The sequence below is a fragment of the Lampris incognitus genome, chromosome 3 (assembly GCF_029633865.1).
Source record: "Lampris incognitus isolate fLamInc1 chromosome 3, fLamInc1.hap2, whole genome shotgun sequence".
In the NCBI taxonomy this organism is placed as follows: domain Eukaryota; kingdom Metazoa; phylum Chordata; class Actinopteri; order Lampriformes; family Lampridae; genus Lampris; species Lampris incognitus.
The window spans coordinates 103,755,569-103,827,657 of NC_079213.1; the positions used below are offsets into that span (position 1 = coordinate 103,755,569).

General features: G+C 47.5%; 2 protein-coding genes across 2 annotated transcripts; both read left to right on the plus strand.

Moving 5' to 3' along the window:
* Positions 1-6,340: 6,340 nt before the first annotated feature.
* Positions 6,341-46,771, plus strand: ccdc50a (coiled-coil domain containing 50a). The gene is made up of 11 exons (XM_056276994.1): positions 6,341-6,615; positions 13,951-14,013; positions 22,500-22,629; positions 27,166-27,256; positions 28,490-28,592; positions 36,596-36,747; positions 39,110-39,154; positions 41,336-41,491; positions 41,746-41,828; positions 42,773-42,888; positions 44,167-46,771. The coding sequence occupies exons 1-11, from the start codon at positions 6,567-6,569 to the stop codon at positions 44,184-44,186; spliced, it is 1,008 nt and encodes a 335-aa protein (XP_056132969.1). The 5' UTR covers positions 6,341-6,566; the 3' UTR covers positions 44,187-46,771.
* A 20,505-nt stretch (positions 46,772-67,276) lies between these two features.
* Positions 67,277-71,538, plus strand: LOC130109936 (claudin-1-like). Its single transcript, XM_056276901.1, has 4 exons — positions 67,277-67,490; positions 69,147-69,311; positions 70,391-70,469; positions 71,397-71,538. Exons 1-4 carry the CDS (start codon positions 67,277-67,279, stop codon positions 71,536-71,538), a joined length of 600 nt encoding a protein of 199 aa, XP_056132876.1.
* Positions 71,539-72,089: the final 551 nt, after the last annotated feature.

Genomic DNA, 72,089 nt, shown 5'->3' on the forward strand with positions numbered 1-72,089 from the left:
GCATTATACTGAAACCATATACATAGAGATTAGTACACAGATTACACATACATCTTGCCATACATATTACTCATAATACACACAGAAAAGAGAAAAAGGAAAACAAACAGGCACAAAAAAGGGGGGTTCTCTGCCGCCTCAGTCTAACTCTAATCTTCCTTATTGAGTGGGATATGTAAGATCTTGTAATAGTAGAAAAAAGGGGGTCCAAATCTTCATAAACTTTTGTACAGACCCTTGGCCGGTACATCTGATTTTCTCAAGTTTCAAAAACTGCGTAATGTCTTTAATCCATCTGGAAAAATGAGGTGACGCTTGTTGCTTCTGTTAGAGAACAGTGAGATGTCTAGCAAGCAAGGAGGTAAATGCTATTATGACATGTGCTTTACCTTTAAGGGTACGAGTTTCTGGAGCAAAACCAAACAGGGCACATATGGGGTTAGGAGGAATGTCCTTTTGAAACATCTTGCTATAGGCGTCAAAAATACTGGCCCAAAACGTGTTAAGGTTAGGGCATGACCAGAACATATGTGTGTGTGATCTGCTGGTTGACTTTTGCAACGAGGACAGGAAGCGTCTGCATGAGGAAAAATGTTGGCCAGTCTAGCATTGGTCAAATGTGCTCTCAAAACAACCTTTAGTTGTATTAGGCTGTGTCTTGCACATTGTGAGGAGGTACAGTGCATCTGGAAAGTATTCACACCCCTTCACTTTCCCCACATGTTGTTATGTTACAGCCTTATTCCAAAATGGATTAAATTCCTATTTTTTTCTCATCAATCTACATACAATACCCCATAATGACAAAGTGAAAAAGGTTTTGTAGAAATTTTTGCAAATTTATTGAAAATAAAAAACTGAAATATTGCATGTACATAAGTATTCACACCCTTTACTCAGTACTTGGTTGAGGCACCCTTGGCAGCGATTACAGCCCCAAGTCTTCTTGGGTATGAAGCTACAAGCTTGGCACACCTATATTTGGGGTATTTCTCCCATTCTTCTCTGCAGATCCTCTCGAGCTCTGTAAGGTTAGATGGGGAGCGTCAGGTCTTTCCAGAGATGTTCAATGGGGTTCAAGTCTGGGCTCTGGCTGGGCCACTCAAGGACATTCACAGACTCGTCCCGAAGCCACTCCTTCGTTGTCTTGGCTGTGTGCTTAGGGTCGTTGTTGTGTTGAAAGGTAAACCTTCGCCCCAGTCTGAGGTCCTGGGCGCTCTGGAGCAGGTTTTCATCAAGGATCTCTCTGTACTTTGCTCCATTCATCTTTCCCTCGACCCTGACTAGTCTCCCAGTTCCTGCCGCTGAAAAACATCCCCACAGCATGATGCTGCCACCACCATGCTTCACTGTAGGGATGGTATTAGCAAGGTGATGAGAGGTGCCTGGTTTCCTCCAGACGTGACGTTTGGCATTCAGGCCAAAGAGTTCAATCTTGGTCATACTGAGGGTGGTCTGACAGGACGCAGAAGCGGGACAGGCTAAGCTAACTGCTAGCCCATGCAGACCAGCAGTTAGGACAGACATCCTGGCTGGCGTTTGTTCCCTTGGACAGTGATTTTTTTTTCCAGATAGAGCAGGATAAGCGCTTTGGATAATGGATGGATGGATGGATATATGTGTTAGTTTAGATATATGTGTTAGTATGTGTGTTCTTGAAGTTCTTGTAGTTTGGATGTGTGTTTTTGTCTTTGTGTTGCACTGCTGTGAGCTGGGGGAAACGATACTTCCTGATTCCTGATTCCGAATAAGTTAGATTTTGGCAGATCGTACATTTAGGAAAGTTGTGTAAATGAACCAAATATCCCACCAACGTGTAAACTAGAAAGTGACTTGATTCCCTTTGAGAACCAAACTCCAAAGGTAGAATCACAGACAAGACAGGAAGATGTAATTATTTTGGAATCGGGGAAAGTACTGATGTCATATGCAACCTAAAATGTCTCCTGAATTGTGACCAAATTCCTGAATTGTGACCAAATTCTAAATGAAAGGCACACTACTGGGTTGGAACAAAACTGGCTTTGAGGAGGTGGCACAAATTAAGGAGTGTAAATGAAATGGGCTGGAAGCATGTTCCATTTGTACCCAGGCCTCACAGCTCAGCTGTCTGTCACACATTCCCCCATCCGGGATAATATTTTCTTGATGTTACAAGCCCAACAATCCATCCATTAGCCAAACCGCTAATCCCGATCTCAGGTTCGCAGGGATTCTGGAGCCTATACCAGTAGTCATTGGGTGGCAGTTGGGGAGACACCCTGGACAAGCCGCCAGGCCATCTCACGGGGCCGACACACACACACATTCACACCTAGGGGCAATTTAGTACGGCCGATTCACCTGACCTACATGTCTTTGGACTGTGGGAGGAAACCCACGCTGTCACGGGGAGAACATGCAAACTCCACACAGAGGACGACCCAGGATGACCCCCAAGGTTGGACTACCCCGGGGCTCGAACCCAGGACCTTCTTGCTGTGAGGCGACCGCTCTAGCCACCTCACAAGCCCAATAATAATAAATGAAATTAGGTTGAGCAAGGCCAGCAAGCTTTTTAGGTCTCTGCACAAAAACTTTTTTAATTGTATTTCTGAAGAATGCATTTGAAATATGTTCAAATAATCCATTACATGAACTTTTGAAAAACAGAGCCAGAACAAAAATAAGAAGCACTTAATCCACAGAATACAAATCTAATTCAAGTTAAGCATTTAGTTTCTTTTCTTTTATAATCACTTCTCCCAGTTTTGAATTATAGCAGCTCCCAACAGGCCCTCGATGCCAGCAGTGTTTTGTCTTTACAGTCTCCAAATGAGAGAGAGAGAGCGAGAGAGAGAGTGCAAGAGATAGAGAGAGAGCGAGTGACAGAGTGGCAAAAGATAGTGGGAGAGGGCGTGAGAGAGAGAGAGAGAGAGAGAGAGAGAGAGAGAGAGAGAGAGAGAGAGAGAGAGAGAGAGAGAGAGAGAGAGCAAAAGATAGTGGGAGAGAGAGTGAGAGAGATAGAGAGAGAGAGAGAGAGAGAGAGCGATAGAGAGAGAGAGAGCAAAAGATAGTGGGAGAGCGAGAGAGCGAGCGTGAGAGAGAGAGCGTGAGAGAGAAAGAGCTCAACCTCTGGTCACATGGGATAATATGTAACCAAAACAAATTCCAAGACATTAATGGGGCAGGACACTGCATGAGTGTGTGTGTGTGTGTGTGTGTGTGTGTGTGTGTGTGTGTGTGTGTGTGTGTGTGTGTGTGTGTGTGTGTGTGTGTGTGTGTGCACTCTCAGATGCGACAGCACTAGCACACAGGGAAGTAGATAATGCTTTGACCTCAGTTGGATTTCCGGTGATATAAAATATTTCTATTCCACTGTGTCACCTTCTGTGCCGAGGACTCGGACGGTCGGTGTAGTTTGGGTGTCCGCACGCCGCTGCCTTGCTTCGTGTTCCTCCGCAGTATGAATGAAGGTCATGTATCTTTCCATCCGACCAGCCATCTATCTTCATGTGCGTTTGTTGCCGATGTCGGGTGTCTGTGGGTGTCTGTGACATGTGAGCCAAGGCCCCGCAACCCTCCCGCTAACTCATCCTGTGTCTGCGGCGTCTGTTGCCGGGAGCTGCAACCAATCAAACGGACCAGTGAAAGAGGTCAAGGCCGTGTTGACCCAATGGCGTACAACAGGAGAGCGAGCTCGCACACTGCCTCGCCACTGACTGCCCGTGCACGCTGTGGGCATCCAGCGATGGTGCTTTCGACGGGGACGTTGTTGGACGGCGGACGCCAGCTAATTCTGACCAGTCGGTCTGTTCTCCACGTTTGACAAACTGAGGAGATAGAGACCGTGTCCTCCTCGCTGCTGGATTGCAGATGAAGCAGCTACCTGCATTTTAAAATGTTGGACACTAGAGGGAGCAAATACATCATTAGCATAATTGTGTGCGTACGTGCGTGTGTGTGTGTGTGAGAGAGAGACAGAGAGACAGAGATGGCATAGAGAGAACCAGAATTAGGAAAAAGAAACGAAATAAACAATCTATTGAAAGCTACAAGCTAACTTGATATTACTAATGCGTTACAGTGACACTGTTTTCTTTTTTCCCCCCAATTGGACCACACACAAAAAAATGATCTTCTATCTGCCAAAAACATTCATTTGGATTTAGGGACACTTTTGTGCCCGATGGTCCATATAGTGATGATTTGCTCTGCTAATTAAAATAGATGCTTTGATTTCGATAGATAGGTAGGTAGATAGATAGATAGATAGATAGATAGATAGATAGATAGATAGATAGATAGATAGATAGATAGATAGATAGATAGATAGATAGATAGATAGATAGATAGATAGATAGATAGATAGATAGATAGGTAGGTAGGTAGGTAGGTAGGTAGGTAGGTAGGTAGGTAGGTAGGTAGGTAGGTAGGTAGGTAGATAGATAGATAGATAGATAGATAGATAGATAGATAGATAGATAGATAGATAGATAGATAGATAGATAGATAGATAGATAGATAGATAGGTAGATAGGTAGGTAGGTAGGTAGGTAGACAGACAGACAGACAGACAGACAGACAGACAGACAGGCAGGCAGGCAGGCAGGCAGGCAGGCAGGCAGGCAGGCAGGCAGGCAGGCCGGCCGGCCGGCCGGTCGGTCGGTCGGTCGGTCGATCGATCGATCGATAGATAGATTCTTTATTGTCCTGCTTTAGGAAATGTGTTGCCACGACCCCTCCCAGATAGCAAAATTGCTGTGGCCCGGACCCGTCCCACACCCTACACTTCATCCGGCCCACATACCGCGTGGAATGATGGCACTTGGGCGGTCCGCTCCTTTTTGCCAGCTCTGGGCCAGAACCAAGCCATATCAATGCTGCATGTGCCACATATTTGCCACAGGTGGCCCATATTTGTTTCGTGATATTTGGGCCATATTCACCATTTACCACACGGGCCACTTCAGGGTCACATCCAGATTACATGTTGCCGAGGGCACCGAATCTTTGCCAAAAAAGGCCCACATTTCCATCCATCCATCCATTATCTGAACCGCTTATCCTGCCCCCAGGGTCACAGGGATGCTGGAGCCTATCCCAGCAGTCATTGGGTGGCATGCAGGGAGACACCCTGGACAGGCCGCTAGGCCATCACATGGCCCACACACACATACACCCATTAATACCGGGGATAAATTTTAGTACGGTCAATTCACCTGACCTACATGTCTTGGGACTGCGGGAGGAAACCGGAGCCCCCGGAGGAAACCCACGCAGACATGGGGAGAACATGCAAACTCCACACAGAGGACGACCCGGGATGACCCACCAAGGTTGGACTACCCCGGGGCTCGAACTCAGGACCTTCTTGCTGTGAGGCAACCACGCTAACCACTGCGCCACCGTGCTGCCAGGCCCACATTTGATTTGGCATATTTGGGCCATATTTGCTATTATACATGTGGGCCACTTCAGGCTCACATCCATTTTGTCAGGGCCAGAAGAAGGCCATCAGTGCCGCATCACTGCCTGAAGTGGCCCACATCCGGATGCTCTTCACATCCAACCTTAATACAAGTTCATGAGAGCAAAATACAAGTTCCTCTCCAGACATACGTACATGCATCATCCCTCCATCTAGTTTGACACATGCAAAATCATGCCACATTCCCACGTGCATGACATTTAATGGGACATGGGTACACAAATGGACACGTGCTTTCAACGGGGTACCTTATCTATCTGGTATTTGTATTTCACATCTTATCTAGTTAAACTACTAGTATTGCTATTTTTACCATAATATACGTATTTGTATAATTCACACACATGCTTTATCTGCTTCAAACTGCCAATTAGATATGAAGTTCCCTTTTCTATCCAGTCCATGAATTCGATGAATTAGAACTGGTGGCATTTCACTTCCCCACGTCATAAAAGAATATTCTCCATCCATCCATTCTGCGAACCGCTTATCCTGCTCTCAGGGTCCCGGATGCTGGAGCCTATCCCAGCAGTCAGTGGGCGGCAGGCGGGACGACACCCTGGACAGGCCGCCAGGCCAACACACAGGGCCCACACACCCATTCATACCTGGGGGCAATATGAATATTTGTAAAACGAATATTCTGACCCGTGAAAACTGAATAAGTGGAATAATTGATGTGCACAAGAAAAATAAAGAGATGAAAAGCTAAACCGTGCCATGCTGTAGCTCTGTGTGTGTGTGTGTTCTCATGTTTATGCCTGTATTTTGTGTGGCGTGCGCGCGTGCGCGCTCGCCGAGGCTCTGCAGCAGCGGGCAGCCGGCTGCAGGAGAGGGCGGGTCCCGCCGGGGTGGGCGGGTCCGGCCGGGGTGGGAGGGCTTTGCCCGCAGAGAATCTGACATGCTCGTTGGAGAACAGCGAGCAGCTGCTAGGCTCGATTTACCCCGGCGACGTCAGAAGAGGTGGCCGCCGAAAGCAATCAAGAAGAGGGGGCCGCCTGGAAATATCCATCGGATTTATGAGTAAAAGGCGATCGATCGGGGCCCCGGCAAACCTTGGGAAGAAGGCGGAAGTGTAAATCCAACGTGACGCAACATGGCTGATTTCAGCGTCGACCAGAAGAAACTGCCCGGAGTGAAAGAGGGTAAATCTCAGCACATTGACCTCCCTCCCGGCGGCACGAACACACCTTAGCGGAGTGTCTGACGTCGGCGTGCGTGTTCGTGCTGGGCGCGCGCACCGCGGCGGCTCGTTGTGTATTTGCGGCGCGAGCGTGGCGCGTTGTGGGGAACGCTGACAGCAGCGGTCGCGGGGATGTGGGGATGTCACACAGGATCCCGAAGCCACGCGGCTCGCTCGCTCGTCTTTCTTACCGTTTTAAGGAGTTTTTTTTCTTCCTTTTTGCGGTTTTCTATTTATTACGCAGGGCGGTAAACCGACATTGAAACACAGGGCGAAGATATTCCGCTTGAAACGTCCCGATTCAGGATTCGAACCGGCGACGCTGCGATCACCCGCATGCGCGTCACTGGTTTTAATGACCACGACGGCCAGATTCATTTTACAGTTATTGTTTGGTGACATGGCGTCTTGTGCTCCTTTTTTATTTTTTTATTTTCCGACGTTTTCATTTGGAGGAGGAGGAGGCAGATCGTCTCCCGTTAAAGCAGCGTGGAGGCAGAACTGACCGCGGGTCAGTCGGTCGACGTGCTCCCTTGGCCTCTTTGTTTAGGACCACCTTTTATCCGGTGGCGTTTATTTACACGATGCTATGAACATGGCAAACCCTAGCCAAGACCTGACACAGGCAGCCGTGTGCCGTGGAGTGTGGAGAATATCCAGGTTTTCCATCCAGCCAGGTGATTCCTCCCCTTGGCCCGTCCTCTCTGCTGGAAGGCGTTTTAATACGTGGGATCACCTGGGGCCTCGTGTATCAATCGTTACCATAGGCGTTTCTAGCCCATTTTTGGGGGTGCTGCAGCACCCCTAAATTGAACCCCAGCACCCCTAAAATTGAAGAGATTTTTACGGTATGTCCATGTTTAATAAGTTGAAGACATGTCAAAACCATATCCAGTATATGGTTTAAAACGTAATATTTTAACAACAAAAATACAGCACCCCCAAATTTATCTTGCCTGGCCGGCCAGCACTCTGGGTGCTCAGCACCCCTAAAGCTCTGATCCTAGAATCGCCCCTGATTATGGGCAAATTTGTTCTTACACGCCCTTGGCATTTTTAGCCCTCGAGATTGTCTGACACGCAGTAGCAAAGCATGATGGTTACTTGCAATTCCTGTCCCCTAACATCTATTGTCCACCTCTTGCAAGAGCAGTCACCCAGGCCTGCAAAGACACCAGTGGTAGCCAATCGGTGTCTAAATTCAGGGGGTACCCAGGTTCTACACTGGTCTCTGAGACAAACTTCAGGGCTAAAAAAAATCCTCCATGGGTGTGCAGGAACAAATTTGCCCATAGCAACGATTGATACGTGAGGCCCCTGGGGTGGTGATGGTTGGAGGGAAATCTGCATATAGTAGAAAACTGATGGTACATGGTCGCTCATCTGAACCCAGCACAGGTCCATGCCCCTCTTCTGTGCAGCCTTTACCTGACATGGGGCTGAGTAGGAATATTTCGGGCCAGTTAGTCTTAAGATATATGGACTTTATGTCCTTCACAGAATTCATCTATTGTTTTACATTTTAGCAGAACAATGATGATGGGAAAAGCAGCTGCTTTAAAGGAGTCTTGGGGGGGGGGGTACGAGAGGTGATCAGGAAGGTTGTTGGACATGTCCGTCATACGTAGTTGCAGGACAACAGCAAACATGATAAAATGTCACTTAAAAGTCCAGCTCAAGGCAGACACAAATTTGTCCTGCACGGTTTATCAGAGGATTCAAATCAACGATGTTGAGCAGTAATATTTTTTCAGACCACACACCGTCAGCTGTTTGTTTTACACCCAAGTTGTTTCATTTTATCGACTACTCCGGGATGCTTTGTTTCATGTTAAGTTTAATTTCCGTTTCCACACCTTTTGGGATTAAACGGTTTGAGTCGCTCCTTATTTTACTGCTATAACTGCCTTCTGTCACTTAAAGCTTTTTGTATGGAAGGCTAATTGCAACTACTGCAAACCATTTTTTCTTACCATACAGGAAAATTGAATATTACAGAACGGGACTATTTTTAGTGACTAAACGCTGCAAAGTGTAGAAGAAACTGTCTTTAACTGAAACGATCCGGCAAACTACACCAGTTAGGGAGGCTTATCCACACACCGTTGTATTAACCAGACTCGTTCCCTAGTTTCTTGGATTAAGGAGATTAGGCATATGGTTGAAATGTGGTCTGTGTCAGTCTGGGGCAGTTGGTTACTACGGGGAGGAGCCATTCCTCCTCTTTTGAGCCTCTGTTCATCCTGGTCATTAATGACCCAGGATGGAGTTCCCCTACCTATTACCACAGCATGGGCCTAGTCCTCAGGGTGGGTGAACATAGACCATAATGCCTGGTAGAAGTAAAGCCAATCCTCACTTTATGCATTAGAGTCATGAGTAGAGGTTCAGGGCTTACAGTTACGTTTCTATCCATGGCTCAGAGGGTGACCGCTCGACAGGCATCCTGCAGTACGTTGCACTGTACAACATTTTGACATTTTGTCCCACCTATTGTCTGTGTGCATGCTAAATAATCCAGGTATGAAAATCGGAGAAGGTTGAATCAGTTCATCTGGATACAACATTTATTGACAGATACGTTTCATTGCTCATCTAAGTGACATCTTCAGTCTACACCCATCTACAGGCCTGGGGCCACTCTTTCAAGGATGAGGATGTGCACATCCTCGATAGGGAGGAATGCTGGTTTGAACAGGGAGTCAAAGTGGCCATCTGTGTGAAGAGGGAACGACCATCCCTGAACTGGGGGGGGGGGGGCTAAGGGCCCAGACACATTAAACCGACTATCGGCGACGAAGGCCGACTGTTGAGTCGCCTCATGTCGCCTGCCGTCTGGGCCAAAAAGTAGCACTTGAACACACCGCAAAGGCTACAGCCGGCGGCCATCTAGCATGTACGTTCTGCATCAATACGGTAAACTGAACAGCCAATCAGAGTGATCTATCTCACTGACGAGCTCCGCCGATTCAACATGCTGAATCGGCCGAAAAGCTGCCAACAGGGGTCCAACTAGTGCCAATGGTACGGGACACACAGCAAAAACTAGGGTCACAGCCGCTAGCCGACATTGGCCGACGGCCGACCATCGTCGGCCTGGTGTGTCAGGGCCCTAAGGGTACATCTGTCACCATCTTACAATGCTGTGATTGCAACTAGTCCCCAGTCCTCTGTGAATAGTGCACATGGCCGCTGTAACTCTAGTTAATGGTCACGCCCATATCTGCATATGAAACTGGTCGTTGTTTATGGTCGTTATGCAACTGTGTTGTTTATAAGGGTGGGGACACCTGCAGTCAGTTGAGACTGAAGATGTCACTTAGATGATGATGAAACGTATGTCAATAAACGTGTCCAGATGAGCTGATTCAGCCTTCCTTGATGTCCCACATACATATTGAGTTGATGACCTCTGCATTTTTAAGAAAAATAACAAAAGCACTATTGTCTTTTTAATTTGGACAGTTAACAATTGGTTTTTATTATCCCGCATCTCTGCTGCGACGTCCTCATGCTCTCATATCCTAGTTTGATTTGTCATGTATGTTGTCATGTGCCAATTAGCGGGCAAGAGAATATCTGCCGGCAAGATAAAAATGTCTTATTAAGCCCGATACACCTTTTGGTATTGGTAACACATGAAGAGTGGACATTATAAATCTGTCCCACAAAATCTTACTGTTTGTCTTGTGTTTGGACTGTTTTCATCTGGTCCCCTAATCAGTCATATCTGCAAATAGTCTCTTTACTCAGAATGGTTCTGAAAGCGTACCAGCTAGGACTGGGAATCAACAGGTACCACCCAATTTCATAGTTACAACATATTTCAGTGCTGATTAACACTGAGATAAGTCAGTGTGCTCTATATGACACTTGAGGTTGTGGGCGGCATGGTAGTGAGGTGGTTAGCATGGTCGCCTCACAGCAAGAGGGTCTTGGGTTCGAGCCCCAGGGTAGTCCAACCTTGGGGGTCGTCCTCTGTGTTGAGTTTGGCTGTTCTCCCCGTGTCTGTGTGGGTTTCCTCCGGGTGCTCCGGTTTCCTCCCACAGTCCAAAGACATGTAGGTCAGGTGAATCGGCCGTACTACATTTTTCCTATGTATGTGTGTGTGTGTGTGTGTGTGTCGGCCAGCCCTGTGATGGACTGTCCAGGGTGTCTCCCCGCCTGCCGCCCAATGACTGCTGGGATAGGCTCCAGCATCCCCGTGACCCTGAGAGCAGGATAAGCGGTTGGGTAATGGATGGATGGATGATTCAATAGATATCACGATTTTTCAAATATCAATATTACAAACATTGCAGTTCATTGTTGAAAATTTTAAGTCTCAATCCCCTCTTATCCATCCACCCATCGCCTCTTATTTACAGTAAAACGTGAACACTGCAGTAATGCCAAGAAAATGAAAGCGAAACGTGTTTACTTGAAGCGTTTTGCGTTACAAAAGCATGCCTTCCTGAGAAATACGTTCAACAATTCAATTTCAAAAATTCAGAGATGTAGAAATCATTACATAAAACCTCTTCACAGCATCTCTTTGTTGTGCTTCAACATTACGAACTGGGGGAAACCCTGTGGTATTGAAATCATCATGGCTTAGTGTCTCGATTGTTCACTGACTAGTTTTTTTTATCCCCCCCCCACCCACCTTTAGTTTCAACTTCAGTTTGGTGGAGGTCCGCTGCTGGTTATTCATTATGTATATGGATGAGGTCATCTCTGAGAGAGCGATGACGGGCTGCGAGCCTCGCTGTGAGAGGTTATGGAGTGTCGCTAGTCTGCTTGATGTTTAATGAAGGCTGAGAGGAGAATTGGTTATAGAAAAGATGAACGTTAGCCCCAAAGCGAGGCCTCTGTTGCCTTCAGTAAATTCAAGCCTAAATGCTTGGCTAAATCTGGCTCATAGAAAACAACAATATTAAGAACATGTCAAATAGTGTAGCGGTCTAGTCCGTTGCCTACCAACATGGGGGTCGCAGGTTCGAATCCCCGTGTTACCTCCGGCTTGGTCGGGCATCCCTACAGACACAATTGGCCGTGTCTGCGGGTGGGAAGCCGAATGTGGGTATGTGTCCTGGTCGCTGCACTAGCGCCGCCTCTGGTCGGTCGGAGCGCCTGTTCGGGGGGGAGGGGAAACTGGGGGGAATAGCGTGATCCTCCCACGCGCTATGTCCCCCTGGTGAAACTCCTCACTGTCAGGTGAAAAGAAGCGGCTGGTGACTCCACATGTATCGGAGGAGGCATGTGGTAGTCTGCAGCCCTCCCCGGATCGGCAGAGGGGGTGGAGCAGCGACTGGGCCAGCTCGGAAGAGTGGGGTAAAAAAGAAAGAAAAAGGGGGAAAAAATCCACACAAAAAAATTCTGTCGGTAGACACGGGTCAGAACCAGCAGCAGAACATTGATAGTTATGTTTATAGATCTTGGCCTCATGCTGCATATCTACTTTGGACAACTATGTCGTCACAAATTCCTTAATACTTTGGCATTACTACAGCTGATATTTGCTGCCCAGAAGGGATAGTAAATCCACTGACTGAACGGAGTGAGGCAGATATCATCTGTTGAGTCAGCCTTCATCCTTGGTCGGTTCTAGCTGTGAAGAAGGACTCTTCTGAAAAGCCTGATCCGGCTACAGAGAGTTTCCTCTGCAGAAAACCCGTCGGCTGTCGAAGACTGATTTGAATTGGGATGCCTGAAGGCGTTCCGCACAAAGCCCGGGTCTTCCTCGGTGCAGCGTGGCACAAATGAAATCTGTGGCGATGCTGACAGGTGGTTTGTTTGTGATCTCGGAACCAGGACAAACGAAGCAAAATCTGATCTGCCGCCTTGAAAAGCTGCACGTGGCTCAGCCGAGTGAGGATTGGGTCTTTCTAGTGGTGTCTTTTTCATTTGTCTGAGCATTCAAAGTGACTGTAGTCAGACCTCCCGCCGGGTATCGGGTTCATGCTGCAGTTTCTTTATCACACAGCTGGAATGTTGTGGTTTCGATATGAAGGCTGTTGTGACCGTTTTCCCCGTTAATCATTAGCGCCACTACGTCAGCGCTCATGATATGAATCACGATTAAAGCAATTGCTGTAAGTGACAAGTCATGGCTCTACGTTATCCCTCTCGGACTTCCCATGTCATCTGCACCGAGTCCCGTTTGATAGATGGGTAGTTTGGCATGTCTTGCCGTATTAACCGTCGGGCGCCCGCCATCTCGGAAGTGCACTTTCCGACGATGGACCTCTTTCAGCAGGCATCCACGGTAGTTTAGGCTGGACAAGCTTGCTGAAGTGGCCTTCCTGTTTTTATTGTGTTTTCCACCAGGTCACATTTCCTTGGCGGTGCAAACTCGGAAAGCAGTCAAGACCGAGCAGAAGACTCGGCCTGACTTGAAACAGCATGCATCATTCTTCTGCCTCGGTCCCTCTTTTACTTCGTGTTTTTGGAGGTGAAAATAGCAGCCTTTAAAGCCACAAGCCCTCCCATGTCCCGGCCAGCTTTCTGTCAATTTACTCTGTTCTGTTTTTTTATTCTGTTTTATTAGCAGCACTCTTTCTAACTCGAGGATAAATGAATCTGTGCAATAGCTAATGTCTTATGGAAATATGGTTTTGTATTCAGTGTCTTCCACGCCAAGTGCCTCAACTTGCAAGCGACTTGAACAGGTCACGGTAGGTTTTATGTACGACAGACGTCTCTAAAACGTGGCTGTTATTCATAAAATGAGTCCCATCACTTCCAACTTTTGGAAAAGCACCTTGACTTTAGTCTCCATAAATATTGAAGTTAAACAAATCTGTTGCAAGAGTGCAAGTCACTTTGCAATAAAGCACTCTTCTCAGGTTTATAATAAATTGATGGGGTTTTTTTTTTTCATTTTGTTTCGTTTTGTTTTTTTCCCTCACAAATATAGCGACAGACAGATTCAGTTCCACTTTAGTTTTGCTGTGGTGATTTTTAATTTAGAGCCACATCCTGTTTTCAGTCGACCAAACCCAGCTTGGCTTCCCGGTCCTTCGTTTTCAGACTGACTTCAAGTTTTGAACCTTTTTTTTTTTCTTTTGGCTTATGGATGGTTTCTGTCACGCTTTCATGTAGGCCGAGGGGCCAAATGCAGCCCGGAAATCTGGATGTCCAGCTGAAACGGCCTCAAGAAAGACCCTCCGTGCCCCTCTCGCCTGCTGTCAGAATAGACTCAACAACTGCGTTTCTTATTAGTTCACAGCACGCCGTAACATGAAGAAAGTGGCAGTATAATGACAGTTTATCATTGTGGGATTGATTCTCCTTTTGAATTTTTGTTTCTCCGTAGTGTGTCGAGACTTTGCGGTGCTGGAGGACCACTGCCTGGCCCACAACCTCCAGGAGCAGGAGAGTAAGTTCAGCTTTTCTGTATTTCTCTTTTGTATGCTATCAACCCCCTCTCACATTAAAGGAGAATTCCGTTTTCTTTGTTTTTTTTGGGGTTTTTTGGGGGGTTTTTTGCAACCAGGGTCTTCGTTTTGTAGTTTTTGCCATCATACATATCAGTTATGATATCGTTTTACTCAACGGCTGCGTTTTGGATATTTTGGACATGGGACCACATCGCTGAACTTAGGGCAGAAAAAAAAAAGACCCAGGTTGTAAAAATCTGGAATTATCCTTTAAATTCATACTCTGCCTCATTTTCATTTTTAGGAGAGGGTTGCTCTTATCTGCCATCTCCTCCCCAATTGTACCCATCCATTTACCCCACTCCTCCGAGCCATCCTGGTCACTGCTGCACCCCCTCAGCCGATCCGGGGAGGGCTGCCGACTACCACATGCCTCCTTGGACACATGTGGAGTTGCCAGCCACTTCTTTTCACCTGATAGAGAGGAGTTTCGCCAGGGGGACGTAGCTCATGGGAGGATCACGCTATTCCCCCCCAGTCTCCCCCGCCCCCCTGAACGGGCGCCCAGACTGACCAGAAGAGGCGCTAGTGCAGTGACCAGGACACATACCCACATCCGGCTTCTCACCTGCAGACACGGCCAATTGTGTCTGTAGGGATGCCTGACCAAGCCGGAGGTAACGCGGGGATTCGAACCTGTGACCCCCATGTTGGTAGGCAACGGAATAGACCGCTACGCCACCCGGACACCCATTATCTGCCATCTTTGTTTCTGATTTTGTGTGTGTACATACTACTGAACCCATCAGCTTAAAACGTCTTGCGCACAGTTCTCGCTATCGCTGTTCCCTCTCTCCATTCAATCTCTAGCTCGCTCGACCAGTGCTGCTCTCTGTTGCTGCCTGATCTCTGAGTCAACTTTGCACATGTGCAACTCACAGCCACATGGACGTGCCGTAGTCTCCAATGTTAAGACTCTGCTATCAAACTACAATTTCAAGAGTAGGATTAATTATAATGACAGCTGGAAATCATCTCAGCAGCTGCAAAACAAAAAACCATTTCCCATGGCTTATCTGTTTTCTTTCCGTTGCCGTGCACATACGCCACTCACATCTAAGATTGCGTTAAAACATGATGTGTTCTGGTTTGAGTCGTGAATCTAAAAGAGAAGTCGATTGTATTTCTCAAGTCAGCAAGTCATTCACTGCTGATCTCAGCACAGGAGAACTGGAGGAACACTGGATGAACCAAAAATAATAATTCGCCTTATTCACCTTGCCACCACGCGGAAGTGCCATGGTCTCCAATGTTACAAATCCACTATGAAAATACAATTTCAATAGTAGGATTAATTACAGTCACAGCTGGAAATCATCCCAGTAGCTGCAATTAAACATTTCCCATGGCTGAGCTGTTTTCTTAGTTGTTTTATGAATGAAAGTCGATCAGCAGAGCAGCCATTCACCTTCATTCATTTTATATCATGAAAACCACGACGGTTAAACACATTTTAAGTCTTTTAATAAGGGCCTTGGAATGATGATATCCTGATCTCTGTCATTTCATGTCAGACTTGGTTGCTTTCGTGCGAGGGTCTGCCAAAGAGGCTGCGCATCCACAGACTGACAGGCAACACGTTTTTATTAGGTAGATTTTTTAGCTTGAGCGCTGCTTTTTAACACCTTTTTTCCCCCATATTTCCCATTCAGCTGAATTGAGTGCTGCAAAAAGGTCTTATGGAAAAAAAATGCCATTTTTCTGTCCATGTGTGCGTGTATTTCCCTTCTCCCGGTAGGCGAAAAAAGGGTTTGTCACCAAGTTCGAACACCGGAGAAGGGGAGATGCGTACACCTTGCAGAGATCTGACCTCTACTGAGTGCACTCGTCTAATCAAGTCACTAATTAGTCAAGTCTAATTTTATTTGTATAACCCTTAATCCCAAATTAGTCCTTGAGGGCTTTACAATGACATTACATTCTCAAATAAATAATAGGTGTGTGTGGGTGTCCGGGTGTCCGGGTGGCATGGCAGTCTATTCTGTTGCCTACCAACATGGCGATCACAGGTTCAAATCCCCATGTTACCTCCAGCTTGGTCCAGCGTCCCAACAGACACAATTGGCCGTGTCTGTGGGTGGGAAGCCGGATGTGGATATGTGTCCTGGTCGCTGCACTAGCGCCTCCTCTGGTCGGTCGGGGCACCCGTTCAGGGAGGAGGGGGAACTGGAGGGAATAGTGTGATCCTCCCACATGCTACGTCCCCCTGGTGAAACTCCTCACTGTCAGGTGAAAAGAAGCAGCTGGTGACTCCATATGTATCGGAGGAGGCATGTGGTAGTCTGCAGCCCTCCCCGGATCGGCAGGGGGGGTGGAGCAGCGACCGGGACGGTTCGGAACAGTGGTGTAATTGGCCGGATATAATTGGGGAGAAAAAGTGGGAAAAATCGGGGGGGGGGATTAGAATAGGGATGTAACGGTACATAAAGGTCACAGTTTGGTACATATCTCAGTTTTCAAGTCATGGTTCGGTATGTTTTCGGTACACAGGGGAAAAGAAATAAAACATAAAATTACATCTATTTTTATTAAACAGTGGTTTACTGAACTAACTATGGCTGTCTTTCTTACTACTACTACTACGAGCTGTCAAAATTGGCCAAAAATGACATTAGATTTTTCATTCCAAAAATACACAGGTTCGAACCAATTCGAATATATTTTTGCGCATCATGTCCATAAGAGGGTAAACCAACACAACGACAGACATAACTACTTGTTTAGGTATATTTATTTCAATGTAAACATGTATTTTAAAAGATCTACATACATACACATTACAAATTAAACAAATAAAATAATGTCCTGTACCATAAAACTTAATTTAAAGTCCTTAGACCTCTCTGTCTTTGTTTCTGTCTCTGTCTTTCTCTCTCTCTCTCTCTAATACAAATTAATGATACAATACAAATACAATTAATACAAATACACAATTTGATAGTATTTTTCCATCTTTGCTGAGCAAGAGTTTTGTGCAAAAGGAATTAAAGGTCCTAACTCGTGTCCCAAATATAGGCTGCTTGTATTCAGTGATCGAAGTAAATAAAAGTACAGGCTGAATTGAAATGAATAGCAAATTGAAATAAATAAATAACATCTGAAGTATTTACAAACGGGGCTTTTTAGGTTGTTCGGTGTGAAAATCACTCTCTCTGCAGCCGAGATGGGTTGTGCACTCTCTGCCATCTTTACCACAAGGTTGTTGAATTATTCGCTCGGTTTAGCTTGACCTAAATTTCGTTTTCAACCAGTGAAAGTGACGCTGTGTGACTCCTGTCCAGCATGTAGCCTGTTCAGTGCAGCGGCCAAGGCCCTCACGAGAATTCGCAAGGCAGGCAGCCGCGGTAGTGCTGCTTTTATTTTCACAAACTAATATTAATTTTCACACTCAAATTTATTTTCTTTTTTTTCCCAACAATTTGGTTATATATTTGAATTTGGCATAGTCATTGACAGCCCTACTACTACTACTACTACTACTACTACTACTACTACTACTTTTGGCTGCTCCCGTTAAGGGTCGCCACAGCGGATCATCTGTTTCCATCTCTTCCTGTCTTCTGCATCTGCCTCTGTCACACCAGCCACCTGCATGTCCTCTCTCACCACATCCATAAACCTCCTCTTTGGCCTTCCTCTTTTGCTCTTCCCTGGCAGCTCCATATTCAGCATCCTTCTCCCAGTGTACCCAGCATCTCTCCTCCACACATGTCCAAGCCAGCTCAATCTTGCCTCTCTTGCTTTGTCTCCAAACCATCGAACCTGAGCTGTCCTTCTAACATCCATCCATCCATTACCCGAACCGCTTATCCTGCTCTCGGGGTCGCAGGGAAGCTGGAGTCTATCCCAGCAGTCATTGGGCGGCAGGCCATCACACAGCGCCGACGTAAACACACATTCATTCCTAGGGAATATTTAGTACGGCCGATTCACCTGGCCTACATGTCTTTGGACTGTGGGAGGAAACCGGAGCCCCCGGAGGAAACCCACGCAGACACAGGGAGAACATGCAAACTCCACACAGAGGACAACCCGGGACGACCCCCAAGGTTGGACTACCCTGGGGCTTGAACCCAGGATCTTTTTGCTGTGAGGCGACCGTACTAACCACTGCGCTACCATGCCGCCCCGCTTCTAATATACTCGTTCCTAATCCTGTCCTCCTTCATCACCCCCAATGAAAATCTTAGCATGGCTGTCTTTTTTAAATAAATAAATAAAAGTCTGTCAATACTGCTGCAACCAGTGGCAACCTTCTAATAGAAAAGTAAAATTATCTTAAAAGTAAATCAAAATAAATATTATCTCAAATAGATACAAAATAAAACATCCATTAAGGTGCAGCATTGAGACGATTAAGTGCACTTTAACTGTATTTTAGTTTTATTCACATTAGGACTCTTCAACCTCTGCTTTATCTGCATTCGCCATTACTGCAAGGATGTGCTGTGCTAAATTACCGCCAGTCCCTCTGTGGTGAGCGTGTGTGTGCGTGCATGCTTAGTGGGTGGCTAAGTGTCCAACATCCGGCCCTGTGTGATAGCTGCTGGGGGGGAAACGCAAGAGTTTTAAATTCTGCACGCACAAAAGTTCCGCACATGCAGATGTTAAAACAACACTACATTCGTTCGGTACACATGCGGGCCGAACAGAAAGGCCCATACGGAACATTTTCGGTAACAAGACGTGTTCCATTACACCCCTAATAGATAATAATAAAAATAGATGCTAATCAGAAACACTATTTGTCATTTCATTTCATGCACCTGCGCACTTGAAAGGAAACAAAACATCTCCCCTCCCGCCAGCCCACAGCAGTGCAACACAAAGACAAAAACACATCCAAAACCTACAAGCACACACACATCCAAACTAACACGTATATCTAAACTAAATGAAACAAATCACTGTCCAGGAGAACGAACACCAGCCAGGATGACTGTCAGAACTGCCGGTCTGCATGGGCTAGCAGTTAGCTTAGCCTGCCCTGCTTCCGCGTCCTTTCAGACCACCCTCGCTGTTTCCTCTTTGGGCGCAGCTCCGGTCAGGGCTGTGGTCCTTGGGCCCTCGGCATGCAGCAGACCAGGCTCCCTAAACCGATCCAACGCCAGCTCTCCGAGCCAGACACCTTCGACACACCTCCCTGCACTCCACACGACGACGCTACAAACACAGTCAAGGCTAGGCGCCGCCACCAGACCGCCCTCTGTTATCGGAACTGCTGGTGTGCATGGGCTAGCAGTTAGCTTAGCCTGCCCCACTTCCGTGTCGTGTCTGACCGCCCTCAGTGTTACCCGTTCAGGCACAGCTCCAGGCAGGGCCGTGGTCCCTGGGCTCACAGGACGCAGAAGACCAAACTCTCCCAGCCGATCCAGTGCCAGCTCTCCCAGCCATCAAAGAAGACAAATGTGGACAAAGACACTGCATGGACAGTACTTGGTGAGGCTGCTGCAAACGTGAATTCGTGCCGCCATCTTCCCACACCGGTACTGGATGAGGCCACTGCAAACGTGAATTTGTGCCACCATCTTCGCACACCGGAAGCGGAATATGAAGACTATGATGTAGCCCCCCCCCCTCCCCCAACCTGAGATTGAGACCCTCTATTCAGATGAGGAAACAACTCCACATTTGGACTCCTGGGAGCTCTTCACATACACAGATCTCTAGTCAAGTCAAGTCAGTTTTATTTGTATAGCCCAATATCACAAATTACTACTGCATAACTTTTTTTTTTACCCAATTTTCCCATGCAAATATTTATTTTCATCTGATGTAATGCTGTCAGATCACCACAATGTTGATCTACCTTCCACTTTAACCTCACATTTGTTGAGGTTATCTCTGTTGCTCCCAGTCAGCTGGCTGTGGTTAATATAAATGTCTGCTCGGTCAGCTTGAATGAATCCTTTTTTTCCGGCTGAGATGAAATCGATACAGGGATTTCATACATTTAACCATGTGTCTGCTTCAAACCCTTAGTTGTCTTTTTTTTGTGTGTCTTTCTCCGAACCCGTGACAAAAGGAGCTCTGTAAAAGCTTTCAGTCGATGTGGGAAAAGGTTGCCCTGCCACATTCCTAAGGCAGATCTTGCTTACTTTGCAAGACATAAAGACCTTTTTTAAGCGGATACATCAGTGCTCCTGTCCCTCCCACCGCAGGAGAGCGTGTTACGTGGGACAGTGGTACACCACAGTGTTGGTGGAGGCAGACTGGTTTCATCCATATAAACCTCGCCTTGTCCATGGAGTGTGAACTGGGGAGATGTAGATGACGCATGATACCACAACAATAGTGGAGCCGGGCTTGAGTCAGTGTGTGGCTAGCTTGTGTGTGTGTGTGTGTGTGTGTGTGTGTGTGTGTGTGTGTGTGTGTGTGTGTGTTTCTTTCTGAGCCCCTGGAACTCATCAGTTGTGTTTTTCTCAGGCGGTCTGTTTCTTTGTAGTCGTGGGTGTGTGTTTATCTCTGCGTGACTCGCTTGATAACCCGATGTCTTTTCACCGTAAGTGTGTAACGAAACCAAACTGTTTTGTCATGTGTGTTTTAGGGCGTCCTGTGCACAGAGCAGTGATGAGCTTGCTCTCAGTACTCCTCAAGGTGTGTAGGAGTAAACCTAAGCCTTCATCTTCTCAGGCCAAAGTCGAACCCAGACATCACAAAGCCATTTCTGTTGGCACACACAAACAAATTATTTCCCCCCTGCCCCATCTCTCTCGCTCTCTCTCTCACTCTCACAATTACCCCCCCCCCCCGATGGCTTATGGCCGCAGCACCACTCCTCATATCCTTCACCTACATCCATTCAGCCACTCAGTGCTTCGATGTACAATATCAAACTTACCGATCATCAGAATCAGAAACATTTTTTTGTCATTTCATTTCATGCACTTGTGCACATGAAATGAAATGAAACATGGTTTCCCCCAGCCCACAAAAGTACATCACTCAGACAAAAACACATCCAAAAACTACAAGGACACATATCCAAACTAACATAAAATATCTAAACTAAAGCCGGTCTGCATGGGCTAGCAGTTAGCTTAGCCTGCCCCGCTTCTGCGTCTTGTCCGACTGCCCGTGGTGTTTCCTCCGGTCAGGGCCGGGGTCCTTGGGCCCTCAGGACGCAGCAGACCAAACTCTCCCAGCCAATCCAGTGCCAGCTCTTCCAGCCATCAAACAACGACAAACTTAGACATGGAGAAAGACACTGCATGGACGGTACTGGGTGAGTCCGCCGCAAACGTGAGTCCGCTCCACCATCTTCCCACACCGGCCCTGGGTGAGGCCGCTGCAAACGTGAATTTGCGCCGCCATCTTCCATCATCAATCAATCACAACAGTTTCATGATTAATCATGCGAGCACATAGAAGAAACACAAGACAACGAAGAGCAATCAGGCATGACGTTGTTTAACAGCACTGGCCACCACACTGGAGTTTGTTGCCCTCATTTAACCCAGAAGGCTAAGAAGAGTAAGCGTGGATCCTACTTAGAAATACAAACTCGGAGACAGGCGAGCCGTCTTTTGTCTGACAGACCGACTTCGAGCTTGTCAGTTGAAAGATAAGCGTTGTCATGATGTTTCATCTGATTCTTTTTCACTTCCTGAAAAGAAAGATTGGTTTTCCTGTTTGAGAAAAACAGTGTGGTAAATGATGGTCTCACTGTCCTACGCTCTGACATCAGTTTTGCCCTCAAATGTTTTTTCTTTTCTTTTTTTGCAAGGTGATTATAAACAAGGTGGTTCAAAACAAAGGAAATGAAATTGATGTCAACACCGTCACTTTTTGTCAATTTGCCACAGCTATGAGTCACAGCTTCCTATTTCCAGTCCCCCGACCCCCTCCCCACCATATAGTGAGACTTTATGGAGCCTGTCTTGGGTAAATTGCTGGACGTAATTTGGTTCTTTTCACACGAACGCTGCGAGGGGATCGATCGCCAGGTGAAGCTGCGTGAGTGAGTGATGCCCTCGCCGCATACCGAGGGGCCGCGAGCGCATCAACAAGCAGGATATATCATCTGTTATGGCTCGGTATGTGCTGTCACACAGCCTTGGAATGGCACCTGGGATCGGCCCGGTCATTTCTCAGTGTCCCAGAGCGCGCTCAGTTTAGCCCAGCACCCAGAGATCAATGGGCCGCCGTCATCCACGGTTTATATTTATATTTTAAGACAACAACCACTCCTCTTACGAGTCTGCAAAGAAACTCTTGAAATTTCTCATGTTGGGCTCTGCTCAAGTATGGAGTGTTTAGGCAATAAAATGGGAATGAGGAAAAAAGTACCGCAGGAATACAGTTTGTGAAGTGCTGCCATCACCCATGAGGTTGTTGAGTAGTGGTGTGGTCTGGCCTAGCCGGCCGACCGAGCTCTTTGTGTGCTCAGCGCTAAGAGCAGCACTCGTTGTGTATGTGTTTGCAGTCGAGAGCCACTTGGCGTCCAACGTCCATAAGAGCCGTCTGGTGCAGCAGGACCTGCAGGTGGCCAAGAAGCTGCAGGCGGAGGAGGACCAGAGAGCCAAAGCCCAGTCCAAGAGGCAGTACCGCGACATGTGAGCATCACCCACCCACACACACACACACTTTCCAGTCTGTCCCATTAAGACAAGAATGAACGTAAACGCAGACAATACAGACACACACTTGAAATGTTTGTCCATACAACACAAAAATCAAGAGACCACATGCACCCCCCCACACACACACACAAAGACTTTATCTGTCACTTTGACACAAAAATCAACAGAAAAGGACAATATGTATACATAAACATACGCAACGTCAATGCACACACACATACACAGGTTGTTTTGTCCATGTCTATATGACGGAGAACACAGGCACACACCTTCGTGTAACGACATAAAAAATATCAGATACATACACACACACACACGTATGTATTCACAAACACTTGGATCATGTCGTAACATGAAACGCTACATCCTTTATATTACTGAAGTTACTTTGAAACAGATGTGTGACTGAATGATTGATCTCCCAGTGAAAACCCGTTTTAGTGGATGAATCGGGGTTATTGGCAGATGACTTGATGTTACTTTTGGCTTATTCACTCGGGGTTCTTCAGCACCGTTTATTTTAACATCCGAACTAATTCCAAGTGTCTCACACAGGCTGTATTAACTATTTCGTTATATGGTCAACGTTATCTTCGTGTCTGTAGTTTTACCATCAAAGTGTTTTGCGGGCGTCCGGGTAGCATGGTGGTCTATTCCGCCGCCTACCAACACAGGGATCGGTGGTTCGAATCCCCGTGTTACCTCCGGTTTGGTCGGGCATGTCTACAGACACAATTGGCCGTGTCTGTGGGTGGGAAGCCGGATGTGGGTATGTGTCCTGGCCACTGCAGTAGCGCCTCCTCTGGTCGGTCAGGGCGCCTGTTCCGGGGGGACTGGGGGGAATGGCGTGATCCTCCCACGCGCTACGTCCCCATGGTGAAACTCCTCACTGTCAGGTGCAAAGAAGCAGCTGGCGACTCTACATGTATCGGAGGAGGCGTGTGATAGTCTGCAGCTCTCCCCGGATCGGCAGAGGGGGTGGAGCGGAGACCGGGATGGCTCGGAAGAGTCCGGTAATTGGCCAGATATGATTGGGAAGAAAAGTGTTTTGCCACTTTATCTGGACCCCTCCCCGTTTTTCTCCCTAATTGTACTTGGTGCGACCAAGCTGGAGGTAACGCAGGGATTTGAACCGTCGATCTCCGTGTAGGTGGGCAACAGAATAGACCGCCAGGTCCCCCGGACACCTTTTTTATTTTAATAAGCCAAGAAGACGTAAGAGTACCTGTGTATAAATAAGCAAGTAGAAAGTGCAGGATTGACCTTAGGAGGAGAAGATGTCCCAGAAGTTAATGAATTCAAGTACTTAGGATCGACAGTACAGGTAGAAGGTGGTGGTTAGAAGGAAGTCAAGAAAAGGACACAATCTCAGTGGAATTCATGGAGAAAGGTAGCTGGAGTACTTTGTGACAAAAGAATGCGTATGAGGGTAAAGTATACAAACCAATGGTTTTGGCCTGCCATGCTCTATGGTATGACAGCAGTGACAACACCAGAGGCCAGAATCTCCATTACATGTAGCAGAGATGAACATCCTGTGTTGGTCCTTGGGAGTGACTAAAGACCGGATGAGAAATGAAGAAGTAAGAGCTACATTCAAGATCAGAGGAATGGATGAGAAGTTGAGAGAGACAAGACTGAGATGGTTTGGACGTGTACAGAGAGGAGGCATAGACTATATAGGAAAGAAGGTATTGGACCTGGAAATACCTGGCAAAAGAAAAAGAGGAAGACCAAGGAAACGATGGAGAGACTAGATAGAGGAGGACACGAGGAGGGTTGGACTGCGGGAGAGGGATGTGTCAGACAGAAGGCTATGGAGGTCAAAAATCCGCTGTGGCGACCCCTGAGAAACAGGGTACAAGCTGAAAGAAGAAGAAGCCAAAGTAATATTGGTTTGTTTCTTTTTTTGGCAGATATTGGTATATTCTGTTTACTGTTTACTTTCTGTAAGGCTAAAATCAGATTACTTAAACATTTCGACCGAAATAACCATAATCCCGGGCGGCACCATGGCGCAGTGGTTAGCACGGTCGCCTCACAGCAAGAAGGTCCTGGGTTCGAGCCCCGGGGTAGTCCAACCTTTGGGGGTTGTCCCGGTTCGGGTTCATCCTCTTGTGTGGAGTTTGCATGTTCTCCCCGTGTCTGCGTGGGCTTCCTCCGGGTGCTGCGGTTTCCTCCCACAGTCCAAAGACATGTAGTTTCAGGTGAATCGGCCGTAATAAATTGCCCGTAGGTATGAACTGCCGCCCAATGACTGCTGGGATAGGCTCCAGCATCCCGGCAACTCTGAAAGCAGAGTAAGGGGTTCGGACAATGGATGGACGGATAAACATAATCCCATTCCATGTCATTAGTTACTCTCAAACCCTGTGCATCCATACAGGGACGCATACAAAGTCACATTTGACATTTGACCTTCGTAGCAGGCTGTGCAGATGTTGGAGAACCTTATTTTGCTTGCACCTTCTCAGCCCAACACACCGTGGACTGCAATAGAAACCACCAAGATGCAGTGTGGGGGAAAAGTCCTCCACTCTGCTCTCTAAATTATGTAGAAAAATATGTGCTGACTCACAGTTCAGTTAGAAAAGTGTTCCAAAAGACCCCCACACACACACACACACACACACTCAGGAGCATCAGTAGCAGCACAACACACAACCCAAGAAGGGAGGCCGGATACTCTGCCATCGCCGCTCGGCATGCTGGGAGCTCCTGCTGCCATTTGCTCTGCCTTGCCAATGCCACCTCATGTACACCCACTCTCACACATATGTGCATGCACGCTGACGCATCATGTAGTCATCTCAGAAGTTGGAGCTGTTATTTGCCAGTTGATTGTTTTACATTTTTTCCACATACCAGAAGTTTGACTCAATCCTAAATCGTGTTTCGTTGCTCAGTCATGATTAAGCCAATTATTCGTTTTCTAATGAGCATTTTTGTGCTGGTTTATTTCCTTTTAGCCCAGCATTAAGCTCTTCTGTAACTTTTAGAACTGTGGCAGAATTTAGCTTCAATTATTTCAATGTCACCTCGCTGTGATTTTTTTTTTTGGACCCCCCTCCCCCCCCCCTCCTTTTTCTCCCCGATTGTGCTTGGCCAATTACCCCACTCTTCCAAGCCATCCCGGTCGCTGTAGTGACCAGGACACGTACCCACATCCAGCTTCCCACCTGCAGACACGGCCAATTATGTCTGTAGGGACACCTGACCAAGCCAGAGGTAACACAAGGATTCGAACCGCCAATCACCGTGTTGGTAGGCAACAGAATAGACCGCCATACCACCAGGATGCCACGTCGCAGTGATTTTAATGAGGAAACGCCTTCGGTTTAGCGCAGGTCTTCCTTGTGTTGTACGGTGGGAGCATTACACATTGACATGGCCACACAATTGGCCACACAATGGTCACACAATTGCACAAACACAAACTTACAGGGGGTCCGGGTAGCATGGTGGTCTATTCCATTGCCTACCAACACGAGGATCGGCGATTCGAATCCCCGTGTTACCTCTGGCTTGGTCGGACATCCCTACAGACACAATTGGCCGTGTCTGCGGGTAGGAAGCTGGATGTCGATATATGTCCTGGTTGCTGCACTAGCGCCTCCTATGGTCGGTCAGGGCGCCTGTGCGGGTGGGGGGGGCGGACTAGGGGGAATAGCGTGACCCTCCCACATGCTACATCCCCCTGGTGAAACTCCTCACTGTCGGGTGAAAAGAAGCTGCTGGCGACTCCACGTGTATCGGAGGATCGGCAGAGGGGGTGGAGCAGCGACTGGGACGGCTCGGAAAATAGGGTAATTGGCTGAAATACAAATGGGGGAGGGAGGGGGGGGGGCTAAACAAAACACAAACTTACATACATGTTGAGATCATGTCATGCATTTAGCATGACTTTGTTGGAATGTGGGTTTGTTGTGAATGTCACAATAAGAAATGTATCAAGTCAGCGTCTTGATTCATGGAAATCTGACCTGTTGACCCAGACAACAAGCATCGCTTTTTAGAAGGTTGCATGCAGGCAGGGAAATTATTCAATAGCTGGAAGGATGTACCAAAACAATGAGCGCTGGTTTGGACATGTCCGCCCACTCGCTGGATGTGAAGAGTTGCTCTTTAGTTTACAAAAAATGTCCCTTGATTCATCCGAGACAAGACATTTAGCTGGAAATTCTGTGTGGTGTGCAAATTAGCAAGTGGGACTTTGATCATTGAAGGTCATAATTTGCATTGGTACTAAACAACTGATCCCTCTTTGATAAACGCGGTCCCTCTGCTGCGGTCCGCTGTTTGCATTTGCATCCTAAATTGTATGTTTTTTTTTGTTAGTTTGTTAGTTTGTTTGTTTTTTGCAAAACGAGTGACGCAACTTCTGTCTTACAGTTGCTTGGCTGTTAACTGTTGTGTGTCTGTTTATTGATGTTGCATTGTTCTCCATCCCCCATTACACGCCCACAAAAACAAAAAAAATGACTACGCACACGGACACACACAACCCAGTGAGCGGCAAGATAATGAGATCGCCCAGGAGATTCAGGAAGAACTGGTCCGACAGGCTGAGCGACAAAGGCAGCAAGAAGAGAAGGATGCGGTAAGGGTGACAAACACACACACACACACACACTACTTTCTTATTGATGTAAGATGACTGTTGCATACCCATTCATCACCACCCGGTACCAGTGGACGGCCATCTGCAGAGCAAACCTCCATTGTGCTTATTTGAGGGGTTTTCCCCCCTCCCAGTTGTACTTGGCCAATCACCCCACTCTTCCGAGCCGTCCCAGTCGCTGCTCCGCTCCCTCTGCCGATCCGGGGAGGGCTGCAGACTACTACATGCCTCCTCCGATACATGTGGAGTTGCCAGCCGCTTCTTTTCACCTGACAGTAAGGAGTTTCACCAGGGGGACGTAGCGCCCTGGTGAAACTCCTCGCCGGGTAGCGTAACCCGGATGCCTGGGTTCATTCGTCTTAATCATTCGGTACAAATAAGAGAAATGTTGTTCAACTCTTGCTTTTTTATCTTATTTACCCTTTCAACTAGGCATTTACAAGATATTAAATGCTGGCGTCCGGGTAGCGTAGCGGTCTATTCCGTTGCCTACCAACACGGGGGATCCCAGTTCGAATCCCTGTGTTACCTCCAGCTTGGTCGGGCGTCCCTACGGACACAATTGGCTGTGTCTCCGGGTGGGAAGCCGGATGTTGGTATGTGTCCTGGTCACTGCACTAGCGCCTCTTGTGGTCGGTCGAGGCGCCTGTTCTGGGGGGAGGGTGAACTGGGGAGGGTGAACCGGGAGGATCATGCGTGCTACATGTGATCCTCCCGCGTGCTACGTCCCCCTGGTGAAACTCCTCACTGTCAGGTGAAAAGAAGCGCCTGGCGACTCCACATGTATCAGAGGAGACACGTGGTAGTCTGCAGCCCTCCCCGGATCGGCAGACGGGGTGGAGCAGGGACTGGGACGGCTCGGAAGAGTGGGGTAATTGGCCGGATACAATTGCGGAGAAAAGAGGAGGGGGGGGGGGGTCAAAATAATAAAATAAATAATGATAATGACCCGCCCAGCAGAAATGTCAGTTCATTGCTAATGCTATAATCTTTTGAACATGATTATTATTTCTCATTTCCCATTGTTGTTATAATTTTTTCAGTTTTTTTATTTTTCATTTCATCATATAGATTTTATGTTACAGGGATTAACTTGTTACAAGTTTGCCTGTGATGTTGGTGATGTGTTGTAGAAATGAGTGTTCTTGGGTTTGCAGGTTTATCACTCTGTTCTGATTTTGTGTGTGTGTGTGTGTTTACCTTCGCTTCCAGGCCATAGCCCGTAAGCTGCAGGAGAAGGAGATGAAGGAGGAGAGGAGGAGACAGAAGCAGATGGAGGCCAACGTGGAGGAGGAGTACTATGAGGATCAAGGAGGTGGGAGAGGGTCACCAGCTCGTGTATGTGTCTGTCATTTTGTGTGTGTGTGTGTGTGTGTGTGTGTGCGTGTGTGTGTGTGTGATTGTGGTGTTGTGCAGAGCTTGAGACTACCGCTGACTCAGGGCAAAGATTTAGTTTTGCTCTTTTAAGCACATAGTTGACCTTGAGCAAGATTTATATAGTGTGCACCGAGAAGTTGTTTGTCATCTTGCCCTAAAAACAAACACAGTACTAAATGGATTCTGTCAGTGCTTCAGATGGACCAGGAAGTGCCGGCTGCTAGGCTAGATGTGACGAAAATTCACTTGAATAGTTCAGTTTTCTCTCTAACCATCCATCCATTCATCCATCCATCCATTATCCAAACCGCTTATCCTGCTCTCAGGGTCGCAGGGATGCTGGAGCCTATCCCAGCAGTCATTGGGCGACAGGCCGGGGGACACCCTGAACAGGCCGCCAGGCCATCACAGGGCCGACACACACACACACACACATTCACACCTAGGGACAATTTAGTACGACCGATTCACCTGACCTACATGTCTTTGGACTGTGGGAGGAAACCGGAGCACCCGGAGGAAACGCACGCAGACACGGGGAGAACATGCAAACTCCACACAGAGGACGACCCGGGACGACCCCCAAGGTTGGACTACCCCGGGGCTCGAACCCAGGACCTTCTCGCTGTGAGGCGACCGCGCTAACCACTGCGGCACCGTACCGCCCCTCTTTAACCAATAATCTTGATTTAATTTCCAGTCACCTGCTGGCAAATGCATATCATCTCATGTCACACAGTTTATCGAAAGAATTTTGTCTTAGCAAGAGAAGTATTAGATAATCTTAAACAGCTGTCTTCAACCACTAATCCCTGTTTTGACTGTCGTGGCATTTTAAAACTGCTAACACCGCGACTTGGCGTTGGCATGTTGGATTATTTTAAAGAGGCGATCCACTCAAAACTCAGAACATTTTTGATACATTTTTCTTTTTCCTCCGACCAGAGAAAGTTTAACCAGTGCTGTTTTTTGTTACCTTCAGTCCTTTTTCTCTGCTCAGAAGTATTAGCTTTAGCTGATCTCCGACAGCAGCCAGTCACATGCTGGTTTAGATATATGTCCCGCCTGTTGGTCCAACACCGATGGCTGCTCAAGCTGCCAGTCATCATACTGAAACGATCCATCTGACAGCAGCATGCTGATTTGGTTGCTAGCGGTTACAGTGTGTTAGCCACAGGTGATAAGAGGGCTACTCTGCCCCTGTGTGTGTGTGTGTGTGTGTGTGTGTGTGTGTGTGTGTGTGTGTGTGTGTGTGTGTGTGTGTGTGTGTGTGTGTGTGTTAAATGGAGGCGAGCACTGTTTTAAGAGGCTCCTTTAATGTTCTCCTGTGTCTCATAAAAGCTCAGCTCCTTCCTCTCCGGCTGGCTCAGACTATTGGCTCTGATTTGGCAGACTCGCACTCAGATCCATGTAATATTTGGATTCAAGCCCTCCTAGAGTCTTGAATCAAGCGTACACACACACACCACCCATCCTGTCACACTCACATTTTAAGCAAATATTAGAAATCCGTCTGACTCGTGGTTATTATTCATGCCATTAACGAGGTGCAATCTCTGGGCAGAAAAAGAGGGGATTGTTAAAAGAATAGGTTAGTGTAGGGGCGTCCGGGTAGCGTAGTGGTCTATTCTGTTGTCTGCCAACACGGAGGTTGCCGGTTCAAATCCCCGTGTTACCTCCAGCTTGGTCGGGCGTCCCTACAGACACAATAGGCCGTGTCTGCAGGTGGGAAGCCGGATGTGGGTACGTGTCCTGGTTACTTCACTAGCGTCTCCTCTGGTCAGTCCGGGTGCCTGTTCGAGGTGGAGGGTGAACTGGGGGGGAATAGCGTGATCCCCCCACGCGCTACGTCCCCCTGGCGAAACTCCTCACTGTCAGGTGAAAAGAAGCGGCTGGCGACTCCACATGTGTTGGAGGAGGCATGTGGTAGTCTGCAGCCCTCCCCGGATCGGCAGAGGGGGTGGAGCAGCGACCGGGACGGCTCAGAAGAGTGGGGTAATTGGCCAGGTACAATTGGGGAGAAAAGGGGGGGGGGGGTGACAAAGAATAGGTTAGTGTAGTTTGTGTTGCCATGTTCTGAGGTACACACACAAGTGCAGACACACAGGGAAAAACGCTGGCGTCCTGTTTGTTGACGTAACCGGTGCTGAAGGGATGTCTCCAGCTGTTGGTGGACCTGTCCTATGTCTTGTAACGTGGACGTCCTGCTGTCCTGGTGCTTGCCCTCTTTTTATGCACTTAAGGTCCAGCAGAGAAGAGGACCTTCCGCCATAGCAGTTGCACTTCCTGGTTATGCCCCGTCCCTTTTCTCTTTCTCTGTACCATAGCAAGTGTAAACTCCCTGGCTACCGGTTTACTGTATGTACCTGTAGGTTATGCGACGGCCTGTGCATAGTGTGTCTCCCCCCCCCCCACCCCACCCCCCGCCTGCCGCCCAGTGACTGCTGGGATAGGCTGCAGCATCCCCGCGATCCTGAGAGCAGCATAAGCAGTTTGGATGGACTGGATAAAACAATGTGTTTTTAACAGTGGATTTTCTTGAACTTTTAATGATGATGTAACTGGGAAACATTTTGAGAGTTTCTGAGAGCTGGCTGGGTGGGCGGCTGCATTATAAAGAGAGTCCTCAATCAGTGACTGTGTTGTGGTGGAAGAAGTCGAGGGGGCTTTACTTTTCTCTGTTATTTGCTCCTTTATTGTTTGGTCATAGACCCCTTTGTGACTGAGCTTCGGATGATTCGTAAAACTGGCCCTATAGTCTTGTGGTGCGACACCACCATGTAACTAATCTTGCACGGTATTTGTTGTGGTTCCTCGTCGGCATCCTTGAAGCCAAAGTGTTTCCAAACAGCTGAATTGGTTTTACCTTTCTTGTTGACCGAAGGCTCTCTTTCCCTCATCTTGGCTCCAGCTAAACTAAACATGCTGCAGCCGGGCTGACCGTCACTTTGGGCTTTTAGGGAGGGGCGAGGGTGCACCGCTGTAAAGGAAAGGGGTGCGCTGGATTTATAATACAAGACCCAATGAGAGTATCATCGTGAAACGGAATGCGGCACAATAATCGTTTCATCGGGCATCCGGGTGGCGTGGTGGTGTATTCTGTTGCCTACGAAAACGGGGGTCGGCGGTTTGAATCCCCATGTTGCCTCCGGCTTGGTCGCTACAAACACAATTGGCCGTGTCTGCGGATGGGAAGGCGGATGTGGGTATATGTCCTGGTCGCTGCACTAGCACCTCCTGTGGTCGGTCGGGGCGACTGTCAGGACGGGGGGACTGGTGGGAATAGCGTGATCCTCTCACGCGCTACGTCCCCCTGGGGAAACTCCTCACTGTCAGGTGAAAAGAAGCGGCTGGCGACGCCACATGTATCGAAGGAGACGAGTGGTAGTCCGCAGCCTTCCCCGGATCGGCAGAGGGGGTGGAGCAGGAACCGGGACGGCTCGGAAGAGTGGGGTAATAGGCCGGATACAATTGGTGACAAAAAGGGGGAACAATAAAAAGAATAATAATCGTTTTATCTCGATTATCTGTTTTCATAATCGTTGGAAGCCAAACTCGTAATTGAGAATAAGATTCGGTTAATCGCGGAGTGCTAGTGTGCGTCCTTGCTGGAACATCTGAGTCTATATGGTATAAATATGTACACAACAGAACAAAGCCTTTCAGTTAAACTCTTATTAAGTCCACGGCGAGGGAAGAATAGAGGGAAAAGAAACCACAGTAACTAATCAGAAACATTCTTTTCAAATGACAAAATAGATTTGCACAATTAAGTGTCATTTTCCAATTCTTCCCCCTCTATTCAGTCTCACCCGGGTTTTTTTTTTTCCCCCTCTATGAAAAGACACTACGTCAGAGCTTCTGTTAAATTTTTCCATCTTTTCCAGACACACACACGGATATTCTCCTTCACACTTGCGTGTTATCTTTGGTGTAGCTCTCCCCTCATAACCGTGTAATTGGCTGCTCATCACAAGAAATGAGTTGGGAGTTCACCGCCGTGTCTGTCTTAATCCAGCGGCTCACAATCTCACACAGCCCAGCGTGGGGCCGCAGCCCGCCTCCTCTCTTCAGATAAGTGACTGGAAAAGGAGAGCAAGAGGGAAATAGAAAATGGTGTTTTGAAAGGGAGGTGATAGAGGGGGGAGGAAACTCTTACGCAGAATTTACCGACAAAAGTTTTCAATCAGTCGTCATTCCCGGGCTCCTCCGGGCCGGGCTTTTGGAGCTAGCCGGAGTGAGGTTGGATCATTTTCCGCAGGTACAAGCCAGGTCGTCTAAAGTCTGTCGCCACCCCCGTTTTTTTTTTTTTTTAAAGCTTAAAAATCAACACGGTCGTTTTTGTGGACGTTAAAGTGCCAGCCGATGAGAGGCATTCCATTCAGCTGACTCTAAACATGGAGAGCGCTGGCTGGCTGGCCGGCCGGCTGGCTGGCTGGCTGGCTGGCTGGCTGCTCCCACCACATGCCTTTCTGTTTTTGTTTTCACTCAAATGTTGGCAGTCATCTGTTAGTTCACAACTGAATGGTTCACTTGGAAATGCATTAGTTCCCTCCCTGCAAGCAACAAGAATGACTACTCAGTTTCATATCTGTTTTTCTCAATGCAGTTCTTTCCTTCCGAGGGTATAACACACTATTTGCATGGTCTCAAGGGAGGCTCTCTCTGTGTATATATATCAGACACTAACGGGTGTGCTACAGGCCATACTGTGTGTTTGCAACTAAATTCCTGGTGTCGTCTGTACTTATTTTCTTAACCACACCTCCTACAAAGGGAAATGATCACAGTTTTCAACATGATCTCTCTCGCTATATATGTTAAAGGGATGGCACTCATTAGCAGCCATAATACTGAGCAGTCTTCTTGTGTGTCTCTTAAATGCCATTGAAATTATGTCAGGCGGTAATGTCACTTGCAGACAGTCTGCGAATGTGAAAACTTTATTTGCTGGTTTAAGGATGTGCTGCATTGTATTACTTTTTTTTTTCTTCAATGTATTCAATTCACAAACCAGGAAGTAAATTTTCACATTCATGAGTTTTCCACAAGTGACGGCTGACACAATTTCAAGGGCATTTCGAAGACACACAGAAGACTGCTCAGTATTATGGCTACTAATGGAGTGTTATCCCTGCAACATACGTATATATATATATATATATATATACAGAGATAATGTTTAAAATCAAGATTGCTTCTCTTTAATGAAGTGCTTGGCGCCCTATCCGTTGCTGTCTCAGATTAGGTCTACACCACAGTCCAAACTGCTGTTTTCCATTTTGGCTCCAAACACTTGATGCCACTGACCTCACCTTGCCTTATGCTGTTTACAGGGAATTAACCACATCTCTGGACATTTTTGGGGCCAAAATGGCCACCCTCTGACAGCTGTGCACTCTGTATCTCAGTAGCTTGGTGTTGAACTGATGCTGTCCTCACAGGGGCTGTGGCTAACCTAGTACTAACCTGTTTAGCGTAGCTCATTCCTGTCTGTTGTTGTTGTTATTGTTGTTGTTCCTGTCTCCATGCTTCCATCAACTGACATGCCGTCATCGTTCCCTCCACTTCGTGCCCCCTCCACCCTCATCCACCACCTATCCATCACCTCCAACCTCGCTTAGCTGCAAGAGGACCCATAGACTTTGACAAAGCCAGCCGCCACGACTCCGGCTCTGACAGGTCAGAGTTGGGCCGCTACGACAAACCATATTCTCCTGGCATCCTCTGTGGTGACCGTTCCCCTGATTATACCACCTCTGAGACCAAGAGGAGCAGGTACCCGACACAGGACCCTGTGACGCCCCACAGTCGCTCCAGATACCCTGAGCACCAGCAAGAGGGAGTGCATGGCAGGCATGCAGATCCATATCCTGAGCATTTACTGCCCCCTAGAGGCAAACACAGCAGTAGATACCCAGAATATCATATGACGGAAACGGGCCGAACCAGGGGCCAAAGGGGGGAGGAGGCGGAGAGGGTGGTGAGGAGGAAGGAGAGACCAGCCCGACTGCCGCCGCCACCACAGAGCCTCATAGAGCAGGACAAGGCCAGGGACAGAGAGAGAGACAGGGACGGTGAAAGACTCCACGAGAGAGACAAAACCAGACGCAGAGATGGAGAGAAAGGCAGGCGGCATGAACAGGAGAGGGCCAGGTACCTGGGATTGGAGAGAGACATGCGAAGAGACCACAGGACAGATGGGGAGCGAGGCCCCAGGCGGGACCAGGAGAGGGGTCGAGACAGGGAGAGGTCCAGAGAACGAGAACTTAGTGGGGACAGATGGCACGAGAGAGAGAGACGGAAAGAGAGAGAACGACAGCAAGCGAGGAGCAGAGAGAGAGTGCCGGAGGAGGTGGTCGTGGAGGCACCGCCTGACCATGGCAGAGACCGTCCAATTGAGGAAAAGAAGGAGGATGATAATGATGCTGGTGAGAGGAAGAGGGGGGCCAGGGGCCAGTGGCGGCGACTCCTCTCCGGGTCCGGGGAGGTCTTTGAGGAGGAGGAGAGGGAGGAGGAGGGGAGAGGGATGGTGCCACTACAGCTGGGGGAGGGCGCTCACTCTCATTCTCCCAGAGAGACAGGTACAGCCCCGCGTGCCCGCCTCTTGGCTTTCCGGGTGTATGCGTGGTGTGTTATGGGGGTGGCTTTTTTTTTTCCTGCTAGGGGCAATAATCTGCAGAGGCTTCAAATGGTGGTCCTTACCTTACAATCACTAATCAAGCCTCTCATGTTCTTCTTCTTCTTCCTCCTCTGCTCGGCTCTCGCCCTGATCTCTTGTTTTGTTCTTTTTACCTGTCTGGGTCATTAAGATGATTTGGCTGTTATTATTTCTGATGAGTTTCTGATGAGTGACTGAATCAGAATCCGATGATCCGGTCAAATCTTTCGGACGTGGTTGAATCTGCTGTGGTTGGTGCTGTGGCGTGTGGTGTTGGGTGGTGAGCTTTAAGGAAAATACTTTTTCATTATTATTATTTTTTATTTTTTTTTTACAACTTTGGACTTATTTTCATAGTTTTTGCCATCATGCGTATCGACTATGATGTCATTTTGCTCACCTGCTTCCTTTTGGAGATTTAGCTTTACAACAGCGTCTTATGGAGCAACTAAGCACAATTCCTTAAACTTGTCCTTTAAACAAAAAACAAAACAAGCCATGTGGTGTCACAGACTGTCCATGACTGTCCCCTTATCTATGATTTCTCCATTGTGCTGGCCCGCTAGTTTATGGATGGTTATTACTACCTATGGTAACTGTGGGCAGCTACTTCCTGCTGAATCAGGAAGTAGATCAGCAGTGTCACCCACCATTGGCCATATTGGAAATTTCAGATGATAACTTTAAACTTGCAGTTTTGTTTTCACTTCCATATATGTGGTTTAGATAGTTGGGTTAAGTTGGACTTTCTGAAACATGACTTGATGCTCGTGTTCAGTTGTCCCATAAGACACCGTTGGAAAGCTGAGTCCAGTGGAGATCTGGTATCCAAAATCTCCAAAATGGAGCTGCTGAGTAAAATGATATCGTAACTGATATGCACAACGGCAAAAGCTACAAAAAAAAAGACCCCGGCTGTAGATAAACAGAATTATGCTTTAAGCCGCCATTGTAAGGCAAGGAAATAGGTTCAGTGTGTTGAGCTTTAAATGTGTTGTGATTTTATTTTTTTTCCTCTCTCAGTAGAGTAGCCCCACAGCACATAACGATTAACAATTCCCTCAGTTGTCCCCTAAGTAAAACGTACACAAAGGGGCTTCAGTGTCGGTGGCCTGGTGGTGTTGGTAGCACACCACCAGGTTCCAAAGCCACCAGACAAAAATCCAACCCAACCCAGTGGTGCTGATGGACTGCAGCCCTTTTCTACGTGGCTCTCTCCAGGGAGTGTCAGACGCTTGCCGCTTTCAGATCTTTCTAACCGAGTGTGACGCCTCCCGCAGGTCGTGTCTTGCACCGAGGAGGCGGGACGATCATGGCAGGAAGTGAGTTCGGGCTCAGCGAGGCGACCCAGGGCCTGACTCAGCTGGACCTCCGCGAGCAGGAGTTCCACGACATGGAGGTGGCCAGGAAGCTGCAGGAGGAGGAGATCAAGGTGAGCGGCAGGCCATTTAGTTTGATCAGTTTCAGAAACAATACTGAAAATTCCTACTTAGATAAAAGTATCTCTCCTTAAATTTTCCGAGCTGTCCCGATCGCTGCTGCACCCCCTCTGCCGACCCGGGAAGGCTGCAGACTACCACATGCCTCCTCCAATACATGTGTAGTCGCCAGCCGCTTCTTTTCACCTGACAGTGAGGTGTTTCGCCAGGGGGATGTAACATGTGGGAGGATCACGCTATTCCCCCCAGTTCCCCCTCCCCCCTGAACAGGCGCCCCGACCGACCAGAGGAGGCGCTAGTGCAGCGACCAGGACACATACCCACATCTGGCTTCCCACCCGCAGACACGGCCAATTGTGTCTGTAGGGACGCCCGACCAAGCCGGTGGTAACACAGGGATTCGAACTGGCGATCCCCGTGTTGGTAGGCAATGGAATTAGACTGCTACGCCACCCAGATGCCCCGATTAAGACTTACTCAAAGAAATTCTTTATCAAGCCTTTTATTTTTTACCTCTTAATAGTTATTGAAGTGAAACTACCAAAGTGGAATACTTGATTATAAATCAACTCAGGGAAAATACTATGATTTTATTGTTACTCAAAGAAATGCTGTCTCAAGGAATAATTTACTTGAGTACTGTAATGAAAGTTGTTCATTGCTTCTTATCCATTTGCATTAAAATGAAAAAAAAAACAAAATTTTTGGGGAATAAGACTACAACAGGGGCACAGAGGAAAATGGCAGTGAACAACTCTGTATGATGTCACCTGATGATGGTGTGATATTACATCATACAAGTTCATAACTATCTACCGTAATAGATAATCTTCACCTTGGGATGAACTGGTATTACATTTTCACTGCTGATACCGATTCCGAGTGCGACTCTTTAGGTATCGGCCGATACCGACTAGCGATCTGATCCATTACTGTTGTTGAACAGTGAAGACATGGAGCATTCGTTTGACGTTAACGGGCAAAATAATTGCTTTTGGTAACAGATTTTTTCTTCTTGGGTAAAATCTCTGATTTTGAAACTCAGTTTTTGTGTGGTATTGACTAAGTTAACACTAGAACAACCAGGATTTCACTCCTACCTAAAACGACCATGGGCAGTCAAAATGACGGCTGGTTTTTAAACTCTATATTCTGTCAAGATAAATACCCAATTGAGATATTAATGCATTGCATATGTTAGTATGTCTGTTAAGAAATGACTGACACCAAAATAAACATTTTAACAACTTAAATACTATTTTTTAAACAATTTTAAATGGCCGCTGTCCAACGCCTGTAGATACTGCAACATCTCACTGGTAGTGATGGTGCGTCTGAAACGGCGTCTGTAACCAGACATGTTGGACATAATCAAAAATCATCCATCCATTATCCAAAACGCTTTATCCTGCTCTCTGGGTCGCGGGGATGCTGGAGCCTATCGCAGCAGTCATTGGGCGGCAGGCGGGGAGACACCTTGGACAGGCCACCAGGCCATCACACAGGGCCAACACACACACACACATTCATACCTAGGGACAATTTAGTAATGGCGATTCATCTGACCTACATGTCTTTGGACTGTGGGAGGAAACTGGAGCACCCGGAGGAAACCCACGCAGACACAGGGAGAACATGCAAACTCCACACAGAGGACCACCCGGGACGACCCCCAAGGTTGGACTACCCCAGGGCTCGAACCCAGAACCTTCTTGCTGTGAGGCGACTGCGCTAACCACTGCGCCACCGCGCCGCCAATCAAAAATCAAGTATAGACTATTTCTCTGCACTGGAGAACGCTAGTGTGTTTCTAGGACAGAGCAATGAACTTCACGAAGGAAATGATGCGACCAACACATGTCAATAATAGTGACATGCAAATTACGTGCGGTCATTTTGACTGCTCATGGTCGTTTTAGGTAGATCTTATCACTTTTTTTGTGCAATTCAGCAAAAACTCATTTTAATGCAAATATATGCAATTGTAGGAGCATTCAGGGAGCGGCAGGTCTCTTATCTTTTTTCTTTTCTTGTTTGTTTTTTACAAAGTTATTAAACTTTGAAAATCCAAAACCGTCCAAATGACCGCCTTGGTCGTTCTAGTTTGAATAGCCCATGGTACAGTTGTAACGTCATGAGCTGTTCTCCTCAACATCTGGATGAAGAGGGCGAACAATAGCATGATGTAATAGTTTGGATATGACTTCTGAGCCCCAAATTCCTTTTGAAGTCATGGATGTTGCAGAAGCAGGTTAAAATAGCTCCATCCCCGACAGTCACTTCCTGTGTTAAAGACGGTGGGAACATGCGGTTCACACTGGAGCAACAAGACTTTCATGTTTTGTATGTTTTCAGGCAAGCAAGCTGGACCAGCGTGCAGCCCAAATGGCGCAGGATGAGGTGAGTGGGTTGCAACGGCGCCACTTATGGAAACTTTGCTCTTTTTCTCCCCTTTTCTCTCTCTCTCTCTCAGCCTCCATTCCTCTTAGAAATCCTCATTTCCTGTCTCAACCCCACTTGCTCAACTCTCAACCCCCCAGGTTTCTCAAATGAGATTATATCAGATTTTGTCAGTAGATGCTATCTTACTATGCAAGTAAATTCAAGAGGATTACAGATTATAATGCTCATTATTTATTGCTCGTGTACTTTGAAATATTTCGTATGATATCTCTAATTAAAATCTAATTGACACACGGCAGGTGATGCAGGCTCAATAATAGTCTATACGGTATTCAAATATACACTGACTGGATGTGAGGTTGGTCTGTCACGGCTATTATTTGTAGTGGTGATGGTAATACTAATAAATAATGCGGATCTTATTTATTACTGTGCCACACCAAGAAGATGGAGGTCATGATAATGCTAGTGGCCTTTATTTACAAAGCACTACAAAACAAAACAAACCTGCTTTATAAGAAAATGTGGGCAATAAATAAAAGCGCAAATATTTTAGATATATAGTAATGCAGCAAATGCATAGACTTAATTAAATAATTACAGAAATATCTAAGAGAGGCAGGTGTGTTAATCTTGACTGTTGTTCTTGATGCGAGTGTCAGTCCGGTCATGTGGCTGCTGTTTGCAGCCATGGTAGACTTTTTTTCTCTTTTTTTTTTATGATGTTTTTTGGTACATTATTTACAATAGAAGAACAGGATACAAGCATCACAATTCAAACATAAAACTAGACACCATGTTTACTTTTTTGGCAAAAGTGTGTTCATGATGTTTGGATGTAGGCCATCTGTGGCGATTTAGATGAAATTATAGCGATTATCCTGTACAATCAGGCTGAAAGATGCTTTATTACCACACAATCCCTGATGACACGAACTCGGTTGGAATAGGGCTATAGTGACTTGACCTCAGAACTGCATCTCTGCTGTTCGCAGATGATGTGGTTTTGTTGGCTTCATCAGAACGTGACCTCCGGCACGCACTGGGGCGGTTTGCAGCTGAGTGTGAAATGGCCGGGTTGAGAATCAGCACCGCCAAGTCTGAGGCCATGGTTCTCTACCGGAAAATGGTGGATTGCTCCCACCAGGTTGGGGATGAGTTGTTGCCTCAAGTGAAGGAGTTCCAAGTATCCTGGGGTCTTGTTCACGAGTGAGGGTAGGATGGAGCGGGAGATTGACAGGTGGATTGGTGCAGCATCAGCAGTAATGTGGACGTTGTACCGGACCGCTGTGGTGAAGAGGGAGCTGAGCCGGAAGGCAAAGCTCTCAATTTACCAGTCAGGCTTCGTTCTAACCCTCACCTGTGGTCATGAGCTTCAGGTAGTGACCGAAAGGGTGAGATCGCAGATACAAGCGCCTGAAATGAGTTTCCTCTGTAGGGTGTCTGGGCTCAGCCTTAGAGATCGGGTGAGGAGCTCAGACATCCGGAGGGAGCTCGGAGTAGAGCCGCTGCTCCTTCACGTCGAAAGAAGCCAGCTGAGGTGGTTCAGGCATCTGATTAGGATGCCTCCTGGGTGCCTTCCTTTGGAGGTTTACCAGGCACGTCCAACTGGGTGGAGACCCCGGGGTAGATCCAGAACTTGCTAGAGGGACTACATGTTCAATCTGGCCTGGGAACGCCTTGGGATCCCCCAGGAGGAGCAGGAGGGCGTTGCTGGGGAGAGGGACGCCTGGAGTGCCCTACTTAGCTTGCTGCCACCGCGACCCGACCCCGGAGAAGCGGCTGATGACGAGAGGAGATGAGATAGGGCTATAGTGGATATTGGTGTACTGGGGGATTTTTATCATTATGAAAAGTTTGCCGTGGCATAAGTAAGGTTATGAAACACTGCCACATTGTACACTGGTTTTTACTCCAACCCAGCATTAAACCTGCTGGTTTCACCAGGTAGTCCTCCTGTGGCACCACTACTATGAGATACATGTTAATCCCTTATTTTACTGTGATATCCTCCTGGTTTTGTTCACCTTTTTGCTGCTGCCACAATTCAGTTTTCTCACAGGGAATGTTAAAGTGAATTTAACCTAAATGGGGGAAAAACACCGTTATGGAAATAATAATGGAGGAAGTTATTGTATCTTGCTAACGTGGCCTGTGGCTGATGTTCTGCTCCGGCAGGAGATCGCCCGTCTGCTGATGGAACAAGAGAAGAAGGAGTATAAGAAGAACAAAGACAAGGAGAAGGACAGGGAGCGAGAGAAAGAGAAGGAGAGAGAGAGGATGGCCATGGACAGGATGGCAATGGAGAGGAGGAGACAGGAGGCTGAGCACAGGGTGACTCCCCCCCCCCCCCCCCCATACTTTTCGTATTTTACCTTGTGGGTTGGAGCAAGTTATGTTTTTCTAAGACCACGCAATTATCAAGTGGTGTTATTCAGATCTGGGATAATGTTGTTTTTCAGTTTTTCTGTATCTCTGCGATGTGACTCATGTTTCCACTACGGCACATGAGCAGAGATGTTTCTTAGGCTGAGCTAATGGAGAGAATGAACCGCTGTCAAACCGTTTTTCCGCTGTGGCTTTTCCAGCCGAACTCCGAGGAGGTCGTCCGACCCAGAACACGAGAGGAGCACGAATACCAGAGGCAGAAGAACCACAACAAGCCCGCCAGGTACAAGACCCACAACTTATACCTTTTGTAAATGACAGACAGCAGACACGAGATGCGCCGATACCGGCATCGGACATCGGGCTACTGAACTAGAATATAGGAGATCATACCAAAGACTGAAACCTAATACCACAACCCATGAGTAACATATTAAAAACAAAGGGGAAAAAATGCTTAATTTGCTGCATTTTTCCACATGGAAGACGGTATTCCCGGTGGGAAAAAACTGATTCTGTTACTTGGCTCATGGACCACAAACTAATGAGCCTAGTCTGCAGAGCTCATGCATCAGATGGGCCCTCGGCGTCGGCTGATAGACGGGCTACAGATTAGCATTTGGAGTCGGTACCGGCGGGGGGAAAGTCCAGTCGGTGTATCAGCAGGGACTCTGATGACAGTGTCACGTTTGTTTTTGCTCACTGATAAAAAGAGAAGGAATAAAACCGGCATATAAAATGAATCACATGGTAAAACTTGGATTGATTGTGCAAGAAGTAAAAGTGCGTTGAGTAATGAAACAATAAGGTAATCAGACATGATAAAGACTTTTAAGTTATCAAAAGGCTTTACTAGAAAATAAAATGTTTTAAGTGGTAATCTACCGCACTGTTTCAGAGCCGAGGAGCCTGGACAGCAAAGGCACCGTCACATTAAGTCTTTAGTTCTTACTCTTCAGTATTACCAATACACACCCTAACAAAGCTATACAACAATGTTGTTTTTATGTTGTTTAGCCCAGTCATCCATTTATCTTTTTATCATAATATTTCTCTCTCTCTCTCTCTCTCTCTCTCTCTCTCTCGCTGTCTGTCTCTGTTGTGTGTCTCTCTCTCACTGACTTGTCTCTCTCTCACTGTCTCTCTCTCTGTCTCTCTCTTGCTGTCTGTCTCTTTCTCTCTGTCCCTCCCTCTCTCTGTCTGTCTGTCTGTCTGTCTGTCTCTCAGACCTCCTCAGCCTCGCACACACGACTATCAGAATGTGAACCCCACCGCTGGCTACAGATACTCAGACAACCCCTTCTCGCCCCGCGCTCCCTCCAGACCTGAGGCTGCTTACAAAGGCACGTCCTTCTAACAGGCATCACTGGCACACCACCTCCATGACGCCACAAATCCATCCTGTGTTTAGCAGCAGCTGGGTGGTGGCTTGATATGAGGGAACCGTGTACTTGAAGCTCAGTACTGTTTCTCAGCAATGTTCTGTAAAAAAGTGTCTTTACAATAATCAATATAATAATCCAGGTAAGACAGAAAGTTGAATCAGTTCATCTGGACACAACATCCTCCGTTTCCCCCTTAATAAACATTGTGTTGGGGCGTCCGGGTAGTGTAGCAGTCTATTCCATTGCCTACCAACACGGGGATCGCCGGTTCGAATCCCCGTGTTACCTCCGGCTTGGTCGGGCATCCCTACAGACACGGTCAGTTGTGTCTGTAGGGATGCCCGACCAAAGGGGGAAAATCCCCCCCCCCCCAAAAAAAGAAAAGGTGAGCAGACACAGGCAGTAGATCGCAGCTCTGGCTGATTATTAAGAGACCATGTGTTTACCAGAGTATTAGAGAAATTAAACTTACCTTGTACACGTTAATTGAACTGTTGCCTTAAATTGATTAGTTCCAGTAATTGGACTGTTGGTGTGCATACATACCATATTTCATGTGACTAGATCAGTGGATTAAATGGAGCTTTGGTAACCCCCATGGGAAACTCGATGATTGCAGCAAGAAAAAGGAAATACTGCATATATATTTATATTTAAAGATGTAAAAATGAAGTAAAATGGGGAGTATTAAATTTAACGCAACCAACATTTACCCTAGAAAATACTATGAATACAAATGCTAAGGCCGGCACGGTGGCGCAGTGGTTAGCGCGGTCGCCTCACAGCAAGAAGGTCCTGGGTTCGAGCCCCGGGGTAGTCCAACCTTGGGGGTCGTCCCGGGTCGTCCTCTGTGTGGAGTTTGCATGTTCTCCCCGTGTCTGCGTGGGTTTCCTCCGGGTCAGGTGACTCAGCCGTACTAAATTGTCCCTGTGTGTGTGTGTGTGTGTGTTGGCCCTGTGATGGTCTGGCGGCCTGTCCAGGGTGTCTCCCCGCCTGCCACCCAATGACTGCTGGGATAGGCTCCAGCATCCCCGCAACCCTGAGAGCAGGATAAGCGGTTTGCCTAATGGAGGGATGGACAAATGCTAGGATACATAACAAATATATGAAATAAAATGTGTCCAATATGATGTACAGCCTGTGGGTGTACGTAATGGTGGCAGGGAAGCACACTAGAGAATATGTACGACTTGTAATGGATTTGATTACTGAAATTCTCTCTCTTGTCTCTTCCAGGTGCCTATTACAGGCAGTGACTCAGGATGCCCTGTGTTGTACGGCCATTCACGTCTCTCGTCACCTTTTTTTTTTTATATATATATATATATATTTTCTTTCATATCCAAATGGTCACACTCCGTTGACCACCATGGTTGGGACAGACTAATGATTTGGGGATTGGATCTTTCAACGCTGACCCAAAGTTCGGAAAGCGGGTGTCCTGGAATGCTGGAACCACACACACATATTTTCTTTTTTATGAGTTTCTTTTTTAGTCATTATTATTATTATTGTTGTTTGTGTTCATTTTTAATTTTTTGTTTTAACTGACTCGACACCATTACAAACCAAAGGAGCAGCCTTGTTGACTCAAACTCCCATGTGGTTCTTCGCTGTCGAAGCTGTTTTTTGTTTTTTTGTTTTCTTTTGCCCCTCTCGGTTGCTGTACCCGTCTTGTGCCGACATCCCATCTGCCGACCGCCCCGCCACAAGGGCTCCGGGCCTCCGCTGGATATATAACCGTGCTATCTCATGTGTCCTCACTCCTCTGGGATGCGGGATGTGGCCCTGTTTGATCCAATATGGCCGCCGCAGTGTCTTAGATCCAAGATGGCAGCTGCTTTGTACTCCCAGGGCCACGGCTGTGTGTGTGTGTGTGTGTGTGTGTGTGTGTGTGTGTGTGTGTGTGTGTGTGTGTGTGTGTGTGTGTGTGTGTGTGTAAGTGTAACTCGTGCTGTTCTACAAGGCGGTCCCTCCATATCCATGTGCCACGCTGCGTACTGTACATCTCCTTCAGGACAGACTGGTTTCTATCACTTTTATGTGCATTCAAGAAAAAAAAAGATCAAACCTATATCCAGATGCTGGGTACTTTGGATGTGTGATGGGTGTTTTAACCTTGTCGCCTTTTGCAGTGGGAACCGGTACATCTGCGGTGGGATTACAGACACTTTTGTTGTATGGCTTACTGTTTTCTATGTGCATGCTTACTGAACGTGTACACTAGTTGTACATGCATTTCTCCTCTCTAAAGCCGTCTGGCTCCCCCCCACCACACAAAAGAGACTAATCTACTCTTTGTGAATGAACAAAACTATATATATATATATATATACTAACCCATGTACTGCAACAAAAACCAGATTCTCCTGTCCACCTGAGTTTGGCATTGCACCAGCCAGAACAAGATGGCTGCAGATGCTAAGTCCGTGCAGTGATGGAGGAGGGACTCGGTGGGATGCATGATCATTGCAGGTCTGTGCCAAACCTTATTTTCATGCTTCTTGTGCTGGCGGCATCGACTCGGCCCCATCCAACGTTTGATCTCGTCCATATTAAAGTGTAAATAACGTCCAACACCCCCCCCTCCCCCGCGTGTTTCAACCCCACCATGGAGGGGGGGGGGGTTCACTCTTCTGTGGTCAGCTGCCCCCACGGGTCACACCACTTATCTTAGGGACCCACCAGAAAAGAGAGCTTTTTTTCCCCCCCTCATATATATATTTTTATTTATTTATTTTTCCCTTTCATGTTCCCAAGCCAACGAGTCTCTCTTTCATCCTTCCATCTCTTCTTTTTTCTTTTTTTTTTTTGTTGCCTCCATATGAAAGGCCAGCATCACGTCCTGCCTGTTGTTAAAGCAAACATTCCCACAATAGAAAAGCGTCTGGGCGGAAGGGAATTTTCAGTTGGTGACTGTCTCAGCTGGGGAAACGATTCTCATATTGAATGACTATTCCGATTTAAAGGGACCTGCCGCTCCGTGCCCGGTTAATGTTATTTTCTGTTCATATTGAATAAGTATCGTGGGCGGTGGCAGTCGAGGAACTTTCTTCATGAGCTTACCAAACAATTTTGGACCACATCCATCAAATTGGGTGGATTTCGGGTCGCTTGGAAGCGGTTGCGGGGTTGCTGCCCTGCGTTACTGCAGTAACTTCCGAGTCTCTTCCCTCAACATGATTTCCTCCCCCGAGGAATCACGAGGCAAATGTTTACTTCATACTTCTTATTCTTTCCCCCATCTACCAAGTCTTGGCTCAAGTGTATGACGTTGGTGTTAATGAAGGCCAATTTGCTGGCGTATTTGTGTCAGCTTTGGGTTTTCTTCTTCTAAGCGGCGACTTATTTTTGAGGGATTTTGTGCCATGTTGTTTTTTTTCTTTCAGGGATTTGTAGAAAACGGGGGGGGGGGGGGGAATCTCCGCTCTTACCAAGACCTGTGGTAACTAAACCGCCCATCTCTCACAGTGGCATGCAGAAGCTTTTCCTTGACAGCAGCGCCCCCTGGCGGACAGGTGTGTTTCCCACCTGGCCAGGCCGTGTGCCGGCTGTGTTTTGGCGGCTGGTTGTGCGTCGGTCGTGGTTTCGGCTCTTGAGCGCAATCCCGACTGGCACGTGAGCGCCGGGTTGGCACGTGTGTCTATTCCCGGGCTTTACATGAAACCTGCCAATCACGAGTCGGCACCTTTCCCCGTGTGTCGTGGCGCTTAGCGGTAGAGGTTTTGGTTGCGTTTCCCTGGAGTGTGTCTCCCCCTCCCCCCCTCCCCCTCTCATGTGAAATGAAATATTGGATTTGCTTTTCCATTTTAGCATCCGAGACGTAATAATAAACTCAGTATTTCCAACCCTGACCACGGCTCAGTCGTCCATGCCCTTCCGGGGAACACGTGGGGCGGAGGGGTCATTTCATGCCGGCGCGCCGCTGCTGACCGCTGCTACTGCTGCGGTGGAAGAGGTACTCCGCTGTGGGGCGCTGTCGAGCTGGGGCATTTATCGTGTATTTATTAGCCGCGGCGTAACACGGCGAAGAGGAACTGCTGACAGTGGGACAGCCTCAGGGACGACGTGCTTTACTGGTGGAACCGGTTCAGACCCCTTCCCTGAGTGTGTGTGTGTGTGTGTGTGTGTGTGTGTGTGTGTGTGTGTGTGTGTGTGCGTGTGTGTGAGGCCAGTTTCAGAGAAATGACGTTTTACAGGATGTTCTCAACTTAATGTTGGAGTGCCTTTAATCAAACAAAGCTTAACTGGTGTTACATATTTTGCACAAAATTTAAATACACTTCGCACGAGAACGTAAGAGATAATATCTGTTGTGTGTATGGGTGTGTATGGGGGTGTGTGTGTGTGTGTGTACACGACTTAAAGTGTAAGAGGAAAAAGACAACAGACAACAGTTAAACTGGTTAAATTAAACAGAACGTCATCCAGGTGTAAAACCTGCCAGACAGGAACTCGGCACGCGGCCGCTCTTCTAGAGCAGATCTGCTAAACCAAACTGCTCGTCTGCGTTATTTGTCATGGCGGGCCTTTACGCCAGGCTTCCATCCAGACTGAGTTGGAGGCAGGAGGCGCCTTCATTCCCAGCGTACCAACGTCACAGGAAACCAGAACCAGGGAGCGTGGCGGTCGGAGTCTGGCCCAGTGGTAAAGTGGCTGCATGCCGACTGGTGCGGCTCACCGTGCAGGCTGGTGCGGCTCACCATGCAGACTGACATGGCTCACCATATAGACTGGTGTGGCTCACCATGCAGACTGGTGCGGCTCACCGTGCAGACTGGCGTGGCTCACCGTGCAGACTGGCATGGCTCACCGTGCAGACTGACATGGCTCACCATGCAGACTGACATGGCTCACCATATAGACTGGTGTGGCTCACCATGCAGACTGGTGCGGCTCACCGTGCAGACTGGCGTGGCTCACCATGCAGACTGGCGTGGCTCACCATGCAGACTGGTGCGGCTCACCGTGCAGACTGGCGTGGCTCACCATGCAGACTGGCGTGGCTCACCATGCAGACTGGCGCGGCTCACCGTGCAGGCTGGCGTGGCTCACCGTGCAGACTGGTGCGGCTCACCATGCAGACTGACATGGCTCACCATATAGACTGGCGTGGCTCACCGTGCTGACTGACATGGCTCACCATATAGACTGGCGTGGCTCACCGTGCTGACTGGCGTGGCTCACCGTGCAGACTGGTGCGGCTCACCATGCAGACTGACATGGCTCACCATATAGACTGGCGTGGCTCACCGTGCTGACTGGCGTGGCTCACCATGCAGACTGGCGTGGCTCACCGTGCTGACTGGTGCGGCTCACCGTGCAGACTGGCGTGGCTCACCGTGCAGACTGGCATGGCTCACCGTGCAGACTGGCGTGGCTCACCGTGCAGACTGGCGTGGCTCACCATGCAGACTGGCGCGGCTCACCATGCAGACTGGCGTGGCTCACCGTGCAGACTGGCGTGGCTCACCGTGCAGACTGGCGTGGCTCACCGTGCAGACTGGTGCGGCTCACCATGCAGACTGACATGGCTCACCATATAGACTGGCGTGGCTCACCGTGCTGACTGACATGGCTCACCATATAGACTGGCGTGGCTCACCGTGCTGACTGGCGTGGCTCACCGTGCAGACTGGTGCGGCTCACCATGCAGACTGACATGGCTCACCATATAGACTGGCGTGGCTCACCGTGCTGACTGGCGTGGCTCACCATGCAGACTGGCGTGGCTCACCGTGCTGACTGGTGCGGCTCACCGTGCAGACTGGCGTGGCTCACCGTGCAGACTGGCATGGCTCACCGTGCAGACTGGCGTGGCTCACCGTGCAGACTGGCGTGGCTCACCATGCAGACTGGCGCGGCTCACCATGCAGACTGGCGTGGCTCACCGTGCAGACTGGCGTGGCTCACCGTGCAGACTGGCGTGGCTCACCGTGCAGACTGGCGTGGCTCACCGTGCAGACTGGCGTGGCTCACCGTGCAGACTGGCGTGGCTCACCAGTAGTGAGCAGTATTGACACACAGGCCTCCTTGTCAGGAGTCACACTGAGTCAGCTTTGACACCAGGAGCACAGAACCTGTTTGCTGCCCCGTCAGCCTCCAGCTGTTTGCATATACAAACTTCAGACGAGACCTAAAACTCAATTCAGCCGGGAGAGAATGTCTTCCAAGTTGCACAGAACAGAAAATTGAAAACAGAAGAGGTGACTTGTTTTCTTCTTAAAACATCTTGCAAGGGAGACATTATTCTGTGCACAAGCTAACAGCTGGGTAAGATTCATGCAAAAAAAACAAGTTAGCCGGCTCTTCCGGTTTACACCGGTGAGCTATTGGAAAGTCCGTTGTGATAAATAATGTGTACTGCCCCTGTCTGCTGGCCTGTATTTTAAACAAACACGGTTATAATAATCGATACTATACAGGTTACACCCTTCAGCTGGAGCTCCATCCGGATGAGCGGAGCTGGTTCACCAACATACCTGACATAGCGATGACTCCTCTGCATGTGGCAACACCACCACCACTGCCCTCCGTGGGTTATGTCACAACCATAAATTCACAGGCTCCACCTCTGATGCAGCTGTCTGGGTTGTCGGTGCACCAAAAGAGCTACAGACAAAGCAGAGAAACCCCCCCCCACCCCCCCACCTGGTCTCAGCAACATCTGGGGCACTTTCAAGTTCGGCAGCCACTCCTGTTGTACAGCACTACTTTCCCCGGACGAAATGTCCAAACCAGTCTGTTGGCTTGTATGTTCATTAAAAAATGCACTAATGTGCACGTCAGACCCCCGTCGTGGGTGATTTACAGTGGCAGGTTGCTAAATGGACAAATTTCCCGACCCAGTAGCCCCCCAGAAACTGCGAAGCGCTGCGGGACTTGTAGTCCAAAGACTTTCTTTACAGCCTCGGTTTGAGTTCAGCAAGTCGGTTAAGGCATTGCCCCCCATCCAGCTGCTTTCTAAGCCGGTTCAGACCCTGACGGTGTGGATACTGCTCATCCTCCCCTCTGGGGCAACGCCGCAGAAGGGTGGTCGGACCATGACGCGCTGCGTCTCATCCATCCATCCATCCATCCGCCGGTCCATCTTCCAGACTCAACGTTACACACACTACCAGAAACAATGACTGAAATGTTCGAGTACAAAAAATTCCCAGGCAAAGTTTCCAGCTGTGCGGGCAACAATGAAAGACGACACACACACACACCCACACACACACACACACACCCAGCTCCCCAGTCTCGCCTCTGTATGGGTGGAGATCTGCGTGCGCGCATGTTTCATCATGCGCCCTGGTCCGGTCTGCTCCTGTGTTAGACGTGACAGAAACAAATGTGAAATAATTCCGGAAGTTCCTGCGTCAAGTCTAGTTTCAAATGTTCGCCAGCTGATGCCCGTCGACACTTCGTGAGCCAGTTACAGACACAACCAAAGGTCAGACCTTCTGTCTGCAACAGGTGAGGGCTTAGCAATGGCCCTGGACCCGTGAGAAGGTGAGCCGACGGAGGAATACATAGACGTACGTCACGCCAATTACTAACAGGTGCTTATCAGTGTAAATATGTTATAAATGTGTTATAAATGACAAAAGCTGTCCGAAGACCACAGCAGGACAGGTTTAAAGGCAACTCACCTGTTGGAAGGACGGATCAGATCCCCACCTCAACACCGCAGCGTGTTCAGCAGCATTCGGCACTCGTCGTTAATTATAAGTTCTTACATTGGTAATTAGGCTACGTAATTGAAGTTGAAGCTCAACAGCTCGGTCCCTCGTCTCACCTGGCCGTCAGGTAAGTGTGATCGTCTCCTTACGCATACGCGCCCGAGACACTGAAGACACGCCCACCAGCGCAGCTTCGGCCCCGCCCACACATGCGTGTGCGTGAGCGTGAAGGAGACCGCCCGCGCCCCGTGCGGGGTCAGAAGTCATTTAACCTCCGCTCGTCCCGAGCGTTTTCCCCGTACCATTTAAATACCATTTAAACACACACACACACACACACTCTCTCTCTCACACACACTCACACACACACAGAACAAAATATTTAAACACACATGTCAGTGTCTGCCCAAATGTTCCCGGGGCTTTTCTGCAGGAAGAACCGGTCGTCACAGAGCCGCTTTTTCCCCCAGTTACGAGAAACGGCCAGTCACGTGACTCCGTGCTAATCTGAAGAGGAAGTCCAGCTGAAGCGGAGGAGCCTGCTGCTGCGGAGGGAGGAGCCTGCTGCTGCGGAGGGAGGAGCCTGCTGCTGCGGAGGGGAAACATTATTACGTCCGGAGACATCTAAAACTTAACAGCTGTGGTTCTTATTCTCAAACCTTTTTTTTTGTTTGGTTTTTTTTTTTGGATCTGTTGGAAAAAGCCAAAAGTAACCTCACTTGTGTCAGTAAATGCCAGGTAGCATGTGAGCATGTTATCCTAGTCCTCCAATGTCCCTCACAAAAAAGTGGTTTATTCAAGGGTGCTATTAGTACACTCTTTTTAAACTCAAAATCAGTGAGTATGCTCTTTAAGTACTTATCAGAGAAGTATTGAAATAGTACACTTACAAGTATACTGCTAGTACGTTGATATTAGTAATGTAAACTACTAATAAGACCCCCTAGCTAACGGGTCTGACCCTGTAGTCGAGCGGTTAGTGATGTCGCCTTGTGGTGCAGTACACCTCGTATCGAATCCCGCACCGGGCAAGAAAATAACCGGTTACATTGGTGGCAGCGGTGGGATCCGGAAGTGTGCAGATCCTCAGAAGTCTCTTCGGAGCGCGGGAAGAACAAAGCGCGAGGGCGCGCTTCCGGGGAGGGTGACGACTGTAAACTACTAATAAGACACGTTAGCCCCTAGCTAACGGGTCTGACCCTTTAGCTGAGCGGTTAGTGATGTCACCTTGTGGTGCAGTACACCTCGTATCGAATCCCGCACCGGGCAAAAAAATAACCGGTTACAGTAAGTATAAATATACTTGAACTTTACTTGATAAAATTAACTTCAGGTATACTTTTTTGTTTGTAAGGGATGACCCGTAAACCGTAACCTTTCTTGAACCAATACACTAACTACTGCTTATAATAATGATAATAACGATGTGAACGGGGGTGGGGGGGTACGCACCCCTGAGTGACCTTTGAACCCCCCCAGTAAACAAATTTGCATTTGAGCTTATGATTATTGTGTTGGAGAATATTTCTCATGGCAAAATAGAATGACTTGTAATTTTCACAATACCTTTCATATACATGAAATGCAGCTGAAAATGCTTTGCATTAAAAAAAAAAGACAAATAATCAAAAAAACGAAACGGCAGCAGACAAACTGAAACAGGATACAAAAGGTGGTTTAAAATTGCTCAGCTTTACACAGCCAGACTTACCCGCGACTTAAAACGACAAATGGTTAAGACTTGGGGGATAAAAAAGAAAACCAGTTTTGACTGAACCTCTCGGTCGTCATCTTTTACAGGTTGTGGTACGCCGGTGCAGAAGCAGTCATTCCCATGGCCCCGGTGTAAATGTGGGCAGGCCGTTTGGCCCAGGGCGCAGTGTGCTGTGCCTGCCGTAGGAATGACACCCGACTGGTTTGGAGCAGCGGCGGAGGCCTCCAACATGCGCTGCAGGGAGTCGCCCCTTCGTGCATGCCAAGACAATCCTGCGGTGCCGCGTCTAAGCTTGCACGAAAAGGACCGAGTCGTTTGAGGCACACAGGTTGGTTTTCATGACAGAGATCCACTGGCTCTGCGATGCAGCTAAAAAAGCCGGGGATCAATGAGAGACCCTGCCATGTCATCTGTAGTAACGTCAGAATATACTATGGTGGTTTACGGCGCCTTGTTCAGCATCTTCTCCCATGAGTTTAGCCTAATTACACTGTCATGATTTAGCACATCCGTTTTGTCGGTACAACACGGTTTTTTGTTACTCGCCTGACCTTTATTAGATGCCCAAATATCACTTCGTTTCATAACTTATAATAATAATAATTATTATTATTATACACTTTATTTATACAGGAACGTACCATTTCCAATGCTGGTACTGTCTGATAATGGAGACGAGTCCACTTCAGTATAAATACTATATTGTAGCGAATTCGGGGGACAACGCAGCCGTCAGCGTGTCTTCTTATATCCATGCACGTTACAATATGTTATCAACAGTACAGTAATCATCCATCGAAGGGACATTATTTAAGTTGTGTAGCAGGTCCTACCTACATTACCGTGTTGGCAGTGACTTCAGAAGTACTCGGCTTTGGGCGGTGATGTGTGTCAGTATGCATATATCATGAGTGTACTTCTGTGAAATGCTGACATCAGCAGTAGGAACAACGACCCCCCCACACACACACAGACACACAAAGCGGGGGGGGGCATTTCCAAAGCGGCCACAAGATGGCGACCTACTCGTATTTTCCCCCTCTAAGGATGACGCTGCAAGTTCTCGCAGGTTAAGTGGGATTTGGGATTCAGATCAGTCAGTCAATAACTTTACTGTCCCGAAAAGGACAATTTGTTGTCTAGTCGTGACTGAAAATGTGCAACAATTACAGTACACAGTAAGACCAGCATACACAAAATCCATAAAGGTTCTCTGTATGACAAGGGCGGTGCTTAAATGGGCCGGTACTCATCAGCACGCAGTACCGGGACTTCTGCCTTTTACCCGTCTGCGTACCGGTACTTCCTACTGCGTACCGCCACCTCATGGTGCATCTAGGTACGCATATTGTAGTGCCTGTGTGTTTTAATGGACTTCTACAGAGTGCGTCAGTAATCCCGTCTCAAACACCATCTATGCGGTTCCTAAGAAGAGCCTGTGAAATTCAAGCTAACTATATCATATAAAGGCTTCTCTACCCAGAATGCAATTGTAACCGGTTATTTTCTTGCCCGGTGCGGGATTCGATACGGGGTGTACTGCACCACAAGGCGACATCACTACCCGCTCGGCTAAAGGGTCAGACCCCTTGGCTAGGGGCTAACGTGTGTTATTAGTAGTTTACACAATGTATTACCGCGTGTATTGACGTGCTCGAAGGTGCTTTTTCACTGAAGATGTAGCTAAATAAGCTAGCTAGCATGACGTTATTTCCTAATGTTAGCCTGGCTTAATAGTGCGAAAAGAAAGCATTGTCGCTGGACAAGGAGCCGAAAGAAGCTCCAGTTAATACTGCTGCAGCTGCAGATACAGAAAATGCTGCGTTAGAAACTTTGTGTGACTGGGAGCCTTCTCTGGTCGGTCCTCCTGCTCCAAGTCCAGTGCCCCCCCCCCCCCCCAGAGCAGCCTTCTCTCCCGCTGACGTGGTTCGGCCCCTGATGCTGCTGTTCCCAAGGCACTCTGGAGCCCTTGTTAAGAATGTGAGTATAAAACAACACATACTAATATGGAAAAAGTATATATAATGAAGACCTACCGATCAGCCACAACATTAAAACCACCTGCTTAAACCAGTTTTTTCATGATTAAAATGCTTTAAACTGTATAAATGTCTAGAAACACTTAATATTCCATTGATGTGTACTTATATAAGCAGATAATCACAAGTTGCTTCTAAAGTTCTCACTGAAATGTTTAAGAATATAAGTTGTATGTTAAAATTGTGCTCCTTATTCACACATTTATGATATGTACCCGAACACTTAATTGTTGACCCATCTTCACCGTAACGGTATTGGTTTGAGTGATTAGTTAAACAGTATTTCTATTTATGTACAGGGAGCAGAAATGGAAAAAGAAAACTGGCCTCCCTCTCTGGATGGAGAGGACTAGGCAGATAAATTCAAGAGTGAGTATCTAGGTTGTGATATCTTTATTCCAAGACACTTTTATAATTAAGTGGTCATCCTCTCTCGCTCTCTCTCTCTCTCTCTCTCTCTCTCTCTCTCTCTGTCTCTCTCTCTCTCTCTCTCTCTCTCTCTCTCTCTCTCTCTCTCTCTCTCTCTCTCTCTCTCTCTCTCTCTCTCTCTCGTCTCTCTCTCTCTCTCTCTCTCTCTCTCTCTCTCTCTCACTCTGTCTCTTTCTCTCACTCTGTCTCTCTCTGTCTCTCTCTCTCTCTCTCTCTCTCTGTCTCTCTCTGTCTCTCTCGCTCACACACACACACACACACACACCTCTGTTCTAATTGCTGGTGTCTAATTTGCAGATATGCTTCTTCAATCAGGGATGGCAGAGCTGGGACAAGGGCAAGCAACCAGAGAGACAGAACAAACAAGCCAGCACAAAGCAAGTAGCTACAATAAAACCACACACAGTTGCCAACTCACTGTACATTTTATCAATTTAGACAAGCCCTCTTTTCCAGGACAAAAATATGAACTAAATAAATTTGAAGATGAGGTTTGAAGTTTTTTACTTATTATTATTATTATTATTATTGTTATTTACAGGAAATGTGTCGGAAAATAATCAACTACTATGTGGTTTATCTAAGCAACTAGTAGAGGGTTTATCTCGAGAGGCAAACCAGGCAAAAACACATGGTGTGCCGAGCGGTTGCTGATTCAGAGTACTGCCACCTTTTTGATCCCAATTCAAGTGCTGGACAAGGGGGAAGAATGTCAACGCATATAATAGCCCAACTATGTGCACACACACACACACACTCACACACACACACATATATATATATATATATACAGTGCAACTGGAAAGTATTCACACCCCTTCACTTTCCCCACATTTTGTTATGTTACAGCCTTATTCCAAAATGGATTAAATTCCTTTTTTTTCTCATCAATCTACACACAATACCCCATAAGGACAAAGTGAAAAAGGTTTTGTAGAAATTTTTGCAAATTTATTAAAAACAAAAAACTGGAATATTGCATGTACATAAGTATTCACACCCTTTGCTATGACACTCAAAATTGAGCTCAAGTTCATCCTGTTTCCACTGATCATCCTTGAGATGTTTCTACATCTTGATTTGAGTCCACCTGTAGTAAATTTAATTGATCGGACATGATTTGGAAAGGCACACACCTGTCTATATAAGGTCCCACTGTTGACAGTGCATGTCAGAGCAGAAACCAAGCCATGAAGTCAAAGGAATTGTCTGTGGCCCTCCGAGACAGGATTGTATCGAGGCACAGATCTGGGGAAGGGTGCAAAAAAATTTCTACAGCTTTGAAGGTCCTGAAGAGCACAGTGGTCTCCATCATTCGTGAATGGGAGAAGTTTGGATCCACCAGGACTCTTCCTAGAGCTGGCCGCCCAGCCAAACTGAGCAATCGGGGGAGAAGGGTCTTGGTCAGGGAGGTGACCAAGAACCCGATGGTCACTCTGACAGAGCTCCAGCGTTCCTCTGTGGAGATGGGAGAACCCTACAGAAGGACAACCATCTCTGCAGCACTCCACCAAGCAGGCCTTTATGGTAGAGTGGCCAGACGGAAGCCTCTGCTCAGTAAAAGGCACATGACAGCCCGCTTGGAGTTTGCCAGAAAGTACCTAAAGGACTCTCAGACCATGAGAAACAAGAGTCTCTGATCTGATGAAACCAAGATTGAACTCTTTGGCCTGAATGCCAAACGTCACGTCTGGAGGAAACCAGGCACCTCTCATCACCTTGCTAATACCATCCCTACAGTGAAGCATGGTGGTGGCAGCATCATGCTGTGGGGATGTTCTTCAGCGGCAGGAACTGGGAGACTAGTCAGGATCGAGGGAAAGATGAATGGAGCAAAGTACAGAGAGACCCTTGATGAAAACCTGCTCCAGAACGCTCAGGACCTCAGACTGGGGCGAAGGTTTACCTTTCAACACGACAACGACCCTAAGCACACAGCCAAGACAATGAAGGAGTGGCTTCGGGACAAGTCTGTGAATGTCCTTGAGTGGCCCAGCCAGAGCCCAGACTTGAACCCCATTGAACATCTCTGGAAAGACCTGAAAATAGCTGTGCAGCGATGCTCCCCATCTAACCTTACAGAGCTCGAGAGGATCTGCAGAGAAGAATGGGAGAAATACCCCAAATATAGGTGTGCCAAGCTTGTAGCTTCATACCCAAGAAGACTTGAGGCTGTAATCGCTGCTAAGGGTGCCTCAACCAAGTACTGAGTAAAGGGTGTGAATACTTATGTACATGCAATATTTCAGTTTTTTATTTTTAATAAATTTGCAAAAATTTCTACAAAACCTTTTTCACTTTGTCATTATGGGGTATTGTATGTAGATTGATGAGGAAAAAAAGGAATTTAATCCATTTTGGAATAAGGCTGTAACAGAACAAAATGTGGGGAAAGTGAAGGGGTGTGAATACTTTCCAGATGCACTGTATATATATATATGTATTTTATTTTATTTTTTTCAGCAACCGGGAGAGGCGGTCGCTCCGACCGCCGGCGGCTCTAAGCTGGGGGAGCGCAGAGGCTCATGGGACTGTTGGTGTTGAAATTCTTGCGATTTATGCGTTTAAATGCTGGGTTCATGTTTTTGTTATCGTGTTGTTTGTTTGGGGGTTTGACTTGGACTGGGTAGAGGACTGTCACTGACTGACTGACCTCAGGACCCTGACTTAGACTTACACTACCGTTCAAAAGTTTGGGATCACCCAAACAATTTCGTGTTTTCCATGAAAAGTCACACTTATTCACCACCATATGTTGTGAAATGAATAGAAAATAGAGTCAAGACATTGACAAGGTTAGAAATAATGATTTGTATTTGAAATAAGATTTTTTTTACATCAAACTTTGCTTTCGTCAAAGAATCCTCCATTTGCAGCAATTACAGCATTGCAGACCTTTGGCATTCTAGCTGTTAATTTGTTGAGGTAATCTGGAGAAATTGCACCCCACGCTTCCAGAAGCAGCTCCCACAAGTTGGATTGGTTGGATGGGCACTTCTTTGAGCAGATTGAGTTTCTGGAGCATCACATTTGTGGGGTCAATTAAACGCTCAAAATGGCCAGAAAAAGAGAACTTTCATCTGAAACTCGACAGTCTATTCTTGTTCTTAGAAATGAAGGCTATTCCATGCGAGAAATTGCTAAGAAATTGAAGATTTCCTACACCGGTGTGTACTACTCCCTTCAGAGGACAGCACAAACAGGCTCTAACCAGAGTAGAAAAAGAAGTGGGAGGCCGCGTTGCACAACTGAGCAAGAAGATAAGTACATTAGAGTCTCTAGTTTGAGAAACAGACGCCTCACAGGTCCCCAACTGGCATCTTCATTAAATAGTACCTGTTAGAGCCTGTTTGTGCTGTCCTCTGAAGGGAGTAGAATTCTGGGACTTGCAGTATGAAAACAAACTATAGGGGAATTATCAGTCTACGTCACGCTAACGTTGCGCAGGTTCTACTGCGCATGTCGGCTGCAGCAAGGACGCGGCCGGCGTCATCATGTCGTGTTGTGCAGTCGGTTGCCAGAATCGTTTTGACAAACAGAACGAAACGCTCAAGTTTTACCGAATTCCATCAACTCGCACCCCTTTTAAGGCTAACCGGAGACGTCTTTGGTTGCAAGCCATCAGAAGAGGTGATTGGAGCGAGGAGCTAATTAAAAATGCCCGCATTTGCAGTGATCATTTCATAACAGGTAAGTTAACGTTAGGCCTCAGCTAACAGGCTAATCAGCCATAACGTTACATCGCTCGTTTTAACTTAGAACAACAAACGTTAAATAACATAGTTATTGAGTCCTATGCATACATAACTAACTATGTTTGCAAGCAACAGAGTAATTATGTTCAAGTTTGAGTTGAACTAGCTCAGAAGCTAGCTTACCTTGGTTCAGTTTTGCTGAAGTTGTGTTGCTAGTAACTGTTAACGTAGTAATGGTAGGCCCATGACCTGTTTTGGTGTGTTAAGGTTACTGTAAGTCAGTGGAATACACTTTATTTGTACAGGAGAGGCATCTGAGGACTTTGACAGTCCTGACTTTGTCCCGTCTGTCCTCTCCTACTCAACCCAGTCCAGCAAAGGCGATGCAAAACATGAGAGGTAAACATGGTCACTTCCTTGTGATCTGTTGTTCACTGTGCTCACCCAGCATGACTCCACATAGCATGACTCGAAGTGCAGAGAAGAAATGGTGAGCAATTTAACGTAGCTATATTTTTGTCAGGATTATCTGTTAGGCCAGGTAGTTTCTGTTATGTCCACATTATCTCATGAAGCCCTTTGAGGCGGGGTATGTGATTTCCACTGACTTGAATTGAGGATGTGATGAACCTGTAGTCAACTGAGTAAATTCACTGTTTTGTACTAACTGCTTGCTCTCTTCTGTGTGTATTAGATATGAGAGAAAAAGAAGAAGGGATGAAACCCCCCAAAGACGGCCAGACAATAGACATCAGTCCACAGAAGTTGTTGATGAGGCTGCATCAGAATCCACATGTGCTTCCCTCTCCCCAAATGATTGTGGAATGGAGCCTGGTGCTGGTCCTTGCACTGGTAAGAACTTCTAACGTCTTAACTATTGTACAGTAGGACAGTCACTACCAGGATTAATCAGGTTGTCCTGTTCATATATTTGTTGTGAAAAAGTATTTGGCCATGATTCTGTTTGGCACAGTCTGAATGGTCACCCAGAGTGTAGCCGTTTCCCAGATATGAAAAATAGGACTGTGACATTTCTATTTATCTTTATATCTAATATATATGTCAGAAGCCACAGTCCCGAGGGCTCTCCATGATGACCTCAAACAGAAGTACAGCCAACTTTCTACCGTCTGTGACAACCTGCGCGTGGACATCAACAAACTCAAAGCCGAGAATGAACAACTAAAAGCAACACTCACATACTGGAAAATGTAGATTGTCATTTCATGGATCCTTTATCAAAACATTGACAAGTTATTTTCTAGGGACATTTACAAAGGTTTGTTAATGCTGCACACACAATCACCATGTCATCTTAGAGGTCTACCTGTGTGACTGGAATAACAGTTGTCAGAATTTTGAAATTCTTCCATCTACCTATTACTCTTTCAATGTGTATTCTCCCGTTAGACAAACACCTTGATGGTTCCTCTTCTTGAGCAGAGAGCTGCTTTTTACCTTTGGTAAAGTGAGTGATTCTAAGGGTGGCACTGTGTACAGCAAGCTCATCTCTGATGGTAAAACCACGATCTGCTAGTATTTCATCATTTACTTCTAGAAGGTCATAAAATCCAGACTCGGCTGTAAGCTGTCAGAAACGCACCCACCCCAACCTGCGGACAGAAAAGTAATGGCCCCTGCAGGTGACATGCCAACCGAATACTTAACTGTGTTGTGGTTCTTATAATTCGAATATGTTTGGGCTCTGGAGGTTAGATTCGTGGGTCTGTAAATAAAAATTTCAGTGCGGCAATAATGCATCTGCAACGCATGTATTTAGCTTCAAAACATTTTGGCATATTCCTTAATATCGCATGCTTGCTTGGCCACTTGATGAGAGGTTTCAAAACCTGAGACACAACAGGGGGCCCACTTCTCATAATTTTAGCGATGTCACATTAAGTCTGAATGCAATATCCTCGTTGCTGAGCCCTAATCAGAGTTTCATCAGGATAGCCAATAGATGGTCCTCCAGGGTCAGAGAGCCACGCACAGCCTCTACACTGTCACCTGACCGTAATCAGCGGTCGGGTAACGTTCTTCCTGCAGCCAAGCTGCGCGCGCATCCCCAGTGTTTGATAACAAACAATTCCTCCATTGCGACCGCCAGGCGACACCAAACCCATCAAAAACGGAATAAATCAAGGATAACCGTTTAATTTACGAACCATCCACAACAACGCTACACTTTTTACGGCCCATTCATATCTGTTCTGTGGTGACGTTTCCCGAACATGAGGGTCAAAAGCCACCTGGCACCGACGGAAGTTAACCTGCGTTTCATCTCAACATGGCTTCCAACCCAACCCAGCCTCAGGACCGTCAATCCAGATGTTCAGACTCCACACTACAAACGTTGATGCTGAATTCTGATGGCCAGTCTACTTAGTGTGGTGAGATGCTGGTGCTGATTTCTTTTTCCTGTCATTGTTAGGTTGAAGTTTCATTTTCTTCCTGTTCAGTCATTCAATTAAACATTATTTGGGGTGTCCAGGTAGCGTAGCGGTCGATTCCGTTGCCTATACCAACATGGGGATCGCCAGTTCGAATCCCCGCGTTACCTCCGGCCTGCTCGGGTGTCCCTACAGACACAATTGACCGTGTGAGGGTGGGAAGCCGGATGTGGGTATGTGTCCTGGCCGCTGCACTAGCGCCTCCTCTGGTCAGTCGGGGCGCCTGTTCGGGGGGGGAGGGAGAACTGGGGGGGAATAGCGTGATCCTCTCGCGCGTTACGTCCCCCTGGTGAAACTCCTCACTGTCAGGTGAAAAGAAGCAGCTGGCAACTCCACATGTATCGGAGGAGGCATGTGGTAGTCTACAGCCCTCCCCGGACCGCCAGCTTTTCATGAAAGCCAGCTAAAGGCGGGGGGTGGGGTGGGGTGGGGTGGGGTATAGATTAGTATCTACCCATTCCAGTAGCTATACAGGATTACAGCGCTCGTTTAAAATGGGAGTTTCACCGTCTCATTCTGGCTTTTGTGAGTCTGTGTCACACATTTCTTAGTAATAAGTGTGTCGGACAAACAGTGGGTGTGAATCACCAGACCCCACCCCGCTAACCACAGGCTGTACCAGGAAGGCGTTCCGCTTCCCACCAGGACACAAGCACACATGACTTACGACACAACTGGGCCCCTGGGCAGGGACACTTAACCCCCCCCCCCCGTCTCCTGTACGAGCTCACTCCGTTTAAAGCAAACGACACATTAAAACAAATGCACCTTTCTCAACCATGAATATGGAATCGGTTAAATCCCCATCTGATATTAACCAAGGCCATCGAGTGAAAACGGTGACCGCAAGCTGTGACTGACTCCGGCGACCGAGTCCTTCGCCTGTGTGGCGACCAACGAGAAGTCCATTAGAGTGGTGACACAGAGATGGACCCTGGACCCGCTTGGGCCCCCGGGCCAGTCTCCATCCCGGTTCACGAGGATTCTGGATCCTTCTACTGGGGTGTTCGCACCAAACGCGACGCCAATTCTCGCCTCTCTTTACGCGCGCGAGTTTGGCCGCAGGATCGAACCCGCGAGTTCTCTTCCGGAAAAGAGGGGAGGAGGAGGAGGATCTCAGCGCTGATAGGCTTTCGCGACACAGCGTCGCGCGAATTTCTCGCTCAAGCTGAATATTTTCAACTCGCGGGCGTCCGGGTCGCGTGGCGGTCTGTTCTGTTGCCTACCAACACAGGATCGCCGGTTCGAATCCCCGCGTTACCTCCGGCTTGGTCGGGCGCCCCCGCAGACACAGTTGGCCGTGTCTGCGGGTGGGAAGCCGCATGTGGGTATTTGTCCTGGTCGCTGCACTAGCGCCCCCTCTGGTCGGTCGGGGCGCCCCCGGATCGGCAGAGAGGGGGTGGAGCAGCGACCGGGACGGCTCAAAAAGAGCGGGGTAATTGGCCAGATACAACTGGGGAGAAAAAGGGGGAATATATATATATATATATATATATATATATATATATATATATATATATATACACTACCGTTCAAAAGTTTGGGATCACCCAAACAATTTTGTGTTTTCCATGAAAAGTCACACTTATTCACCACCATATGTTGTGAAATGAATAGAAAATAGAGTCAAGACATTGACAAGGTTAGAAATAATGATTTGTATTTGAAATAAGATTTTTTTTACATCAAACTTTGCTTTCGTCAAAGAATCCTCCATTTGCAGCAATTACAGCATTGCAGACCTTTGGCATTCTAGCTGTTAATTTGTTGAGGTAATCTGGAGAAATTGCACCCCACGCTTCCAGAAGCAGCTCCCACAAGTTGGATTGGTTGGATGGGCACTTCTTTGAGCAGATTGAGTTTCTGGAGCATCACATTTGTGGGGTCAATTAAACGCTCAAAATGGCCAGAAAAAGAGAACTTTCATCTGAAACTCGACAGTCTATTCTTGTTCTTAGAAATGAAGGCTATTCCATGCGAGAAATTGCTAAGAAATTGAAGATTTCCTACACCGGTGTGTACTACTCCCTTCAGAGGACAGCACAAACAGGCTCTAACCAGAGTAGAAAAAGAAGTGGGAGGCCGCGTTGCACAACTGAGCAAGAAGATAAGTACATTAGAGTCTCTAGTTTGAGAAACAGACGCCTCACAGGTCCCCAACTGGCATCTTCATTAAATATTACCTGTTAGAGCCTGTTTGTGCTGTCCTCTGAAGGGAGTAGTACACACCGGTGTAGGAAATCTTCAATTTCTTAGCAATTTCTCGCATGGAATAGCCTTCATTTCTAAGAACAAGAATAGACTGTCGAGTTTCAGATGAAAGTTCTCTTTTTCTGGCCATTTTGAGCGTTTAATTGACCCCACAAATGTGATGCTCCAGAAACTCAATCTGCTCAAAGAAGTGCCCATCCAACCAATCCAACTTGTGGGAGCTGCTTCTGGAAGCGTGGGGTGCAATTTCTCCAGATTACCTCAACAAATTAACAGCTAGAATGCCAAAGGTCTGCAATGCTGTAATTGCTGCAAATGGAGGATTCTTTGACGAAAGCAAAGTTTGATGTAAAAAAAATCTTATTTCAAATACAAATCATTATTTCTAACCTTGTCAATGTCTTGACTCTATTTTCTATTCATTTCACAACATATGGTGGTGAATAAGTGTGACTTTTCATGGAAAACACGAAATTGTTTGGGTGATCCTAAACTTTTGAACGGTAGTGTATATATATATATTCACATCTTTGGTGTGTGTGTGTGTGTGCGTGAGTGTGTGTGTGTGTGTGTGTGTGAGTGAGTGTGTGTGTGCGTGTGTGTGTGTGTGTGTGTGTGAGTGAGTGTGCGTGTGCGTGTGTGTGTGTACTGGAACAACACTTGGGGAAGTGGTTTTGGGGGGGTCATTTCAAAAAGCAACTCAAATTCAGTTCAATAAGTATGGCTATCATGTTGGTCACAGGACCAGTCCTGTCGCAGGCTGTTGACACACCGGTCCTGACATTTAAAAAGGCGCGCGAGCAAAACCGCGTTCAGCGCCCCTCGTTGGATTTGATCAGCTGTCAGTCAAATCGCCGCCTTGAAATATGAGGTGATTTTAACAATCCGCACACACCTGTGTTAGTATACGGTAAACATCTGTGGGCGGTTTAGTCTTGGAAAGTGATTTGGCTTCCGGGACGATGCTCGATACCACATATCAAGAGGGGAGCCCCCCTGACTGCAGCTTTTGGGGGGCTGATTTGACTTTTTCCGGTACATTTTCAGTTCATGTTGACTGAATCCGGATCATGAATTTGCACATTTGCAACATAATACAACGACTGATTTGTGATCCCCTCCTCCCTGCATGAGCACTAAATCACATACCTCAACGGGGTGTGTATGTGCATACTTTTTATGCAGGCGCGCGTGCGTGCGTGCGTGCGTGCGTGCGGCTGTTTGTGTTGCATCGTGTTGTTTTACTACTTTCTTGTAGGTGGATCGCACCGTCTCAGAGGTCACGCTGTGCTTTTCCCTGCATCGCTTCTCGTCTTGTAAACACGTGACTCATAGCTGTGATCGGATACGGTTCGCAGGGAGTGAGTGAGTGAGTGAGTGAGTGAGTGAGTGAGTGAGTGAGTGAGTGAGTGAGTGAGTGAGTGAGTGAGTGAGTGAGTGAGTGAGTGAGTGAGTGGATCAGGAATATGGATCATAGCCCAGCTGGTTCACTGGCCCGTAATCTCGGCTCTCACACCCACACACACGTCTTAACTGTCCGATGCAACCGCATCATCTAGGCGTGTTAGTCCGACTTCCAGAAATTCGACTTAGTCGGGTTTCAGTCGGACTAACGCCTGCACGTGTCTTCTTATAAGTCCAGTTCTGGAGCTGCCAGGGGAGAGGAGAAGAGGAGGGCCAAAGAGGAGGTTTATGGGTGTGTTGAGGGAGGACGCGCAGGTGGCTGGTGTGACAGAGGAGCATGCAGAGGACAGGAAGAGATGGAAACGGATGATCCGCTGTGGCGCCCCCTAACGGGAGCAGCAGAAAGTAGTAGTAGTAGTAATTGTAGGTGGACTAAACACAATAAATGGACTTTTCCTAACATGATGCAGACTGGTTCTCAGTCAGATCCTCAGGTCCCACCGGGGCTGCTGGTTTTGTGTTGAACCAGGTGCTTCATTGCGTGCGCCTGTTGTTGCAGGTTGAGAACCACTAGATTGGACCCCCCTTGATATGAAGCAGCTCGTAACATAAGCCTGACACAGTGCCAGACCATGAGTAAAGTCCAGGAGGGAAGGTCTCGCCCCTCTCGGTCAGGAGCGAGCCGAGCCCCCCCCCCCCCAAAAAAAAGAAAAAGATCCCGGACCCCCCATGAGGGCAAGATCTGGTACAGACAGCTCGGGGTTAAAGCATTAATATGCTCCCATAAGCAGTGGGAGAAGGAACCGAAGGAGGACGATGCAGCTGTGCGACTTGGTTTCACTTACTGTGGGGTGGGGTGGGGGTCGGGTGGGGGTGGGGTGGGGGGACAGAAGATGCGAGGCAATCGCCGGACAAACCGCAACTTTAATTGTAAGAAAATCAAGTATTTCGGCCCGGGCTTGTTTTAGGAAAGGGTGGAAGCCTTCCAGGAAGGGTGGGATGCAGCGTGTTTATAATCTGGCATCCCCAAATGTCCAAATGTGGTCAGGTCCTCCGATAGCTGTCTCGGTTTAATTGCACAAGCAAACAAGCCGGTGATGCACACGATTAGGGACAGGAATGGAAACTGAGCATTTAAGTGCTCGCCTGTTTGGATGAAAGACTTCCGCTCTGTCATTGTTGTTACGGTTCTTCTTTATTTTGCCTGGTGCTGTTTTGTTCTTTCCCATCCAGTCCCTTTGCTGTCCATATGCACCAGCTGGCCTGGCCAATGCAACGTTTGCCTATCACATCCATTACATCCATTACATCCGTTACATCCGTTACATCCATTACATCCGTTACATCCGTTACATCCGTTACATCCGTTACATCCATTACATCCATTACATCCATTACATCCGTCACATCCGTTACTTCCTCTCCTAAGGAGACTGGCTTTGGAAACATTATCATTCTGTAGGTGTACTATGAGACATTAGTCTAATGAATATCATATGCTAATTCTGTATTGATAATATAGTAGACTTCATTGACAAATCGAACATGATCAAATTCTAACTTTGCACCAACCCTCTTTATTTACCTTTTGAACCAATCCAACCATTAAAGGGACAATATGTAACGTTTTTCTACTTAAATTTAAAAAAAAACCACACACACACAAATCCACTGGTATTAGATATGAATCAGAGTATCACTTTTCCCAAAGAAAATGATATTACCCATCTGTTTGTATGTGTAAATGGTGTGTTGTGCTGTGGTCTGAATTCAAACACAACAGAGTTCCCATGTGGGGACAGACGCCTCAGCAGCAAGTCAGACTTCTGAGTTTGGGTGGATCCGGTTTTGATTGGCTGCTAAGGCGTACACACACACACCTGTGTCTGATTTCAGACCACAATACATTTTGCCGGGCCATCAAATTCTTTAAAACCTAAAAATAGATGGACAATCTTTTTCTCTTCAGCTAGAGAAATAGTTCAATAAAAACTTCATGTGATACTCACGGATGAGTTCGTTTTATTTGTTCATTTGAACAGATATTCGTACGTATTCTCAAAGCGACAACAAAAGCAAAACAAATAGAGCATCGTGTCATTCAGAACGTGTGTTTGGCACGTCTGCTGCGTTGTTGACCACTAGGGGCAGTGTTTGCACGGTGGCGGCCCACGTGACAGACAGGTGCTTTAAGTTCATGGGGTGAGGTACGCCACGGTTACCGCATCCTCGTGTCGCAGAGGACATTCGAGCGATTACGGCAGAAAACTCGGCACATTAAGCATCCCGTTCATGACGTCATAATGGTGAAGACCTGCTTGTCGACATTCAGTAAACACAAAACGAAAGAGAGAAACGTGTGCTGGACACGATCGGAAGCGCGTCCTGATCAGGCCTTCACAGCCACCTGTGCGGAATGACTGACCCGCTTCAGACTGATATGAATCACAAAGCGCGGAGGTCACTGCGAGTCGTTTAAAAAAAAATCCTCCCCCTCTTTTCCCTCCTCCTCCTCCTCCTCTTCATCCTCCTCCTCTTCCTCGCCTCCCAGAGAGGGGTCAGGGCTGGTCAATAAAGAGTTGGAACGCGGCCCGGAGCGCGAGATAACGGATGAAAACGGAGGATTAATTTGAGGAGGGGGGGGAAGAGAGAGAGAAACTCTCGTTAAAGACGTGGTTTCTGTGTTCTGCGTCTGTTTTCTTCCCAGTTGAATCACATTGTTTCTGCGGATACCATGGCCAGCTCGGAAATGCAGCTCCTCGGGTTCCTGCTCTCCCTGGCCGGCCTCGGCGCCACCGCCGTCGCCGCCTGCATGGTGGAGTGGAGGAGGTTCGACGAGGGGAGCGGACTCCTGCAGCAAACCTACGAGGGTCTGTGGATGACCTGCACCGGACAGATCGGGGGGAGGATGACCTGCGAGTCCTACGAGTCTCTCTTCAAACTCCCCAGTAAGTTTTTTTCCCTTTTTTTTTTAAACAGCCTCTGTGGTCCAATAGCGTCTGCCTCTGCCATGAAGCAGGATAAAGGGTGTAGAAACCCGGTCCACGGTGTAGCACGTGGATGGAGTCACATCTCTCCCTCTTCGCTCGTGTCAGCCTCTGTGATGAAGATGAGGCGAGGACGCGTTCTTCTTCCTAGCGATCTGTGTCATCCATTGTACAGGAGGGCAAAGCGTCGTTCTTCTTGTTCCTGTTCTTGTTGAGAGCCTCTGCCCTCCATCAGAAATGCTCATACTTCACCTGAGGTGGAGTGGTTGGTTGTGCTGCACTTTTTCCCCCCTGTATGTCTTTTTTCACGTTCCTTTAAAAAAAAAAAGTAAATTGCAAAAAAAAAAACCCCACACATACAGGAAGCAACATAACAGCAATGCACATGAGATGATATGGAGCTGATGAGGTGGCGGGGTGTCTGTCTGTCGTGTCAGCGGCACCTGCAGAAGATGTGGACGGGGTGGCCACAGAGGGGCCAGCTGCAGCTTATTCGGGGACTCAAGTCGTCCCCAAAATGTGGAGCATCTGCTGTACAGATGTAGCTTACGTTGTGCAATCAAGAGGACGAGACGTAATTTGGCAAATGAATACAAACGACTATTTGAAAATAACGGAATAAGAATCCGACATGAAGTCATGGAGAATTGGAAACATGCGCCCACGCGGCCTTTGCGGTCCTGTCATTACAGGTGTATTACAGTTGTTATAGGTTTTGCAGATGGGTAATAGAGTATTGCTATCCGCATACATGGAGTGCTGATTTGAGACCAATAAGGTTCTCAGTAGGTTTTTATTGTCGTGTGACCTGACCACAAAAGAAAAATAGCATTTATTTTTTTCCTTCAGATGATGGACCATGACGGACCACCCTTGTTTCACATTGCCAGAAGTTCTTAGTTACACCTGGTTCTGTTTTGTCATTACGTAAAAACTATTACTCTGCACAAGTTTTCACCATTCAGATTATAAGTATGCACACACACACACACACGAAGGAGACCTGAGCCAGACCCAGACCCAGCATAGCGTGCTGTGTAACTCCCATAGAGTGTTTTGTTATATTGAATCCGAGTAAAGGAGCGCGAGACACAGTGAGGGGCGAGGAGCAACAACCAGACAAGTCCCCCGAGTCCGGGTTTGCCCTTCATGTGCAGTAGATATGATGCAGACCTTTATTCATTTTGCACCTTTCATACACGGACTGCAGCTCAAAGTGCTTTACATTAGAAAGACCCAAATCAAAACAGCCACATTCAGAAAAAAAATGACATGAAAAGTCCGTTTGAGAGTGTTTCACAATCAACGAGAGAGAAGGAAAAGTCAAGTTAAGAGCGTTTAAACTGATAAAAGTGAAACGTTACAGTGCAGATTTAGACTTTCTGAGGTTTCTCCTCATTTTTGTCCTGTTTTGTTTTTTTTTCCCTTCTGGAGTTTCTCTACATGCAAATCGAGTGTTTCAGAACAGTGGATGTCGTTCATTAGTGCTCTGCTATTTTTATCTGTCGGAGGATGTGAGTGTGATTATGAAGCCCCCTGGGAGGCTGGCGTCATTTAGGACTAAACAAACAAATGCTGACTGTCTGACGCGCTCGATCGTTGTCTTCGTACCTGCAGTTGAGATCCAGGCCACCAGGTCGGTGATGCTGCTCAGCATCTTCCTGTCCGGCGTGGCTCTGATGGCGTCCACCGCCGGGATGAAGTGCACGCGCTTCATGGACGGAAATGACCGGACCAAAGCCACGGTGGCCATGGTGGGAGGAATCATATTCATGATCTCAGGTGGGTTTAAAGATGGAATCTGGGATTTTTATTCCTATTAAAAGCGCCATATTTGATCCCTTTCCCCGGTGGCCTTTTCATAGTGTAAACTACTAATAAGACACGTTAGCCCCCTAGCTAACGGGGCTGAGCCTTTAGCCGAGCGGTTAGTGATGTCGCCTTGTGGTGCAGTACACCCTGTATCGAATCCCGCACCGGGCAAGAAGATAACCGGTTACAGTAGCAACGGCCATTCAGCAGTATAGTCATTCTGCTCCCCCATATGATATTTCCCGTTGGTGCAGGCGGGGTCCGCCATTCCCGCCAACTGTTGCAAGGCGCATGCACAGGAAATGTGTCGCGTCTGCCCGGAAAAAAACTAGAAGAAGAAGAAGAAGGAACTTGCATGTCAAACGTGGACGGGCAAGCGATAAACACGAAACTAAACGTTATCAGACATTTAATCACATGTTAGATATTATAACCGGCACGGATAAATAGACTCGCTAGCCCTTGGCTAACGGGTCGGACCCTTTAGTCGACTGGTTAACATGGTCGCCCGTGGTTCGGGAGACACGATTTCGCGTCCCGGCTGTGGCAGGCCACCACAGGAACTGCCGCAGCCGGGACGCGAACCCGCGACTCCCACGTCGCGGGAGACATCGCTAACCGCTCGGCTGAAGGGTCCGACCCGTTAGCCAAGGACCAACGTGTCTACTTATCCGTGCACGTTACAATATGTTACTCAGTAATGCCGTGTTGGATGACATTGTTGATGAGCCCACTTTCTCCAAAACACGCTTGCTAGCGCTGAGTTGTCTTGCGGGTGTTGCGCCAAAATGTGAAGTCATACTGAAGCGTGAAGGGCTGTTACCATACAGCATCACAGGCGTACAGTTGTACTTTACAGTCAGAGAAATCACTAAAACCCTTCACACGTGGCTTTGCTCCACCTTGTGCGTTTTATCCTCTTATCTGTGATGCCCCCACTTACTCAGTTCAGATTATGTATTTTATACGAAGTGTTGGTAATGATTGTCTAATTAGTGCAAATGAACACTGACTGAATGTTTTTTTGCTTTTGTTTTCTCCACATTCAGGTGTGTTGACGTTGGCCATAACCTCGTGGTACGTCCAACAGATTATTCAGAGCTTCTTTGGATCCCGTCACCTGACAAGGTAGAGCCTCCAGATAGGATGGAAGCCGTGACCCACCCCCACCCTCCACCCCCACACACACACACACAATCACAAAATACATACATAACGTGCAAATACACAAGCACACAAGCACAAACATACAAAAATAAATATGCAGATACACAAGCACATGCATGCTATAAGTACTCATGTAAACACACCCACACCCACATGCGCACACACTGACTTCGCTGAGTTGCCAAAGTAAACCGTTGATCTCATCACACATTTTATATCCCAGATAGGAGAATTTAATGTTTTTATTGTGCAAGCCACACTGTTAACTGTTGGGACGTGTGATAGCTTAGCAGAGTAATACTTGACCATGTGCCATACAGAGCCGTGTGACTGTTTGCTTTTAATGCCAAGCTAATACAACACCGGCTGGTTTCACTGATTGACACGTCTTCAGCCAGACAACCAGGAGCAGGGTGATTAATACACTATGCTGAAATAAACAGGGACAAAAAAATTGTAAAAATTGCGTTGTTTTGGGCGACATGGTGGCACAGCGGTTAGCGCGGTCGCCCCACAGCAAGAAGGTCCTGGGTTCGAGCCCCGGGGAGGTCCATCCTTGGGGGTCGTCCCAGGTCGTCCTCTGTATGGAGTTTGCATGTTCTCCCCGTGTCTGTGTGGGTCAGGTGAATCAGCCATACTAAATTGTCCCTAAGTGTGAATGTGTGTGTGTGTGGGCCCTGTGTGATGGCCTGACGGCCTGTCCAGGGTGTCTCCCCACCTGCTGCCCAATGACTGCTGGGATAGGCTCCAGCATCCCTGATAGCAGGATAAACGGTTTGGATGGATGGATGGATGGATGGGTGGATGGATGGATGGATGGATGGATGGATGGATGGATGGATTGTTTCGGCACGTCTTTGTTCATACATGTATCTCACCTTTTCGTAGGTATGAGTTTGGCAACGCCGTCTTCGTGAGCTGGGGTGGTGCCGTATCCACCCTGGTGGGAGGGGCTTTCCTCAGCTGTCGCAGGTGCAGCAGGTCATTGTTGTTCCGCCCATCCTCGACCCCCGGCACCGACTACGTCTAGAGGACGGAGGACAGACGGGCCAAAAGAGGGCTTCAGTACATTCAGGTCCAAGCCGTAGCCTGCCTCACACACCACCACACCTTCTGTGGACATTATCACTGGTGTTTCTTCGGTGGAGCCCACTACCTTTGGACTCTGTGAAACTCTGCAACATACAACAAGAGCGTACAGCCGCAAGAGCAAAATTGTTGTTTGTTTTGTTTTTTTTGTGCCTTCAAATCAGAACTATATGGCCTGCAGATGCAGCATGTTTTATTTCCAGTTACAGGGATTATGCCAAGATTTGTGCTTTTTGTTTCTCCATCAGGGAATCATTTTGATTTCTGACTTCTGTACGGTTGACTCGGTCAGACTGTAGCAATAGGAAATCACTAATTGAAAATCAGCAAGCAAAGTATAGGACGTGTGAGTCTCTGTGCAAGTGTCCTTGCGCTGTCTTTTGGTTATTTAAAGTCTGCAGTCCGCATGTGGTCTGTCAGCACATCCTGTAATGTGTTTTCCTGTTGGTGGCTCTTACCATCTTGACGTCAACGTGTTAAATCCATTTTCAA

Excerpts from the sequence above, each read along its gene's own strand:
- ccdc50a (XM_056276994.1), top strand. The coding sequence starts at position 6,567 with ATGGCTGATTTCAGCGTCGACCAGAAGAAACTGCCCGGAGTGAAAGAG. Across the intron at positions 6,616-13,950 it reads ACTGCCCGGAGTGAAAGAGG|TGTGTCGAGACTTTGCGGTG; the intron begins GTAAATCTCAGC and ends GTTTCTCCGTAG. Across the intron at positions 14,014-22,499 it reads CAACCTCCAGGAGCAGGAGA|TCGAGAGCCACTTGGCGTCC; the intron begins GTAAGTTCAGCT and ends ATGTGTTTGCAG.
- LOC130109936 (XM_056276901.1), top strand. The coding sequence starts at position 67,277 with ATGGCCAGCTCGGAAATGCAGCTCCTCGGGTTCCTGCTCTCCCTGGCC. Across the intron at positions 67,491-69,146 it reads GTCTCTCTTCAAACTCCCCA|TTGAGATCCAGGCCACCAGG; the intron begins GTAAGTTTTTTT and ends TCGTACCTGCAG. Across the intron at positions 69,312-70,390 it reads AATCATATTCATGATCTCAG|GTGTGTTGACGTTGGCCATA; the intron begins GTGGGTTTAAAG and ends CTCCACATTCAG.